Source organism: Solea solea, chromosome 11 (genome assembly GCF_958295425.1).
Source record: "Solea solea chromosome 11, fSolSol10.1, whole genome shotgun sequence".
Taxonomy (NCBI): domain Eukaryota; kingdom Metazoa; phylum Chordata; class Actinopteri; order Pleuronectiformes; family Soleidae; genus Solea; species Solea solea.
Window position 1 is genome coordinate 16525081 of NC_081144.1, and position 60948 is coordinate 16586028.

Sequence of the window (60948 nt, forward strand, 5' to 3'; positions counted from 1 at the left end):
GGATTAGATTCAGTGTGGATTATTTCCGAGCAAATTATATTAATTTAATAGAACTATCAAAAACTAAAAGTTGCAAAGGAATTGTAAGTTTTCAATTTGCTAAATGTCTTGTCAAATTGCAATTCATTCATTCACTCCAACAAAATGCAGGACTTCTCCACTCACTCCTCCCTTTCCCATGTGCATCATTGAACTACAGTGGCCTTTCCATATAGGACAGGAAGTAAACATCCTCTCTTTATCATTCTTTTTCATTTGAGTAGTAAGGTTCCACGTCAAAATGCCAAGCATGTAGAAACATGTAACTATTTATTTCTAAATGATTATATGCTTGTACAAAAAACCTTATGGGCAGTAAATTGAATTTCACACAAACACACACACACACACACTGGCCCTTAAAATGTTCCCTTCTAAATTGTCGTGTTACTCTCCAGGTAAATGCTGTGGAGCCAACATTTCCACATCAATGGGTTTCAAACATTTACCCCAATCTCCCATGGTTCCTGTGGATGTTCTGGTGGTATACCCTGCTGAGAATTCAGCCTTTCAGCAGGTTGTGGTGGCCCTGGCAGAATTCCTGCAGTGGCACAGTGGCTGCCGCGTGGCTATCGACATGTGGCAGCAACAGAAGATCGCAGAGCTGGGTCCAATGCGCTGGCTGGCACAACAGGCTAAAGCTGCAGATCAGATTCTTATCATCTGCCCACAGGTAGAATGTTGTTGTCAAATTATGTAGCACCTATGTCACACAAATTTAACACTGAAGCTAATGTGTAACAATAAAATACAACAATAGGCTAGTGATCAGAAGACTAAGGTACGACCAAAGGAGGGAGCAGACAGAGACTGAGGTTGCTGGTTGAATGATACCATGTATTTTTTATATAGCAAAAAGTGCAATGAAAAACCCACAACAATATAGTGATATTATATACAGTGAACCGGCCGATCTGCTAAAGGCAGACAATTAAAGAAGTACGGTAAGTTAACTTTTTTCAATCATTTGCATATATGCACATTCAGATATTCACGATTCAAATTCATCAGCAGATAACAAAGTCAGAGTCAGAAATAAGCAAAAACCCATACGCTTGGTTCATTATGAACACCAAAAAGATGATCCCAGCTACCCCCCCACAGTTTATGTAAACCCACGTCTGGGTTGGGGAATTGAGTCCAGGGGAAATGAGTGGGAAAGTGTGTAGGGGAAGGATGTGTGTGCGTGTGTTGGGCAGGGGCTGAGCGAGTGGGTGAGAGTCTTTTACTGGGCTACAAAGAGCCCCCTACCAGCCTGGCAGGAGGGATGCGACTCATTCGACAATCTGTCAGTCCGTGGCTCCTTTAGCTCGCCATCTATAAGATCCGGCCGTCCGCTGCGCACTACACATACGTTCGGCCGTCGCGGTCTCGGCACGGCAGTTGCGACACGGTAAGGGGCTCCTGTAGCTCGTCTCTCATGCAGCTTCCCCACTGCTCCCTCTCTGAGACTGAACTGCAGCGGCTCAATACTAAACCTCGGTTGGTTGCGCCGACCCACGTGACCCACGCCAACCCACGTGACCCTGTGACGTCACCGCGAGATTTAGACATAATACCGTGAGAGTTGAGAAACAGATACCCTGTGAGTGAGGGATTTATCACCCCTGTTACACACTCCCCCCTCTAAAACCATGCAACTCCGGTGCATGCTACACTACCTGGACCCGTGAACATGCAGGGGAATGGGACACAGGACTGGCAAACGATTCACCGTACGCATCAGCCAAACTATGAAAAAGTGTCTGCACAACAGAAATTAACGGATTACCCAACCCGGTGTACTGCAGACGCTTGGGCGGTTGCCGCTGCCTCGAAGAACGACGGATAGACTGACCCGGTTCGACTACATCTAAATCACCCCCACCTTCAGAGTCTAAACCAGCGACGGGTATTTCAGCGGCACGCTGTGATTGAACGACCGAATCAGGGGATGTCTCTACAGGGCCGTCGAGCTCCCCATCTTCCTCTGATGGCAGGGTGTCAAGAATGGAACTGACCTCTTCAGGCTTTGTTAAGTACTCTCCATTTTCCTCCTCAGACGCTCCAGAGACATCCTCTTCCACACTGAGCAAGGGTGGATCCACAGCACCAGTCACCAGAGAACCCTCCTCGACCTCCAGCAGGTTCCTTGCAGGTGAGTGCATTGGTTCAGCCAACGCTGAGTTGGTGGATGACAGCTGGGCAGGAAGAGTTCCATCTACACAGAACTTTACAGTTGCTGGGATTGAAACCTGGGCAATTCTCCCCTCCTCCTCTTCCTCACTCAGGTACTCCTCTGGGTCTACAACCGGCTTCTTCAGACTGCGAGTTTGAAGTCTGTGTGCAGATGTAACAGGTTGCAGTTCTGGCTCTTTACTGTCAGGTAGGAAACCACACGGAAGCAGGAGGTCCCTGTGCAATGTTCGAGTTTTCCCAGATGAATCCGTCTCTGGTCGCACTGTGTAAACTGGAAGGTCGCCAGCACGGTTAACCACAACATAGATGTTTCTCTCCCACTTGTCCTCCAGCTTATGTTTTCCACGGAGTCTCACGTTCCGGACAAGCACTCGATCCCCTTCTTCCAGGGCGGAGGGTCTCACCCTCTGATCAAAACGAGTCTTGTTCCGTTCTGCTGACTTTGCTGCATTCTTGGAAGCAACTTGGTAGCTTTCCTCCAGGCGAGAGCGAAGAATCTGCACATATTTCGAGTGTGATGGGGCAGACTTTTCCCCCGCTGGCAAGCCAAAAGCGAGGTCCACAGGTAATCTCGGAGAGCGACCAAACATGAGCTCATAAGGAGTGTAGCCTGTGACCTCATTTCTGGTGCAGTTGTAAGCATGGACCAGGGGTTTCACATACTCCTTCCATCTTTGCTTCTGTTCCGGTCCCAACGTACCCAACATACTCAGCAGCGTCCGATTAAACCTCTCTACTGGGTTGCCACGGGGATGATATGGCGTGGTACGGGTTTTCTGAATGCCGGCGATGTCACAGAGTTCTCGAATTAAATGGGACTCAAAGTCGCGGCCTTGATCTGTGTGCAGACGCTCCGGGATGCCATAATGCACGATAAAATTCTCCCACAGACATTTAGCAACCGTCTTCGCCTTTTGATTGGCAGTTGGAAAAGCCAGGGCGTATTTGGTGAAATGATCTGTGAGGACCAAGATGTCTTTGGTGTTACTCTTATCTGCCTCGAGCGTCAGGTAGTCCATGCACAACAGTTCGAGCGGCCGGCTGGTCCTGATGTTCACCAGCGGTGCAGCCCGCTCCGGCAGGGCTTTCCTTCGAACACAGCGATCACAAGTCTTGATTTTCTTTTCCACATCTACAGCCATACGTGGCCAGAAGAACCGAGATCTCACCAGGTCAAGGGTCCTCTCGACCCCCATATGCCCCATGTCGTCATGGAGGCTGGTGAGAACTCCTTGACGCAATTCCTCTGGCAATACGAGCTGAAACGACAGATGGTCTCCATCCTGCCTCCTCCTGTACAGAACATCGTCCTGGAGTTCAAGGCGATTCCTTTCTCTCAACAGCAGGCCCAGATCTGGAAGTTGTTGTCGTACGGTGGGCGGCACACTCTCACCAGTTTCGATGTGAGAGATTACTTCCTTGAGACTGGGGTCCCCTCTCTGCTTCTCCCGGAGGCCAGACGGGGACAGTGAAGGCACAACTGGCAGCCCTTGAGGAGACTCGCTGGCATAACAGTCAGGAATGACAGAGACTGACATGCTCAACGACTCCACCAAGGAAGCGCCGCTCTCAGGGGGACTTGAAACTCTCACCAGACAGCTGTGACAAATGGCGGCCACAACATCTGGATCAAGCTCAATCACCGTCTCATCCACATGGTCACGGGTGAACTGCTGGACCATGTCCCATTCTTTTTGACAGCGGTCTTCATCCGGCAGGTCATGGGGCCTTCGAGAGAGGGCGTCAGCGTCTCCGTTCTGGCTGCCAGCCCGATACTGGAGTTTAAAATCAAAGGTGGACAATGCAGCAAGCCACCTATGACTGGCAGCATCAAGCTTGGCAGAAGACAAGATGTACGTCAGGGGATTGTTGTCTGTTACGACGACAAAACTTGTCCCATACAGATAGTCGTGGAATTTTTCTGTTACGCTCCACTTCAGGGCCAAAAATTCCAGCTTGTGTGCTGGATATCGAGACTCACTGGCAGACAATCCCCGACTGGCGTACGCTATGACACGTAATTGTCCCTCTTGTTCTTGATAGAGTGCTGCTCCCAGACCTGTGGTGCTGGCGTCGGTATGCAAGATGTAGGGCTGCTTTGGATTTGCGAAGCCAAGCACGGGAGATGTCGTCAGTCTGTTGATCAACGTTTCGAATGCAAGCTGGCACTTTGGTGTCCATTTCTCATTAAAATGCTGGTTAGCATCGTGGTTCAGGGCGGTTGACCCCTTGCGACCCTTGGAACGGGTCGGAGTATACCCCCTCGTCAGGTCGTTCAACGGCTTTGCAATTTCGGCATATCCCTTGATGAATCTGCGGTAGTATCCTGCAAATCCTAAAAAGGATCTCAACTCCTTCAGCTTTTGGGGGACTGGCCAGGACTTCAGGGCACTGATTTTCTCCGGATCCGTCTCCACACCCTGCTCCGAGACGATATGTCCCAGGTAACGCACCGACGCTTGAAAGAACTTGCACTTTTCCGGGGACAATTTGAGGCCATAGTCTCCGAGCCGGTGAAGCACTCTCAACAATCGCCTCTCGTGTTCTTCAAGGGTGTCTGAAAAGATGATCAAATCATCCAGGAAGACCAAAACCTCCTTGAGGTGCAAGTCACCCATGCACCGCTCCATGAGCCGCTGGAATGTACTTGGCGCATTGGTTACGCCTTGCGGCATTCGATTAAACTCCCAAAAGCCCAGTGGAGTTACAAACGCAGTCTTGGGTTTGTCAGCTTCTGCCATTTCAATTTGGTAATACCCGGATTTGAGGTCAAGGACACTGAACCAACGTGAACCGGTCAGTGCCGCAAACGACTCCTCCAAATTCGGTAGTGCGTAGTTGTCTTTCACAGTCTGGAGATTAAGCTTGCGGTAATCAATGCACAGCCTCACATCTCCATTCTTCTTACGTACGACCACGATGGGAGAAGAGAAGGGTGATTCAGATTCCCTTATCACTCCTGTCTTCAGCAGGTCCCGCAGATGGTCACGAACTGCCTCAATATCACGAGGATGAATGGGACGAGCTCGATGCTTGAATGAGGTCCCATCATGGAGGTGGATGTGATGCTTCACACGATCGGTACGCCCAAAGTCAAGATCATGGTGCGAGAAAACCCCTGGCATCTGCTTGAGCTTGGATACGACCCGCTCCCTCCAATCCGGGGGAATTGGAGAATCTCCAAAATCAAACTCCAAGTTGCTTTCTTCCGGGCTCTGCACTTGGGTAGTGGAGACACCTTGAGTCAAAATCCGAGGTGACCCGGAGAGTTCAGCAATGACGCCCAATGGCTGAAGTGTGATGTTCTGGTCGGATTCATTGGTGATCACAACAGGGATCCGGTGAGGTGCGTGGCTGGGCAGAGAAACAAGACAGTTCCTTACACACAAACCTCCAGGCAGTGGGGTGGACGGCTGTTCCACAAGGACACACCTGCCAGCTGATGATAAACTTGCACGGACGGAGCCCCTGATGACCATGGTGCAGCCTACTGGGACCTCAAGTGGAGATGCACCCGCCAATCTCACTACGCCAGTGCTCTCCCCTTGGGCCTGTTGGTGTCTCAGCTGCAGCAATTGGAGGACAGCTCCGTAGCCATGCCGGGATGGTTTGTAGCTGGCACACTCACTTTCCAGACGCTGCTCATGAAGCAGATCCAATGTGTTCATTCCAATCAAGACTTGTGCATGAAATCCTGGCCTGACATCCGGGACCACCAGTGCCAGGGTACACACATCCATATCAGCACCAATGAACTCCTTCGGGAAAGTAATGGTCACCTCGATGTAGCCCAGATAGGGTACTTCTTGCCCAGCAGCACCCTCCACTTGTAGCAAATCACACAATGGCCTTACAGGTTGATGTGAGAAGTGTTGATTGTAGGTCGAGATGGGTATTGTTGTCACTTGCGATCCGGTATCCAGTAAGCATGAAAACCTTTGGCCAGCTATGCTCACCTGGCCAGTGCATCTGGACCCGATCAACCCCCGTGGCAGGTGCATAACCTCGGGGGACGCGAACTGTGCTTGATCTCTGCACCTCACTGGTTTCTGCATGATGGGACGTTGTTGGTCCTCCCCAGTTCCTGTTTGCCCCTCAACAGGAACCTGATTTAGTTTAAAGACGAGGCACTGTGAGGACTTGATCGTGACCACTTCTTCTGCCTCTCAGCGAACTGTTTTTTCTTCATAGCCACAAGTGACGGGTTCAGATCATTATCACAATTGGGTCGTATGTGTCCATCTTCTCCACAATTGTAACAATAACCTGGCTTTGGCCCTGAGGGCGGGGTCTTGTAAGAGGGACGGGGTGGAGCCTTGGTGGTCCTCATACTCTCACTGAGCCGACTGACATGGGTGGAATTGGGTGAGGTAGGCTGCTTTCGGTTGGACTGAGCAGTAAGGGCCGCCAGCTGCTTTTGAATGTCGGCAAGCTGCTGGGTGAGCTGCTGGGTGATGGTAGTCAGCACTTCCACTTTATCCTCTTCTGGGGCTGCAGAGGCGTACTGGGCGTGCGCCCCGGCTCTGGCTTTTGAGCCGAGGTGCTGCTTCATACGCTGAACCTTTGCCGCCCCACGATCCTCTTCCGTCCTCAGCAGCAGCAGCAGCTCAGCAAACGATGGAGGACGAGACTTGCGCTGTTTGAGCTGGAGCTCCGATATGAGCGTGTTGTCCCAGCAGCCACGGCAAAATTGGTTCAACAGATGCCGATCCAGTTCGGTAGCTGGGACTCCTCCCCTTTTCACCGCCAAAGTTAGTGCAACCTGCAGCCTGTGCAAATATGCAGATGGATTTTCACCAGCGTCCTGAAACAGCTCCATAAATTTGGCGTACAGCTCGTCACCATCCTGGACTGTTCCATAGGCTGAATCGAGAATCTGGAGGTAAACCATGGGTGGTGTGTCCGGCGTGAGATGCCTTACCATATCCGCTGCTGGTGGCAGTAAGCTCTCAAGTATTCTCCTGGAGCGTTGCAGGTCGGAGACGGCAGGATCTTTCAACAGGAGGTCCACCCCAGATCGCCAGGCTTCGTAGTCTGATTCATTCTGTGGTCTTGGAGCACGACCCGAAAATGATCGGAGCCTCTGGGCAGACAGGTGAGTTGCATGGTCATCACTTTTCACAATATGTTCGACTACATACCGCTGTATTCCCGGTGGATTTAGATCAGGGAGGGGCATTGTGGGGAATGAAGGTCCTGCAGCTCCCCGAGCACTCGAGGTGGCAGGAATGTGTGGCAACTCATCGCTGGAATTGTGTACCATAACCGTAGCACCTTGAGGCGGGTTGGGGCTGGCAGCGTTGGGCAACTGTGCAGCTGTACTGGGAACAGTTGGCATCACCTCCTTTCTGGAGTCTGGATGAGTGGGGCTTTGCTCGGTGATAGACTGGCCCAGTAGAGACATTAACCCCGTCAGAACCTCAGCGTAGTCCCGCCCTGTGAGTTTAGCCAACTGTTTTAATTCGCCCAGGTATTCCCTTGTTTTTAACTCCCCAAAAGAATCTGCGCAAATGGTAGCGAGTTCTAAAATATCATAAGTCACTTTTTCTTTTTCACAACTGTACGTGTACGGCAAAATTTTCCGCAGTTCACACAAAGCATTTCCCGACTCAAATTCGACAATAATCATGTTCTGGAAAACGCCAGGCTCAGTTATAGCCACGATATTAGAGGGGTTGCCGTACCGACTTACGAATGCAACAACCTCATCGTCTGTGCGGTCACCGGTTACATGTTTAATTAAAACAGCATTCGGAATTTTTATGCCCTTTGTTTCCAAAATGTCCATATTTGCAATTAATGTCAACTTTACTATTGTTATTTGCTCAGCTCTGTACTCTCTCCTGGCTAGCTCGCCACAAATTATGTAGCACCTATGTCACACAAATTTAACACTGAAGCTAATGTGTAACAATAAAATACAACAATAGGCTAGTGATCAGAAGACTAAGGTACGACCAAAGGAGGGAGCAGACAGAGACTGAGGTTGCTGGTTGAATGATACCATGTATTTTTTATATAGCAAAAAGTGCAATGAAAAACCCACAACAATATAGTGATATTATATACAGTGAACCGGCCGATCTGCTAAAGGCAGACAATTAAAGAAGTACGGTAAGTTAACTTTTTTCAATCATTTGCATATATGCACATTCAGATATTCACGATTCAAATTCATCAGCAGATAACAAAGTCAGAGTCAGAAATAAGCAAAAACCCATACGCTTGGTTCATTATGAACACCAAAAAGATGATCCCAGCTACCCCCCCACAGTTTATGTAAACCCACGTCTGGGTTGGGGAATTGAGTCCAGGGGAAATGAGTGGGAAAGTGTGTAGGGGAAGGATGTGTGTGCGTGTGTTGGGCAGGGGCTGAGCGAGTGGGTGAGAGTCTTTTACTGGGCTACAAAGAGCCCCCTACCAGCCTGGCAGGAGGGATGCGACTCATTCGACAATCTGTCAGTCCGTGGCTCCTTTAGCTCGCCATCTATAAGATCCGGCCGTCCGCTGCGCACTACACATACGTTCGGCCGTCGCGGTCTCGGCACGGCAGTTGCGACACGGTAAGGGGCTCCTGTAGCTCGTCTCTCATGCAGCTTCCCCACTGCTCCCTCTCTGAGACTGAACTGCAGCGGCTCAATACTAAACCTCGGTTGGTTGCGCCGACCCACGTGACCCACGCCAACCCACGTGACCCTGTGACGTCACCGCGAGATTTAGACATAATACCGTGAGAGTTGAGAAACAGATACCCTGTGAGTGAGGGATTTATCACCCCTGTTACACATTGTATGTCTTTATTGTCATTTACATCAAGGACCAATTTAATGATTTTGATCATTTTGATATGTTTAACATTCAGTGATCAACTTTAATTAATACGTCTAGAATGATTTTGTTTATCTCTTAGGCCTCTTCACAGCCTAGCTGCTCTCCGTCCAACCACAATTTCCGAGAATCACCCGTCCCAGCAGCAGCTCATGACCTTTTTCCTCTGATTCTCAACATGGTCGCCAGTCATGCAAAGAACACCAGTGACCTGGCTAAGTTCTGGCTGGTGCAGTTTGACAAACAACAGAACAGAATGCCTAGCACCATGCCACTGGAACTGAGGGCCTGCAAGTCCTTCTGCTTGATGAAAGATTTGAACAAACTGTGCAAGAGTCTTCATTCCCAAAGTCAGAAAAGCAAACTATCACAAGTGACCGTCAGTGAAAAGAGTACATCAAAGTTAAGAGACGCTGTAGAAAAACACTTTCAGAAATGTCGAGCCACTGAGAAATGTGGTCACCTCTGTTTGAACATCCCTTATGAGAATATGTAGACTGATTATGATGAGCAAACGGTGTAAGAATAGTTACTGTTTCATTCAATTCTAATGTGTATTTTTTTTAAATGACAGACTGTTAACTTATGTTCATGTTTTTAGTTTTTTTAAAGAAAACTCTTGTGTGTTGTAATGCAGTACATCTCAGTAAAAAGTGTATTGTTTATTGGCCTGATAAAAGCTTTCATTTGAACTGCCTGACTTATATAGTAAATTAAAGAAACATATTTATAAATGTGTGTTATATATATTACACTTTGTATTTTCCTAATCTGTCGGTGAGTCATCTGCAGCCAAACACTGACACGCAAAGACCAGCTCATGGTCACTGATGATGATGATACTGTTTTAGTTTAATTTATACAAGTTGGCTATCTTTGTTTCTAAAGCCTGGAAAAATGTCAGTAAAGTTATTTATTTTTTTTAGCATTGACTGATTTGCATTCTATTCTGTATTGCTGGCCCATTTGTGCTGAAAATAATCTTAATGAATGACACAATATTAAAATGAATAAATCAAACAACAATACGTACACATAGTCATTTAGTGGAGGGCAGAATATAAGCTGTGACTTTTAATGTACACTTGAGGTTCTGGTTGTTTAAAACTGCATAACCTGCATTTTGAATGTTAAGTTTCATGACATATTCATGTTATTTAACTTTGACTTTAACTGAAATGATTTTAAATTAAGGAACCTGGAATCCTAGAGCTTGCTTGCATCTTAATACAACACAACAGGTGTTTACTTTTGGCTTCCAACCCACTTTCAAGTCCCAAATTGGCCCTTCAAGGGGACTTTAGGGCACAACTGATCTAGAAAGAAAGTTGGTGGTGGAGGAAAGGAGGAGAATGGTAAAACATGTTTAATACATGGGCTACATTAGGACATTGTAGTGAATAACTGACAACAGAAGATGAGATGGCAGTAATTCTACTTTACCTGGACACCAGCTGACGTTAAATGCCAAAGAAATCGTGTCAGTAAAACATTATCGATGTAAACGACGCTGAAAGGTGGAAATTTGAACTCATAACTAAGCTCAAATGTAGAAATCTTATGCCACATCCAAACAATGGGTGGCAGCAATACGCATATCTTGGCCTGGACTGCCGGCAATGCTACCAAGAATAAAACCCGAAGAAGAAGAGATTTATACCACGTGACCAAACACGGAAGTACAGACCACAACGCAAACAGCATCATTTGGTGCGGTTGTTCGTCCCTCGCTTCTTGTTGTTTTTCGACTTCTCCACAAATATTCGAAGGTGGTGAGTTTAGTCGAGTAAATGAAAAGCTCACCATGACTCAGGCAGAGAAGGAGCAGGACAACGGGAAGGAGAAAGAAAAGGAGCGAGAAAAGGAGAAAGATAAAGAGCAGCAGCGTGGTGTGAAAAGACCCATCGCTCCTCCAACCATCCCAGAACCTCTTCAGGAGGTGAAGTCAAGTTTTTACCCCTCTTTTAATCATCACACTTCATACTATATGACCGAACTACGTCTCTAAATACTATAAATTCAATTACAAATCAAGAATTTGATGCCGTTCACGTACAATATCAGATATGGTATTGTAATATGTGATATGTGTGTTTAGGTTTGGGGTCATGTTTATAACGCTAATACAATCCTTTACTTACATTTCATAAAAAGCAATTGTAACAATAAGCATTATTAATTCATAAAATATTTCATAAATCATGTATATGTTCAGTTTTATTAGTTAATGCTTATCTGATTGTACTCAATTTAAAAAAAATTAAGCTAAGGAAAGTGATTATTGTGTGAAATTGATGTGTAAATCTCAGCCCGTATACACTTAATGGACAAGTGCATCACTTCCACTGGGCCAAAGGTGCTCGAAACATACTTTAAATATGTGTGTGAAATATGATATAACCCTGGAAGGCAACCCAGGTTCCTCATTGAAATTGTTTCCAAAAGAACAGAGGCTGTTGTCACAGCACAATCATTCTGATACATTTGATATATTCCTCTCTTACAGCAAATACAGAGCAATTTCATAGTTGTCATCCACCCTGGTTCAAGGACACTCCGTATCGGCCGAGCAACAGACACAGTTCCAATCACCATCCCACATGTGATTGCACGCAGACACAAGCAAAGTGGACAACCCAAATATGAAGATGCCTGGCTGCTGAGAGATGGTCTCAATGTATGTCACTCCTGCAGCCACATTAAAGTCTTTTCATCTGTGTACAATTCCATTTCATTTACCCTCACTGAAACCTCATGCTGTCTGCCAGAAACCAGAGAGTAAAGAGCAGAGGCAGAATGGACTGAAAATGGTTGACCAGGCCATCTGGTCCAAGAAGATGTCAAACGGTGTGCGGAGGACTCCTGTGTCTGCTGAACAGGTGTGTGTGTGTGTGTGTGTGTGTTACGAAAGGGAAAGACAAATAAGAAGAGAAGGTGCAATGAGAAAGTAGTGATTTGCTCTCACCTGTTCTCGGTTGTGTGTAGGCCAGAGCATATAATTGCCAGGTCCGTCCAGCAGTACTCGACAGCAGCTCCAGGGTAAAGTGGACCAACACAGCCCACCATCCTCCTCATCTGGTGGGAGAGGAGGTCAGTGTGTGTCTCTGAATGTTACCAAAAAACATTGTTCCTGTTGTACCTTTTTTCCTTCTCTTGCTTTTTGTGTCTCTTCTGTTTTTTTGTGTGCATAATCTTCCATCCTGGTATCATGCAGGCTCTTTATGTGAATCCAACTGATTGTTATAACATCCACTGGCCCATCGTCAGGGGGCAGCTCAATGTACACCCTGGTCCTGGAGGCTCACTGACTGCTGTCCTGGCTGACCTTGAGACAATTTGGAGTCATGTCATTCAAAAACATCTTGAGGTCCAACTCAAAGATTTAAAGGTACAGATGCTTCTTCACCTCTTCTGCGGGGCTGAGTTCATAGTTTTCAGCAACATATTGAAAGTAGAAAATAACAAATGTTGAGCAATGATATTAAAAATGTAGTTAGTTTAGTCGTGTTAAAATAATTTAGATCTGGAGGAAGGAGATCGGAGTCAGCTCAAAATCCAAACAAGGGTTTAATCTTGTACAAGAGGAGCATTCACCAAGCAACACACAGGCCTGTTACAAAGTGAAGACTCACTGTCTTTGAAGAAACACATGGTATTTATCTGTCTCTGTAGGAATGTTATCCCCCTGCCATAAAGTGAAGACTCACATTGTAGAAAGTGATAACATTGAGTATATACTAAATACCTTACATGTGTCCTAAAACAATACAAAGGGTCACTGGTCACAAGTCACATCAAACAGTTACATTGAACATTTCTCTTCATGTAGTACATGAAGTACATCATTTCCATCACAAGTCGTGTATATGGCACAACAAAAAACAGCAGCACATTTTAGCTTGAAACACATCTATAGGAAGAGGCATCATGTAAAATAAGTTCAAGAGCAAAGATGAATTAGCAAGAACTGCAATAATTTAAGGGTTAATAAAACTGAGAGAATTAAAAGGGGGTAGAACAAAATTGGTAAAATAAACTTTGTTAATGCTTAGTTTTGTTCTGATTGTCAGTATTACAGATGTATCCTCCTTGTCCCTGACATCTACAACAGACAGCACATCAAGGAAGTTGTAAACATGCTGCTACTTAATATGGGCTTCTCAGGTATCACACACTCACACACACACACACTCTCATACTCACGCTACATGTATGACTTCATGTGATAATGACATATAATGACTCCATTGTTTTTGCCATACCTTCTGTCCTGTTGTGTGTTTGTCCATTTATAGCAATTATTGTGCACCAGGAGTCAGTATGTGCTACATTTGGTAGTGGGTTAAGCAGTGCTTGCGTCGTGGATGTAGGAGACCAGAAGACCAGTCTCTGCTGTGTAGAGGATGGGGTTTCCCACCGTAACTCCAGGTTGGTCTAAAACCACATATGTTTTTGAAATATTTTGAATATTATTATTTACCATGTTTATAATTGCAGAGTATTTTTATTAAATATAACTTAATCTTACATCTTTCTGAACTTGGCAGGTTGTGTTTGGCATATGGAGGTTCAGATGTGACTCGTTCTTTCTTCTGGCTCCTGCAGAGAGCAGGTTTTCCCTACAGAGACTGTCAACTGTCCAGCAGACTGGACTGTCAGCTATTGCAACATTTAAAAGAGACCTTCTGTCATCTAGATCAAGTATGTTTTCTTTGTTTTTTTATTAACGTGAAAATGAGGTCTGCGCATCCCCCTATAAAGGGATAGTCGGCACCTATTGTGTTTTTATTTAAACAACCATTGTCATTCTCAGGAATTGAATAGGCATTATGGATACACATGTATCATGTGTCTTTCCTCTTTGTCCTTAACAGGACATATCAGGACTACAAGATAAAGAATTCCAGACACGTTTCCCAGAATCCCCCTCTCTGCTCTACCAGGTTCGATTAGGAGATGAGAAATTACAGGTACATTCATTAAACATAATTGATTTTAGGATTGGTCCTGGACTGCTGTGTACATCTCCATTTTATATACCGGAATTAATTTATTTTTCTCTGCACCTTTATCTTCCCTGATGTGTGTGTGTGTAATAAGGCATCGATGGGACTTTTCTACCCAACCACTTTTGGTATCGTTGGTCAGAAGATGACATCACTCCAGTACCGTTCTCAAGGTGACTCGGAAGATCCTCATGATGAACACTACCTGCTGGCTACACAGAGCAAACAGGACCAGGTAACACACAACCCATTTTTTGAATTAGATCTGGTAGATAATTTTTTTCCCTTAATCTTCAATTTTTTCCCAACAGTCCTCCAAATCTGCTGCAGACCGGAAGGCTATCTCCAGACCAGGTGGAGCTTTGGATGGAGAGATGAGCAGTCAAGGAGGGATTGGAGAGCTCTCTGACCTACCCAGGGGCTGCGGGATGGGTGGCAGTGGAGCAGGGATGCAAGGGGAGATGGAGCTCGGGCCTGCCCAGGGCGAGTGCTTGATGGGGGCGGGAGAAGTAGATGAGCCCCTGTCTGCTCATCTCTCCAGGAAGTCTGCAATCATGAGCCAGTTTGAAAGTAAAGCACTGGGCCTGGATAAAGCCATCCTGCATAGCATCGACTGCTGTGGTAAGAAAGGACACAGCACGAGAGGCAAACTATTAACAAAAAATTTCGTCAAAAAGTAGAGTGGAAAAATGTGCATTTCTCTCCAAGTGGTACTATGTAGAAATGGGATTTGTTTAAGCAAAAATAAATATACTTCATCTTAAAGGTCCAGGGTGTAAGTATTGATGTCAGATGGAGACACTACTGGTTTGACATTAAAAAGCTTTGTCTAAGCCTATGCAAACCAAATTATTTTGTTTATACAGTGATTATACTTATAATACCATCATATTGGGTAGTATGTTCAATTATTTGCCAATAAATTGTCCCTAATATCACACAGTGGACCATTAAATGGTGCCGTTTTTATTTCCTTTATAAGGAAATTAAAAAAAGCATAGATTTAAGTGCTCAGGACGTCCTGTTTAACCTCATCTTGTTTGTATTTTGTGTGTACAGCATCTGATGAAACCAAACGAAAGATGTACAGCTCCATCCTAGTTGTGGGAGGGGGGCTCATGTTTCACGGTGCTCAGGAGTTTCTGTTACATCGGATTATCAACAAAATGCCGCCCTCCTTCAGAAGGCTGGTGGACAATGTGGAAGTAATCACACGGCCAAAGGTAACTCATCAAAATCTTGAAATAAGATATAGATCAGTGGTGGTGTCCAGTTGCTTATTTTGTCCCATGCAAATAGTGAAACGTGCAAAGGCTGACTCTTTTAATTTACTATACACTGATGTTTCTTAGGACTTGGACCCTCGCCTGATATCATGGAAGGGGGGAGCAGTGCTGGCATGTCTGGACACGACCCAGGAGATGTGGATACACCAGAGAGAGTGGCAGCGCTTCGGTGTTCGAATGCTCCGTGAGAGAGCTGCCTTCGTCTGGTGAAACCAAGCTGATTTTAAAAGTAGAGAACACATGGTGTGTCTTCTGTGATTACATTACAGAAATTAGCCATGTATTCTGGATTTAATCAGAAACTTGGAGAAAGACATAAGAATTTTCTTGAGTGTTTATCAACCAGAGAGATTTTGCAGCTCAAAATGATAAACCTCTCGATCATATGATGAAACTGAAACAAGTTTTGTTTGAAGGTAGTCTGGAGTCTATATTTCCAGTTGTCATGTTCACCGTTTCTGTAAATAATAATGAAATTCTTTGGAAGTTTGGCTGTATCTAAATAAACCTGTCATACTTACAATCACATGATACCCAATTGTTGCATTTAATTGCTCATGCCATGAACTATGTACTTTAATCCTCAGTACTCACATGGCACAGATCACTTATCAAACCCCCTTGGTAAATTGCAGTGGAATCAATACACACCCCTGAGATTTAATAGTGTCATTTCCTCACATTACTAATGTTGAAGTACAAAGTGAGAAAACATGCAATCTTACTTTTGTTAGTAATCGAGACTGCATGGAGACAAAGCAGATTATTAAGTGTGACAGCCATAGAGAGACAAACTCAGTAATAACATTTGAACAGTGCACATTTTTATTTAAACGGAAAGCTACAAAACACAAACTAACATTCTATTCCCATGATGGATCAGCATGACTGAGATTTCGATGATAACCATTTCTGAGAGACTAATGTGGAAGGGCAGAAGTAGGAAAAAGGGAGGAAGTGATGCAACTGACTGCTAAATCAGCCATTCTGGCCCCTACGTGTAGGAATTCCCAGAAAAGCGTCAAGAAACTGCTCATGGCAGTGACAGCCAATGAAAGGGGGGCTTCAGCACCATGATGTCACCATCCTTAAATTCTTATCAGACTGGCCGAGCCCCGCGCCTACACGAGACGTGTAGGCGTTTACCTAGAGAGAAGAATTCAGAGAGAATTGATATGGCAATGTGGAATCAACATCATGTCCAAATATATTTATATTCTTAACAAGGTTTTTCTTCTTCTTTTTTTTTTTTTTTTTAAAACTTAATTGCTTACCTTAATTTGTGAGACAGATTCTATAAATAAAAGGCAAGAGTTTTAACCCATCAACATCATTTTAATTCCTCACCTTCCTCATCCTCCTCCACCCATTGGTGGGGCATTTGGACCGGCAGCATGGTTTATTCTTCCCATCCGCCTTCTGCCACCAGGGGGACCTGGAGGGCTGAAAGCAAACAACAGACAAGAGGCAATGATGTAAATTCAGCTTTAGACATCTTAAAAAAAAAAGGTGACATCTTATCAGTGGTTTTCATTATCTTGACTATGTCAGGTATGTGAAACTAGAGTGCAGGGAATGAGTAACATAAGAAACATTGCACTAAACTCCCTTGGATGCAGCTCTAAGGAAACTAGTAGTGAGTTAGAGCATGTGATAAACAGCTCACAGATCAGGATTTTAATGGGACTCTTAACAAGGTTCTATTTACCATTGGGGTTTCACTTTTTTGCAGATGTTTTTAATGTAAAAATGACACAAGTATGTTCCCTCATACCATTTACCTCTGTGTGTGTGTGTGTGTGTGTGTGTGTGTGTGTGTGTGTGTGTGTGTCAGAGAACAACTGCCTCAAGAACCTACCCTCTGCCATCACTGAAGCGTGATGTATTACTATTTCCATCCTTTTTCAAGTCTGGGTGAACCAATGTCCTAAAACTGGGGTAGGACAGAGAAGAAGATCAGCGTGGAGGTAAAAAAAAAAGAATACATGAATGTTTGTCTCAGTTCTTGTAATGATATATAAATGTATAAGCTGCCACGGCTAACTAACTGAAAGGTGCTACAATGCTTATCCCCTTTAAGCTTGAGTGCATACTTCTGAATTAATTTATGATATGTTATTTGTTGAAATCCTCTTAGTCATTTATAAATGAGATGTTTGGGGGAAAAAGAAAGATTCAGTGTAGTACGAGTCTGAAAAAGCTTGCATTAGGATTAACGTCACACGTGTAACATTCTTATAAATGCTACACTTATAAATACTTAGTTCATGTGCATATTAATTCATTTAAAAAGGTCACTCATCTGATATAGTACATAAAGACTTAATGCTTATATGACTGACTTTAGTATTTTGACAACCAATTTTTTAGTTAAAGTTAAACAGTAAAACAACTTCTTTTTGGCTTATTTCATTTAAATATTTTCTGGTGTCTTTGCTCCATACAACAAAGAAATCTGAAAAACTGACTTGCTGTGGATAGGGGGAGAAAACAGGATATTTGAGGACGTTGTCATTTTGAGGTTTGGGAAACCCCAATTTTCATGTTTTAACTTACAATAGGCTGATGAATTCCACTGCTCCCCAGAAGAGATCGGCCAATAATGACAATCGCCAAGGTGACTGGGACCTGCTGTCCAGGACCTGACCTGAGAGACAGAGACAGACAACAAACATCAGCAAATAACCACTTGTTACACTCAAAGTATGCAGAAATCCAGCTGACACACCATGTCAGATCTGAAAGCAGATGGGTTTCAGCAGCAGAAGACCACCCTAGGGACCAGTTCTTGACACTGCAGTCAGCTGTCTGACACTCATTTCTCCGTGGTCAAACTATCTGACGCTGAATTAACTCTCTCCTGACAAAGGCCTTTATGGTAAAAAGCCTGCAACCCAATGACTCTGACTATGCGATGTAATAAAAACAAACATTTCCATAAGTTCTGAACAGGACTGATGAGGTTTTGTTTAGGACATCTTTGACAACTACCATACTGCAAATCAGACATTTTGACTGTAGAGTTTTAGAGAAATCAAATTCTCAATTTATTCAAATCCAAAGTCCCATATTCTCACATTTTAACATTCATTTCAACTAAAACGTGCAAATATGGAACATTTAATTGAAATTTCTCAAAAACTGTACCACAGTAAAAATGTCTGATTTCCAGTACATCCAGTATATTTATCTACACTACTAGATACCACAGTGACTGTATATCATAACAATTTTAATGAAAGAATAAGCAGGATCATTTCGGGTCACCAGCCACTGTGAAATAGTTTACATTTGGATATTCCACAGACTTTCACCAGCTCATCATCTGAGAACTAGCGGATTACTGACATTTAACCCACAAAGGCTAACAGCTAATCGAGCGTTAAAAGTCTGTCACGTTTCGACAAATTATAATCGCTACTAATGCTCAGAACGAAACATTGAATAGACTATTATTGCAACTGACACATACAGTTTATGCCTAAGACGCCATACACTAGCAGAAGTTTCAGCTTCCAGCTACGCAGATCCACTAGAGCAGAGATAGCCACTTTGCTAAACATACACGGTCTGCTGCCACTTCCTCCAAACGGCGACGCGTGTTTTAAAAGAGGTCGTGCAACCACAGCCACGATAAAGATGCGAAATTGAATAATATAATCGAAAAAGGACAACATATGATCGAAAAAGGACAAGACACTCACCGTTGGACACGTACACCATTTTCTACAAACAACAGCTTCATGGATGTTTACTTCCGGGTCCCTTCCTTTACGTCATTGCGTCACACGCAGGCGCAGACGATGTACTTTGACGAGAACTTGGAACTGTGTTAAACAGCTTTGAACTGCGTTTAAGAAGGATGAGAAGAGGATGAAATTGAGGAGATGAGAGGAGAATAACTACACAGGCCTTACACCACTCCATGTACTGCCTGTCAAAAATGATTTGAAGAAAATAAAGGCTATTCAGACATGTTTATCTAACCTTGTGTCTTACAGAAAGCCTGGACTAGAACATTTCACGCATGCATTTATTTTGTTTTGTTACAAAGATATAACAAAGAATAACTGATTTTGAGTATGTTTCGACAATAGTTTCTACATTCATTGTTATCGATTAATATCTGTAAAGACCACAATAACACATTTGATGAACATCCATTCATGTAGTCCACTTAATTAATACACTGAATAATTAAATGTAATTTAAGCACAGGACTGAATGAATTAATGGTAACTAAGGCTGTGCCATTTATTGAATGCTCAGACAAGCACAGGGACATCTCATTTTTATAAAATCAAATTAAGTCAAGTTAATAAAAAAAGACTTAAAGACAAGTGCACAGTGTGTTAGGCAACAATGACCAGACATTTATCAAATGCAATTGGTTTAAACTGATGAAAAGATCTCACACAGCCTGCAGTGCAAATGTACCTTAATTGACAGAATAGTTTAGTATTCCATGCACATTTATTGAGTCCTACAAAAAACTTGAAATCAAACTATTTAAAGCAAGGCATTGTGTGGCTTTATGCAAACATTAACCAGTCGAAATGTAAAGGAAAGTCCAAAATACAGCACATCACACCAATCTATTCCTTGTCTTTGGTCCAGGATTCAGGCGTCTCGCCTTTATCATCAGGGCTTTGAATGTCGACCTTGGAGTCAGGAGTTGGTTTCACTTTGGCAGCTACTTCATCATCTTTCTCTTTTGCAGGGGTTTCTGTTTTTGTTTTTGGCCTTTGCTTGCTGTTCTTCTTTACTGATGCAGCATGTCCATGTATATTATACTCGCTCATGACTTTAATGACAGTTCTGCCCGATACGTCACATAACTTGGCCGTTTCTCTGACGGACAGACCTCCCAGCTGGGCACCAATTATTTGGCCTCTGTCAAAGTCTGATAGCTCATTCATGCTGGCAGACAGTCCCAACTGTCAGTCGAGTTATTAATCAAGCAACTGCCTCAGTTGCTTGGATTAAGTTGAGTCAAAAAACGTTTTTTTCTTCCTGGTCTTTTCCTTGTTTGGTCTCCTGATGTACAGAGTGCAGGGGGATCCACATTCACTGTTGGCCTGTGAAAGAAACACAAAACACAGAGCAAGAGTTTATGTTATGTTATGGCACTTTACTTCCACTGCATTTTTATGAAATGCTCTATAAAAAAGCAGGTATGAATTGTTTTGTATTGTGTGATGTGTCTGTGTAGTCCGTATATATTGTCTGTCACTTGCCAAGGTACTATAACCTCCAATTCTGTGTTCTGTATACTGATGTTCATTCATATGCTGTCCTCTTTAAATAGACATTAAATACACAAACATGTGGTTACACATTGGGTTTTCTTTTGTAGGTCGGACTTGCATAACCACATTGATGAAGCTGGTTAAAATGTATAAAACAGAATAGATTAGAATTAAATAGAACAGAATGAGATGGAATAGAATACCCGAATATATACTACAGTACTAATCCACACACACATCCAACAGTAAATAAAAGACGAAGCACACAACAGTCCAAACAGGTGACAGTTAAATACAATGAAAGTAAAGTAAAAGCACCAACACTCAAATGTGTTAAAAGGCCAATAAATGATACCTTACATTACATACAGCGCTCATTATGAACAACAATAAATACTTAAATGCCCAACACAATATATACACAGGGGCATTAAAATCTAATTTAAAAGGAGCTTATTGGCGTAACGTGTACGTTGTTTACAAAGTTTTTCAGTCAACTCGATGAATACAATTGACGCTGGAACGTCCATGCAAACATTAGCCAGCTAGCAAGCATTAGAGTAGCTGCCATTAACAACAAAAACACTCAGTGTAAAGTATGATTATTATGTTGGAACAGAGCCAAATGGAACACACGCGTGCTTTAGTAGTTACTGTGTATTGTACAGTACTTACGACTACACTTGTATAAAGAAATCACGCCGTGTCCACCACTTATGTTGTCGCCAGGCTGTTAGCAAAAGAACCGGAGAAAAATGGCCGCCGTAAACTGCGCGCGCAGTCATTCTCTGGGCTACGGGAACGAGCCTACCGCGGCCTCGAGCTCGCTATGCGCGTTCATGTATACAACGGTAGCAAAGTTCAGAGTAAGTAAGTACATGTCACGCAAATTCGTCAAGCGTTCAGAACAATTATTATTGTTTTTTAAAAACAATAAAACTATACTGTAAATCCGACATTTTTACTTTTTGAGAGCCATCAGTCAAGTTGAACTTAATGTTATAACTCCATAATTGTAAAGATAGGCCTATCTGCTGTCTTTTATTTATTGTAAATGACATACAAAAAAAACAACATTTTTACTGTGCATGATACTCTACTCTAGGTTGGTGGGTGGGAATGAGGGTTGTTTTTTGTTTTGTTTTTTGTTCGATAAAGGAAAATTCAATAAAAAGAATTCACAAAAAAAAACTATCTAAAACTATCATGCTTAGCATTTTTCAGACTGGGTGAAATAATGTGATTACAGTTTGGGGCCACTAGATGGCAGCAGAGTTTGAAGGATGACGAAAAAGGAGGCTGCTGACCTCTGTCAGAAATGTGTAACCCCTGAAAGACAAAACAAAAACAGCAAGTACCCACTTTATCTGAGTTACATTTCATTTTAGACATAGTGTGCTGATAATTTGACCAACGTCACTGTATTCACTGTTTTCAATGAAGTCAGTCATACATTTATTTTGCCTTTATTTACTTTAACCTTAATTTTACTAGGAAGTCACATTGAAATTTGAATATGCTTTACTTGTTCAATGCTCTGGATCAGATGATACAGTATGTATGATCTTTGTGAACCATAGTTTTGAACTAACAACAGTTGATTTTAAATTTGGGCCAATAGATGACAACAAGGACTGAATTATAATAAAAGACCAGCTTGAAGCTCAAAGTCTTTCTGTTAGAATCATTTAATCAACTAATATTATAACATTGTATTTCTTATTTTAATGGAGATCTTTCTGAGTTTTAAATCTCCACAGTGTACTCTGGATAAGGCTAATGAATTATAAAGAAACAACTGTGCAGCCTGGAACTTGTGCGTTTTTGTACAGGCCTGTAATCACACTGCCGCTGCTCCTGATGGGCATGACCCCAGACTGAAGGTCAGAGGTCAGAGGTCAAAGGCTTAGACAAAACAGGTCTGTACTTCAGAGGGCTGAGGTCAAAGGTACTACACAACAGTCCGATGAAGAATATGGTGACACCACACAGTAACAAGAGCCATGGTTGCGATGTCTCCACGAGTTTTTATCAAATGTATCGTTCCTAATTCAACCACAATCTTAACACTGGCCTGCAACTCTCAGCTGAATGTGGCCTGCAGCTGGACAAACAACATCACGTTGTCTCCCCCCTCCAGTCTCTTCTTCAAGGTCAGCGCTTCTTCCACCCGCTACAATTCTTTGCTGTTTTTCACTCTAACATCACATCACCTTTCCTTTACCCCAGTTGATGAAGGATTTACATCCTTGAGACACGCCCATAAACAGATACATGAACGTGTAATGGACTGCAGTCAGCATGCAGCTGTCAGCTTAATGTCAACTCGTGTCGGAAAAGCTCCACAGGGAAACACTCAGCACTTGCTCAGTGTTGGAATGTGTTTTGTGCCGATGTTTTCCTGTCTCCAGCACTCAGTGTCCATCTTCTGTCTTAGGTCAGATTTATGTATATATTCCAATGGTCTGCTTTGCAGTATGCTGTGTGATAGATGTGTATGTTGTGTGTACCGTTCTTCAGCATTTAGAGACTGCAACTGCTGCAGCGCACTCTTTATTTTGCCATAGAGACAAGAGACAGGGAGTTACAATGGGGATAAAGTGGCTGCTTATTTATTTATTTGAATCTCTTGTTTTTGTGGTCATTGTTTTTATTGCAAATAAATCTGAGGTTTGCAGTTACTTTGATCCACTAATTCCACCTTTCTTTAACTGACAATTTACCTGACACTAACAGTGACTGCAGCGATAAACTCATCAGGGAACGATGAGGAGTATTATAGTTTCATTCAATTCAGCCCCATCATGTCAGCCGCATCCAGATTACTTAACTAGCAAGTTAAATAAATTTAAGTCAAGCTGACCATTGTTTTTCTACTTAGATGTTTTTTTGGAGGACGTGGGGGAGAGGAAAGTTTAAAAAAGAATTGGAGAAAAGACAAAAAACAGTGAGGAGGATGGCAGAATGAAAGGAAGAGAAACAGGAACATTTTGAACTGAACACATTGAACTTGTGGTTGAACGCGTACAAACAGTATGTACCAGTGTCACTGGTGGACACGTACCAAAAAAAAGAATGAAGATATTTCTCAACTCAATGGAAACTGAGGTTGGGAAGCACAGTTTTTCAAAACATACTACACCTATTGTAAAAATACAAAGCTCAATGCAAATTGGTGAAGTATTCCTTTAATTAGCAAGCTAAGTAATTCTAAGTCAAGTTGACCATTGTTTTTCTACTATTACTAACTATTAATGGGAAATTTGCCAGTTGCCTAACATCACATTGAACTAACAAACAATTAATTAATATCAAATGAATTAAAAAAGAACAATGACACTCTTAGTTTTCTCATTTTCTTAGTCGTGTGTGGATTAGTCGGCATCACAGCTCCACCTTCATAATTACGGTGTTACAGTAATAATGTTGGCTTCAGGTTTTCTGAAGGGGTGGGGATATTCCAAAACAAATGACAAAGTGTTAATAAGTGTGTGAGTTGAGTAATGAGTATGTTACCTGTAACCTACTCATATGTGCAGAGATATGAAAACATAGTTATATGCGTGTGTGTGAGCATGTGTAGATAAGAATTTGTGTATTTTGGGACCTTTTTTTTTAGAAGGAGTGAGTGTAATTATGGGCTGATCCAATTATTTATCTAGTCTATATATCACTGAGGCTATTGGACGTCTGCATGAGCAATATGGATGAAGTTTATGATGGCAGGGGAAAAAAGACGGAGAAGCGAAATAAAAATAATAAGTGGAGATCATGAAGGAATGTGAGCAGAATGTTGAGCTTTCTTTTTGTTCCTTCTTCTTTCACCCTGTCCCTTTCTCTCCCCCTCTCCCCTCCCTAATAACTGCTAAGCTGGATTCAGCTGTTAATGGTTATTGGAGATTACATATGAGACACTGCTTAGGTCTCAGCTTGTGTGTTTAGACTTATTTGGCTTCAGCTGATAAGAAAAAGGAAGGTAACACCCTGCAGGGATTGGGACTACTCTGAGTGCACGTATAATGGTGGATAATGATAACAAGTGGACAAATGACTTAATTGGACATAAGGAGAGGATGGACATAGTTAGAAACAGACTGACAAAGCAAACAGAGGGGATCTGGAGAGATAGAAGATAGAACACTTCAAGTCAGCAAACTCACATTTAACATGGATAATTTGTTTTCCTTTGAGCAACAGCAGTCGAGCTGCAACGCATGAGTAACCTGTTTATGCTGTTTTACTTCTTGAGGACTGTTGACATTTTCAATATTTACTACAACCACAACCACTGTCTCCCCTTCCCCAAATATTGTAATGGCCTTAATCCAAACATGTGGGATGAGGAACACAAAACCCAGACTCTTGCGTCAAATTTGTCCTGCTATCTGTGCCACATCATGATAACAACATACACTCACCGTCACTTTATTAGGTACACAGGAGGACATCTAATAAGGTGGCAGGAGTGGCACCTGGTGTGGTCTTCTACTGCACATCTGCTTCAAGATTTGATGTGTTGTGCATTCAGAAATGGTCTTCTGTATAGCTTAGTTGTAAGGAGTGGTTATTTGAGTTATTGATGCAAATGACTTTAATCTTTTTTTAATCATTCCAAACCAGTCTGTGCATTGTCTTGTGACCTCTGCTATAAAGGAAATACCGGCACCAACAACCAATTCCATGTTAAAATCACTTTTCTTCTCCTTCTATGTTTAACATTCAGTTAAACAGGTGTAGCCACTAACAACAACAGGTGTAGCAGGTGATGTGTCTTCAGTGATAGTAAGATACTGTATGGAGTGAAACTTGTGAGTTATCGCTATATGCCACAATCTCCAACATGCTCTACCGTACACAACGTCTTCATCCACCCGCCTGTTTCAGCTTTAAATACTCCCCCATCTCTCGCTTTGCCTGTCATTGCCTCAGAATAACTGCCTGCGTTTTTTTTCCCACACCACCAGCATCCACCTGCAGCATCCATCAAAATAAAAACAAGCAGATGCAGGAAATTACATGTTAACGTTTGGAAGTAAGTGGCATGAATTTAAGAGCGACAAGGTGAAAAGCATTCCAGGAGCTCATAAGTCTTATCAGCGATGTGTTTGGTATGCATCCGCTCAGAGTAGGTGCAGTGGAAGTGGGGGGAAAATTGTGAAGAAACATGGGGAAGGCAAAGTGTAAAGGTGAGAGGAAGGTGAGAAGCGATGGATGTGAGTAACTGAGGTGAAAGAGGGAGAAAATGCACAGGCGACTATATGGATATGACCTTTGTGAGGGAGCACTCACATGCTTTGTGCCACTGGAGGGGTCATAGTTCAGAGTTTGGCCTTTAGGGAAATTATCATACACCATGTCCACATGAATCATCATGGCAGCCAATAACTTGGTGCGTGCAGGGGGGCATTTCCATATGTGCATATTAGTGTGTTTGCTTGTGACTGTATATATATATATATATATATATATATATACACACACATATATGTGTATGAGTCTGTTTCCAGTGCCTTACTGATGAATGAAAAACACCTTCTTTTGGAGTTCAGAGGCTAAATTCTTCCACTGAAAACATTTAGAAACTCAACTTCATTGAGTTGAGTTTCTGGGAATAAAGTCTTACACACACACACACACACACAATGCAAAGGCTGAGCAGAGCCGAATGCTAACACACCATCTAGTTGACACTGTGAGCCACTAATCTATGCTGTTGCAGAGATGTGATCAGGATATTTCATAAGTCACTCTGCCAGAAACCCTCGCTCTCACTTATAGGACAAAATGTCTCCCTAATGTCTCACTAAACTCACTATTCTCCTGCAATATCTCGTCTTGTAACATAAACCTTTTATTATTCCTGGCTGTGTGTTTTGATGCAGGATGTGCTCTCTGGTTCTTGCTAAATAATCTGCAAATGTCAGACATGTCAGCCAGTTCACACCACATCTGTAGCAGGAGAAGGAAACCTGGGTCCCTCCTTCCATTCTTTGTTCAGTCAGTCGCACGGTGTCGTAATGCCACAGCCAAAACATAGATTGACAAATCAAACCTTTGTTTGCCGAGCGGTAACTTTAGTTTGCAACCTCTCCTTATTAAATTCCAGCCGGACCTGCCCCAGCTCTAGAACCCAATGCCTCTCCTAACCAGATCAGCAGTGAGACCTGCATATTCAGAATAATAATACTTCCGAACCACCGCCTTAGTCCAGCCTCATTATTAGAAACACACTTCCTAACAAGCTTCTGGCTTCACTAATATATTATTTCTACCTCCTTTGAACATATGTTTAAAATATCTGCAGAACATAATGTGAACCATAATCCAGCTGCTGTAATGAAATGTGAATAATCTTGAAACCAGATGTATTAGCGATTAATTAATCTCACTTATTACTTTTCATGAGTTCATTTGTTTCTCCACGTGGGCCTAATTTACCCTGACTGTTTTATTTTAAAGCAAGATAAAACAAACAAAGATGTCCCCGCTCCCCTTGGTTTATAAGTTTTTTGGTCCACACAAAGACACCCATACAATAACACACACACACACACATGCACACCAACGATGGCTGGGTGCTCATCTTTCATAGCTGGAGATGGGGCAGAGAGAGTAGTTAGGAGGGGTGGGGGGGCTCCTAACTGGTGATGAAAGAAAGACAAGAGAGGTATTATTAACCACCGTGAGGGAAAAACAGCTCCACAGAACAAGAGATGAATTTCATTGAAGCAGAGAGCAGACAGACAGTGAGAGACACAGAGAGAGTGTGTGATTGTGAGCACAGATATCATGCAATTACACTCCCGGCTAAAATAAACTTATCTTGTCAGTCACCCACAGTCTCAACGTCCTGAAGACTCATTTTGCCAACATATCTGTCTCACATGCCACTGTCCAATAGTTTGCCGCATCCTACTTTATATACTATTTATCATTCAGAAGGCTCATTCATAATATTGTATAACTTGAAAGTGTGATATCCATCTTATCCTTCCTCTTGCTCAGAATATAGACTTGGCATCATTCTGTAAAAAGGACTTCATGGCAGCTAAGAGAAAACCATAATGACAGCAAGGATTATGGGCGATGTGTCATTGTTATATCCCCTTTACACTGCACATGGAGTTTTAACGGAAATTTTATTTCACCGCAAGGTAAACAAAGTAATCTTTTTTTTTTTTTTTTTACAAAGACAGAATAAACTCAGTCTGTCTTCCATTCTAGTGAACACAGGTTACATCTGACCCTGAACACCATGGAGTGGACAGTTGACACTTGAAAGAAACCATTCGGATTCTTTAATCCCAGATCATTCATCACTCTTAATCCCTTAAAACCCCTCTCTCTCGCCTCACAGTCAATGCAGTAGCAGCTAAATGGCACAACACCACATTTCCCAGCATAACATGGGGTTCAGCTCTCTGATAAGATCAGTGCTGTCAGTGAAACTGTCCTGGTAGCACGTGATGAATCAGAAATGTGTGCTTACAAAAGCATTTACTTTTCCATCTGGTTCATCATTTACGTTTACATTTAAACAGACGCTTTTATTATTTATTATTAATTTATAGGGGCAGCCTGTGGCCAAGTGGAAAGGGAACTTGGCTTGTAACCGGAGGGCCGCCGGTTCAAATCCCCACCCGGCTAAAAAGGGCTGGGGTACCCCTGAGCAAGGTACCCAACCCCCAATGCTCCCTGGGTGCTACTCAGTGTGGCAGCCCACTGCTCCTAATTCTAGGATGGGTCAAATGCAGAGGAATACTTTCCCTAAGGGGATTAATTAAATTCTTAATTCTTCTTATTATTATCCAAAGCCACTTATAAAAGAGGAATAAGCTACATAGAAGTCGTCTTGGAAAGAACTCCACTAGATAGGAACAGTGGACTGATAGAGGGTGAGAGTGCAGAGGTGGATCCAAATGCGGAAGGAGGGGGTAGAGGGTAAGGTAAGAGCTAGGACAGAAGATGTCCTAGCTCTTACCTAGGAGCTAGGACTCTGGGTTTTCAAGAGCTTCTTGAAGACAGACAGGGACGACCCTGTTCTGGTAGCGCTCGGTCATTCCACCAGCGTGGAACGACACATTAAAAAGAGTCTGGGTTGTCTTGTGTGGGGTGTTGGCACCACCAGACGACAATCCTTTGATGAACGGAGTAGTCGAGGGATGACTGTTGGTTGGTGAATCAGAAACAGAGATATGTTGACAACTCTGTCTGAGACAGAGGCAGACACTGTCTCTCTTTTTCTGAATGCTTTTAAGTTTGTGCCTGTGAAAAATGTCGCCCTCATTATTTTCCTGAAGGCAAATAGTTTCGATTTAATGATCTCATGGCCTCTTACTTTTTTCCAACCTGCAAATGTTTGAACAACACAACATAGTGCAGTGAAACAGTGAATGTCACTGCACTATGTTGTACATGTATGATATATTTTTGAAGAATTTGAAAGAGTGTTTTGCCAGAGTGTATTTCTTTGTGTTTTATCAGCCTTTATGCATGGGTCTATCATCAGGAAGCCACGTCCCTGTGTGTGTTCTGTGTCTCTTTGTGTTACTGGCTGTGGTCTCCAACTGTCGCATTATCCAAACTATCCACGGGAGGGAATCCTGGACAAAAGAATCGGGTAAAGTAGAGGGACAGAAGCGGAAGTCGCAGAGAACGAAGACAGAATGAGACCGGTGATAAGAACAACAGAAAATAAATATATTGAGGATTGGATGTAGTTTAGCAACATGCGAGTTCCCACATTGTTTTTTTATGACATTACTATGAGCTACAACAAATTGCTTTGGTCCTTTTGAGTAATCTATTAAAGAATATTTCCACCTCAGAGTTTCAGGAACTATAGTACCAGGAACTGAATGGATTATCCAAATGTGTGAGGATTTGTGAATGACCTTCTGCCACAGCTATGTCACAGTGAGATATGCAGAGTTTATGCATTAGGTATTTAGAAAGTGTGAAAGAGTCAAGACAAGAGAGAGAGAGAGAGAGAGAGAGAGAGAGAGAGAGCGAGAGAGAGAGAGAGAGAGAGAGAGAGAGAGAGAGAGCGAGGGAAAGAGAGGCATAGTTGCTGCAGCAGGGCTTTTAATATGCTGTGATTTTATGAGCTATAGTAAGGATTGGTCAACCTTGCAACCTTTCAAAATTGTCGGCAGAGAAAACTAAATACACTTCATATGAACCCAAAAGGATTATGTATGAAATAAATTTACAAAGACAAAAACTAAGCACATTACTGACTGACATACTGATGGTGCCTTCTCTACATCAATGTTGTTTAGTCCTTCAGAAGTGGCTGAATCAGACGACAAAATGCTCCATCTCAGGTTGAGACTGTTCTGCGCACACACAAATGCACACATATGCACAACTTCTTAACTTGTTCTCTTCCTGCTGTTTCCTGAAACATAATGGAGCAGGGCCATGTATTTGTATATGTTTCTGCACTGACGTCTGATCTTAGTTTGATCTTTGTTTGTGTATTTTCCACTGAAATGTTTGATGCATGTACTCCAGTGCCACCATGCCATCAGTCTGTAAATGTGCTGATGCTTTACACATGTTTCTGCATCTGGACTTCAGTAACAGATACTCAAACATGGTATCACAGACGTGGACACACACGTTAACACGGTTACAATTTGTCTTTCTCGCCTACTCAATCCTTGTGTTTTTCCTGCAAACACACCAGGATCCTCTCTGTAATCGATAGACAGTCTTAAAGATGTGGCACAGATGAAGTCAGTAAAATCCTGAGTTCTGCCGCATTAGTTCTGACAATTCCCCTTTTCTAATGTCTCTCATAAATCCAATATGTGGATACGCAGTATAAAATGACTCACTTATGGTTGGGAGGCAGAGAACAGATAGAAGAAATATGAGGACAAAGGGAGTAGGAAGAAGTGAGTCAGGTTGTGAGGGTAATTAAGGTTCAATGAACTGCACGGGTAATGAAAAAACATGGAGGAGAGCGGTGAACAGGTGCTCACCATGTGTACCCAGTGTAAAGGCACTAAAGTCATTCACTCACACACACACACACAGAATCTCTGCCTCGCTCTCCCACTCACACATTCTTGGACGAAACACAGTACAGGTCTGCTGCAGGGTCATATGTGTGTGTGTGTGTGTCAAGTTGTATATTTGCATTGTGTGTATGTGGATCTCATGAGTGGCGATGCATGACAGGGTGAGACTGAGGAGGCACTAAATTCCGACATTTCTATAGGGAGTCTTCTCAGTTATTTACCTTCCTTGCTCTGTATTTCTAAGTTAACAAATATTGTTGTATATGTGCTAAAAGTGACTTTCAAAAATTCACACCACTTTTTCAAACATTGTTTGTCTGACAAAATGTTGCAGTTATTTTCAGAAGGAGCTGCTTTACAAACTCTCCTTCCCCTTTTACGACATATAAGAAACTGAAACTGAAAGTGTCATCACACACTTCCTTGCGAATAAAAAAAACTGTGAAATCATTCGAGTGGAGATTGTGGCTTCATCTGCACCGTCTGGTAAGATTGAGCGACTCTATAATGTCGGTATTCGACCGCGGTGAAATCAGTTTCAGGTTTGATATTCAACGGACATTCGCTTCAGATCGAACGACACCCGTCTCATTTCTGGTTCCAGTTCAATTATCTGGCACTGAATTGGCCAAATGCTGAGTCAAATGAGTCAAATCATCTTTTCCAAGAATTCCACTGTCACACATTTTTTGATACTCTCCACCAGACTGTATGTCAGTTAAAACACCAAAGGATCTACTTTTTTCAGTAAGACTGACATCATGTTCCTGCAGAAGTTGTTTAATCTGTGTGTGAAGGGGAATTACAATAAAGTAGAAACCCTTTTTTAAACTTGTGTTGGCATCAAATACTGTGTTGCAATACTGACAGTCTGCACTAATGCCAAGGTATGCTAAACATTTTTCTCAATAAAAGTGAACTTCAGACTGTGATGAACTTCCAAATTCTTTGTGGAAAAGGTAATGTGAGGGTGGAACCAGACCTGGAAACATCAGGTTGAACAGTTCCAGTAAATGAGTAAGTGCTTTGCCGGTTAAATTGTTCCGCAGCACATAGGACATCAGCATCAGTAAACTTTCTCCCTTTGAAACAGGTGCACCAGGATACAGGGGCTTGTCACCATCTGCTTGGTCTTCACTGCCCTATAAATATAGGAAAAAGGATAGAAAAAGCTTGTATAAATGAGAATGAGTAGCAGCAAACTTAAGCAGTAATATCAGTCTAGCATAAAGTATTTTTACCCTTATAACAAAAATCACAACAATTGGTTCATAGCCTCATAGAAAGTAACTTTCCTAAGGGTTACACAAAATATTATTTACTAAAAATGCAATTTAACCCATGATACTTGTAACATTTAACCCATTTAGACTTGTAACCACACGCTGTTCTACTTTTAAATCCTGGAACGTGTCTGTTCATTCCTGAAAATCTTATGCCCCATTTATACCTCACAATTATGTAGATGAATGGTGAAAAAAGCAAATCTGCAAGCTCACAGGACGTCTCGTATAAGATGTGCTGTGAGCTTGCGCACTTGCTATTTTCCAGCATAGAATGTGTCGCACGGTGAAGTATAAAGCAGGCATTACGATGTAGAAAGTGTAATTATAAAATGTCATGCCTTGACAAAAACTAACATCGTCAGGCTTCCCCAGATGATGTAGGCACAGTAACAATATATCTGCTGACTGGATGGTAACAATAGCTACATATTATTATTATGTAGAATTTCTCCAAATGCTCTAATTTTCTGTAATGGGCATACAGTAACTACTAGCAATGTGTTATTGAACCACTGTCTACATACCACTGGAAATTCAGGTGTCTTTTCTCTAGTACTATTCCCCTCCATCACGTCTTCATCGTCAGCATGGTTTTCACCTTCATTACTGGCAGAATCAGTCAAGTCCTCTTCAGAATGTGACAGGGCTTCCTCATTCTACAGGTTGACAAGGGAAAAAGATTACTTAAATAATTAATTAAACAAGTAGACATTTATATAACAAAAAACATATATAAACTACCACATAGAATGGTGCATTTACCTCTGAAATTTCCACATCCAATTGGCTTGTGGTAGGGTTCTCAGTGTTGAGTTCAGTATCTTCATCTTCACTGTTGGAAGTGTTACTGCAGTGTTCCTGTGTGTTGATTTGGTTATCTGTATAATCATTCTACATGTGAACAAAGGCAAGAGAATGAAAAAGGTAGTTAATAAATCTATGATTGAAATTGTGCAGGTGGTTTGCTGTAGCTTTTTGCTGACAATGTTGTCATTCATGTACACTTGGGGTAGGCTAGAGGATAGCTCAAAATGTACCACCATTAATCTAAAATTTCCGTTGAATGCACTCAACTATTACAGCAAACTACATGTACTGTAAAATATGTGCACTGTAGACACTTTGATTAGGGTGTCACTGGAAGCCCTCTGATGAGTATTACTATAGCCCCTTTTACACAGAGACCCTGCGTCAGCGCCGCACTGAAGGCTCACCAATAACACGCTTCAGTCGGGCATTTTATACAGCGAGCCGGCATTGCAGATTTTAACAGCATCAGCATCACTTCCTCCTCTGTTAAGAAAAATACCCGAAATTCAGAGAGTCATTAAATCCATCTAGTATAGAGCTACTTCTGTTGATTTCCTCAAAACTTAAAATACCTGATATGCGCCACAATCGTGTGTAAAGTCGTGTGTGCAAAAATCTCTAGGTTACAGAGTTTTCAGAGATCAGCCGGCTGCTGTCTGAACGAGACTTTTACTTTTTTTAAACTTTGTCTTTTACTTGCGGACTCGACACTTGAGTTTCATTTTTCCTAAACGTTTATGCTATGATGTTCCAAAGGCGGGTCAGTGCGGTGCAACTCGGACCCCCCAGCCCGCATCAGTGCTGTTTAAACAGACCAGCAAGGCGCATCAGAGGCGCATCAAACCCACCCTGAACAGGCTGTTAAAAGGGGCTTATGCTAACAAAGTTGGCCTAGTGTATTCCACCCCCACCACAAAACATGCCGATGAGGCTAAACTTTTTATTTCGAGTGTACCTCTTGATTGTCCATATCCAACACGCTGGTTGTCGAAGAGTTGTCATTACTGAGTTTATCTTCACTGCTGGAATTATTGAGTTCTTCTTCTCCATTGGTTGAAGTGTTACTCATATGACTATCTGTGTTGATGTCATCATCATGATTGGCATTCTACACATTAACAAGAGAAAGACAATGAACAATTGAATGCATTAACTCCCTATATGTGAAGTCCAATCACCAAATCTTAAACAGAGTAGGTGTACACTTTCATTTTTAGACAACTTAAAACTGCTTCAGACCTCAAGTGCTTGTAGTGTTATTGGAGAAAAATAAATCAGTGACGTGGCATATGACATGTGCTCATGATTATACCTACTTGGGGAGCTGATAGCACAGTTTGGGGGGGGGGGGGGGGGGGGGCATAATATTTAATGCCTGTAATAACTACGACATCAAACAATTCCACTTAGACTAAAACTATGTCATTGCGTATTACTTGTTGAAAGGCAGTATCCAAAAGCTTAATTGTGGAGGATCTCCTACTGTTGACATCATCTCTAACTTCTCTGTGGGAAGCAATAGGCCGACTCATGGGATCTTGTGTGTTATCCTGTAGTTCTGCCCTGTCCTGGAAAGGTGGGGTAAATGTCAAATATAAATGTCAGTTATTAGACAGACAGACGACTTTATTGATCCCTTTGGGAGGTTCCCTCGGGGAAATTAACAGCTCCAACATCAACACACAGCACTGTTAAGATTAGAGTCACACTTTACAGGAGACTGGAAAGAGAAACACCCCAGGTACCAAACACCATAAAATATAGAATAGAATAAAATAAGCTAAAAATAAAGATAAAATAAAAATTAAAATTAAAAAAGTATAAAAATACAAACGTAAATGACCCATGCTATATATATATATATATCTATGTATGTATGTATGTATACATACATACATACAAACAACACATATACATATATATATATATATATATACACATATATACTCACATATATGTATATATATATATATATATATATATATATATATATATATATATATATATATACATACATACACATACATACATAGGTACACACACACCTACAGTTACCCCGTATTGCCCAGGGTTTTATTGCACATGTCTTTAAGGTTTACTACTATTACTCAAGTCATTTCATTCTCCATGGGCCCACAGCTCCAGCGCCTCACTCGGACTGACAACTGCTGCTACTGCTGTCAGGGGCAGGAGGCTACACAGTTGAGAGCCCGAGAGGAGGGGCCCAGTTTAAAAATCTTTAAAAAATCTTTAATTCATTATCTGTTACTTACTTTTACTTTCCATCTGTGCTTGGTAGTCCTTGGAATCTCTGCTGTGTCATCCTCCAAATATCTTTTATACGGTCCACGACGTTTCGCCATGTTAGCCCTGATGAGCTAACTCAGAGCGCTTCTTCTCAGCTCACGCTGCGCTGTCACAGTGTCGCGCACAGACTGTGTGGTCGCGCACTTCCCGGCCATAACCCCGCCTCCCTACCTGGCTGCCAATGGGAGCCCAATTTGAAATTGGCGCCCACGTTATGTAGTTAACGGTCATGTACTCAAAAAAAAAGGTCCGTCGTGTTCTCAAGGAAAGGAGAAGAAGGGAAGACATACGGTACGTAAAATTTTATTTTTTTTAGCACTGCGATACCACAATGGCATTTGCCATTTATTATTTCAAAGACAAGACTGTGGAAGTTGGGAAGATTTCATGGATGAGTCCTGACGAGCAGCAACAATGTCCAAAATTAATCACCCAGTGCCCTAATCTAGAAGATGGAGATGGATGGATGGAGGTAAAGTGGGACGTTAAGGCAGAAAAAAGTCAGACAGTCCAGCCTTTTTCCCAGCAAAAGTTTTAATGTTTGGTGGTAAGTTGTTGAATTTTATTGCTTCCCAGTTAGCTTGATAGCATTGATTTAATCTGTCACTTTGTCATAGCCCAGATGTTCTAAAGTGGGGCCTGGAGATATACATCTATACCTATATATATATATATATATATATATATATATATATATATATATATATATATATATATATTGTGGCGGGCACTCAGAGGTGTGTTCTCTCACCCAGTGGGTTTCTAGGTAAGGGGTGTTTCTGTGATATATATATCTGCTGTATGGGGCACATGTGCTCGCTGTTTACCTGATACAGAATAAACCTGTGAAACTCACCTACGTCTCAGCCTTTCCTCATCCTGCCACATTGGTGACCCTGTTTTGAACATGTTCGACGAAGCAGAGGAGTGTGATTCCTCTTCGGCAAACAGTGGACGTGCTTCCTCTTCAGCCATGGCCCAACTCCCGCCGGCCGGCTTTACCGGGCCGGTGAAGCTTCCGGAGTTTTGGCAGAGTGACCCTGCTCCATGGTTTGAGCACATCGAGGCGCTTTTCCACCTGCGAGGAATAACGGCTGACGACTCCAGGTATTATTTGGTGGTCGCGGCACTGGATCAGCAGTCCACTCGCCGCGTGATGCAGCTTCTGCGCGCCCCGCCGCGGCACGGTAAGTACGCCGCGCTCAAGCAGTTTCTCCTCCGGCGCTACAGCCTGTCTCCCGCGGAAAGAGCGGATAAGCTGCTTTCGCTTCCCGGTTTGGGCGATGGTTCGGCGGTGGACCTGATGGATGGTATGCTGTCGTTACTGGGCACGGAGGACGGTGGTTTCCTTTTCCCGCATATTTTCCTGCGCCAACTCCCGCTGCCGGTGCGCACAGCCCTGGCGAACTCCCCGTGCCTGGCCGCTGGCGACTTCCGTGGTTTGGCTGAGGAAGCGGATCGGATCCTGCTGACTTCCAGACGTGTTTCCGTACAGAGTGTGGCGTCGGATTACCTGCAGCCCACTGTGGAGGGCGCGGATTCGGCGATGACGGCTGGAGTCTCCACTAGAAGGCGGCGAGGAGACCTGTGTTTCTTCCACCAGCGTTTTGGCGGCAAGGCTCGGCGCTGCGTTCCTCCGTGCGCGTTCGAGGCACCGGGAAACGGCGGAGCCGGCGCTTAGTAGCAGCTGTGGGCGCCGGTGATCGAGAGGAGCTGCTTTTTGTTAAAGACACACTGTCAGGTGGACGGTTTCTGGTGGACTCCGGCTCCCAGAAGAGTCTTCTTCCCCCCGCACCAGTGGAACTGTCGGCCCGTGGCAGCGGCCCACGGTTGAGTGCAGCCAACGGCTCCTCTATCGAGACATTTGGTACCAGGTCTGTGACTGTTTGTTTCAATGGACGCAAATTTCAGTTTGACTTTGTGTTAGCCTCCATTACAGTTCCCATTATCGGGGCAGATTTTCTCTGTACTAATGGTTTGCTAGTGGATGTAGCTAATCGCCGTTTGATTGATGCTGTGTCTTTTGCTACCTTTCCATGTCAGACAGGGGGCTCCGGGCCGTTAACACACGCTAACTTTTCGGCATCGGGTGATGTTTTTCAGCGTTTACTGGCAGATTTTCCGTCTTTAACGACCCCCGCGTTTTCTACAGCGGTTACTAAGCACGGCGTAGAACACTTCATTCCGACTACAGGTCCGCCGGTTTTCGCACGCGCGCGGCGCCTCGACACTGTTAAATTAGCTACGGCTAAGGAGGAGTTCGCTACCATGGAGCGTTTAGGGATCGTGAGGCGTTCGAACAGCCCGTGGGCCTCGCTGCTCCATATGGTGCCCAAGGCGGATGGGTTTTGGCGGCCGTGTGGTGACTTTCGCCGCCTGAATAACATTACTGCACATGACCGTTATCCCATTCCGCACATTCAGGATTTTTCGGTCCGCCTGGCGGGAATGACGATTTTCTCTAAGGTGGATCTGGTGCGTGGTTATCATCAGGTTCCCGTGCGCGCGGAGGACGTGGCCAAAACCGCGGTTATTACGCCATTCGGGCTTTTCGAGTTCCTGCGCATGCCGTTTGGCCTCAAGGGTGCGGCACAAACATTTCAGAGGCTGATGGACTCGGTGTTGCGTGACCTCACGTTCGTTTTCGTCTATCTGGACGACATTTTGGTGGCCAGCCCGTCGGCTGATGAGCACCTGTCGCACCTTAAGCAAGTTTTCCGGCGCCTCGATGAACATGGCTTGATTGTCAACACAGCAAAATGTCAGTTTGGACTGCCGGTGATTGATTTCTTGGGCCATCGCATTTCGTCGCAGGGTGCGGTTCCTTTGCCTTCTAAGGTGCAAGTGGTGGCGGATTTTCCCCGTCCGGTCTCGGTCAAGTCCTTGCAGGAGTTTTTGGGCATGGTGAACTTCTATAACCGTTTCCTACCTCGTGCTGCCCACCTCCTGTTGCCTCTATATGGGGCCCTGAGGCTGAAGAAGGCCAACGACCAGGTCGACTGGACCCCTGAACGCATTCAGGCCTTTGATGGGGCTAAGTCTGCCCTGGCAAACGCGGCGCTCCTAGCGCATCCTGCGTCTCGGGCGTCCATTGCTCTCACAACCGATGCGTCGGACGTGGCTGTGGGGGCGGTGGTCGAGCAGCATGTGGCTGGTGCATGGCAGCCTCTCGCGTTTTTTAGCCGTAGTTTGCGAGACAACGAGCGCAAATACAGCGTTTTTGACCGGGAACTGTTAGCACTTTACCTGGCTACCCGCCATTTCCGTTTCCTGCTGGAGGGCCGCTCTTTCACGGCTTATGTCGACCACAAACCGTTAACGTTTGCTATGGCGAAGGTGACTGAGCCGTGGTCTGCTCGCCAGCAGCGCCACTTGGCAGCCATCTCCGAGTTCACGACGGACATTCAGCATGTGGCGGGTAAAGCGAACCCTGTCGTGGTTGATATCTCTCCTGCCTGTCGCCCCCCTGTGGTTTCGGACGTGGGGCGGCGTACCCGTTATGGCAGACTGGTTAAGCCTCCTGTGAGGTACTGATTCTTACCCTGGGGTTACCTCTGGATGTTCGGGGGGGGCTGTGTGGCGGGCACTCAGAGGTGTGTTCTCTCACCCAGTGGGTTTCTGGGTAAGGGGTGTTTCTGTGATATATATATCTGCTGTATGGGGCACATGTGCTCGCTGTTTACCTGATACAGAATAAACCTGTGAAACTCACCTACGTCTCAGCCTTTCCTCATCCTGCCACAATATATATATATATTTGAAAAAAGCTAATCTACAAGCCCACAACACATGGCAATGCTTCATGCAAGTTTGACTGTCTGCTTTTTAAGTAGTAAGTAATTTAGCATATAAGTATATTTAATTTAGCACTTAAATCCCATTTCAATTGACCTACATGCTTAGCCTGTGCTAGTTTCTCTCCAGGTTTTTCCATATTTTTATAGGCTTTTATGTGGTTTGAATGTATACATATATATATATATATATATATATATATATATATATATATATATATATACATATATATATATACGTATATATGTATACACACACACATCTAAAGTCAAGCCACAGTCAAACTTTTAATTTGATCACGTTTCTTACACAGACAACTACAGTGATCTCTGCAAGAAGAGACAGGAATTCATAAGGGGTCAAGACATCTGGCAAGAAGCACCCAAGAGGAAGAGGAAGCCGAACAGCAAGTGGAAAGATGTTGAAGAGGAGGATCATGAAGTTCCACAAAAAAAGGTAGTTGCCTGGATAAATAACACCGTATGACATCAGTCAATTGTAATTCAGAACAGAAGTCACATTTCTTAATCATTTTTGGTGTGCATAAAACTTGTATAGAAATGCACTTGTTTAAAACAGTAGTGCCTCCTGTGTTTATCCACTGTTACAATCATTAAAGAATATTGTCTTGTTAAATTTTGTAAAATACTAAGACGCTTTGACTATCTTTAAGCCTGATTAGTATAAGCAGATAATTAAATACATTTGACAGTTGGCCAAGTCCATAATTAAATGATTTTTGTTTTGATGATTTACACATTTCTGAATCTAGTTATAATCCATCAGTGGTGCAGTCAATTCTGTAACTAGTACTACATCATAATCATTAACATCAATGTTATTACATATGCCTGTTATAAAAATACAAAACTGAATTGTAATTTTGACAGAAAAGAAAAAGAGCAAACTGTGCAGAAAAAGAGTCTGCAAACCAAATGATTGAAGAACTGAAGAAGCAGCTGGCAAACAAGGTATCTTCAGAGGTAAATATTTGACTATATTTTAATTGTGGTACTTTGAGTTGATGCAATAATTATGGTGTGAATTATGTGCTGCCACAGAGAAGGCTGATTCTTTGATTTCATGTGTTTTGGTGTAGTTAACTAACTCAACTGAGGAGTCATCAGATGAGGAGCAGATGCCCAGAAACTGGAGTGTGGCACAGCAGAAAATAAAAGAGCTTCAGAGAGAAATCAAGAGCCTGAAAGAAGGCCATGTGAAAGAGATACTAGATTCCATGAGAGGTATTTTCTGTTTATTAATTAAAGTAAAGAAAATTGTATAACACCAGCTTTTAAAGACTGTAGTGGTTTGCCTATACTGATTCCTGAAGTCAGACAAATTCTGTGGGTGTGCAGTCAGACACAATGAACTGCACGAGATCCAGAAATCCAGAACATTAATTTGTTTTATTGTCTTGTGACAATGTGAGAAGGTGGTAGGCTGACAACAATCAAAGCTGGTTTCATCTGAATAGAAATGGATACATATAATTACTGAAAAATCTTCCCAAATACAAAGAAATGACCATTTAACTGAGAATTACATTAATATAATGTGCAGCCTTGAACCAACATAATCTAACACAAATACTCCAATATTGAAGCATTGACATCTGAACACAAAGAGGCTCACAAATCATACAGACAAACAATGGCTGCCAGGGAGAGCTGGGATCTGCTGCCAAGTGTGGAAAAAGGCCCATACCTGGCTGATTCAGTCTCCTCCTACTCCCCGTTCCTCCTTAATCAGCTCCACCTCCAACCATGCTCTTCATAAAAATGACTAATGTAACGTTTAAAAAGGTTCCCAAAACACAGTAATGACACAAAGCTTTTGTTCCCTTGTTTCCCCCCTTGTGTTCATTCCCTTTACAGATCTTCCAGCAGTAGTAACTCAGCTGAAAGATGTCATCGAAAAAATCACAGTTCAGATCTCAACTCCTGCATCCACCTGGTCAACACCCACACCACCTGTAGGCCCATCAGTTTCTGCACCCAGCTCTCCTCAAGTGTTTTCTGACCCTGATGATATGGTAAATACCTCAAAATGCACAGTGATGATACTGTATGTTATTTATCCATGTGGGGAAAGGTTTGCTATGAAATTTTCCTCTCAACTTTTGATTGTACACATAAGCTAGAAAGAAAACATAGATCAACTTTGTGCTGGACATATACCATAATTGATGGATTAGGAAATGGTATGAGGACGCCCCCACATTTCTCATATTATGGAGTTAGTCTATAGACTATGCCTATGCACATTCACTGCACAGATGAATAGATACAGTAGATTTCCAAATAATACTGTATTTTTTTAATCATTATTTGGTGAGTTGTTGAGAAAATTCAAATGTTTTGCAGGTGCTTCTTGTGCCAGGCCATGATGTAAAAGTCCCAAGATGAGAGCTGAAGTCTCTGCGGACTGCAAGTTCAGCATTGTATATTGGGGATCTTGCGGTGCTCATCTACGGTAGAGAAACACTGTCGAATTCAAGTTTGACCGGGAGGCAGTCAGGGGCTCATAAAGATGTGGAGTCAAAGCCACCACTGGATAACACAAAGCTTGATGCTATACTTGGTGAGTGCATTTAATTCATTTAAAAACAAAACTCATTCTAAAATAAATCCATACATATTGTTTTCCCCCTTATTTTATTAGCAAATGACTGTAATGTTCCATGTACTGTAATGTTAAAGACAATATTGATTCAATTACTGTCACTTTTAATATGGAACATACACTTACTCACTCACACACACACACTATCAGTACTACAAATAAAATCATTCTAAAAACAACAACAAATACTAATGCTTCAATAAATAATGTTTTCAATTGTCGTAAATTGTAGAGGGTTTGCGCGTGATGTCACTGCCAGCATGCTGCCCATTGTTTTGCCACTCAGTTACCACTCTGGTAACTTAAATGCTGATTGCAGTTCAGAAATGTACCTGATAAACCCTCGTTCATGCCTCTTTGACATGTATGTTAATTGTGGATGGTGAAAAAAATAACATTGAAGTGATATTGTGTTTTGTATGTGTGTTTTTTCACTCACAGTCCATGTCCAGACAAAGTTCCCTGACACCACCATGCAAGATGTGAGACGAATCATAAGAAAGAAATGCAACAATATAAGCTATGCCAAGCAAGTAACGGAAAAGAAGTAGCGTTTTTGTTTCTATCAAGTTTTTTATTTTTTGTTCCAAAGATGTGCACTTTTCTTTTACCTTTTTTTTGACAAGGAGGGACTTAATTTCTCAGTTAGACACTATTTTGTTTACATTTTTACAAACAAATGCACACGTTTTCCTTTACCATTTTTTGACAAAAAAGGACTTAATCTTGGAGAGACTATTATGTTTCCATTTTTACATGCAAATGTGCACTTTTTCCTTTCATTTTTTCAGCAAAGAAGGACTTGATTTCATAGAGGTTCTTTGTTTTTGAAATGCACATCTTTAATGATTTAAGTGGGTATTTGTAAATATGTTGTATGTATTGAATATGTTAAGTTTTATAATGTTATATAAATATATCAAACTTGTTTTCAACATCCTGTTTTGTGATTTTGTAAATACATTGCAATCCAGTGTATGTACAGTATGAGTTAACTTTAAGAAGTAAATAAATAGTATGCTACAAGTAATATGCTAAGCAAACTTAACTTAAAGTATAACAAGTAAACTAATAAAAAAATTCTAAGTTCATTAAAGTATACATCAATAAACTAAAATGTGGACTAGAAGTATATACCTAGTTGTCAAGACTGGCTCAGATGACTTGACAAAACAACAGCTACAAGAGAGATGCTGGCAATTTAACATTTATTTATAATCAACATAACAAGCTAAACCAAACATAACCTATATCTGTAATCAGGTGAATCAGTTGTAAATGCAGGTGTATGGATGTGTGTGAGTGTTGGATGTGAAACTAAGAACAAAACAATGTGAGCTGCAGGACGCCAGGCTGGAAATGGTGAGAGAGAGCACGGCTGGACTGTAGGGCTTTAAAGGCACAGCCCCGCCTCCTTGGTAACTGCACGCACCTGTGATGCATAGGCTTGATTGCCTGCCTGCCTGTGTGAAACAAAGAGAAAGGGAGAGAGACACACCTACACAACCCCGGCCACTCGGGGTCGTCACACTAGTACACACTAGTACACTAGTGATATATAGATGAGTATACTTGTTGTATACTTGAAAGTGTACTTTTGTAAACTTAAAATAATACTTAAAGTATAATTCAATAAACTAAAATGTGGACTAGAAGTATATACCTAGTGTACTTCTTGTATACTTGAAAGTGTACTTTTGTAAACTTATAATAATACTTAAAGTATAATTCAATAAACTAAAATGTGGACTAGAAGTATATACCTAGTGTACTTCTTGTATACTTGAAAGTATACTTTGTAAACTTAAAATGATACTTAAAGTATAATTTAATAAACTAAAATGTGGACTAGAAGTATATACCTAGTGCACTTCTTGTATACTTGAAAGTATACTTTTGTAAACTTAAAATGATACTTAAAGTATAATTCAGTGGACTAGAAGTATATACCTAGTGTACTTGTTGTATACTTGTAAGTGTACTTTTGTAAACTTAAAGTGATACTTAAAGTATACTATAATAAACTAAAAATGTTCCAATTTAGTCCGAAGAAGTATTAAATTAGTACACTTTCTAGTACACTACAAGTACATGGTCTATAGTATACTTGATACACTTATACTTATACTCAAGCATACTTAATAAAATAAACTTCAAGTATACTACTTTTTGCTAAGGGTACCTAGTCAGGACACACCTATTTTTATTCCATTTAAATACTTCCCAAATGTTTTATAATTTTTTTAATGTAAATATTAGCATTTTAGCTCAATAGCTTCCAGGCCATGTGACCTAAAGACGCCAAATCAGTATAGGGCCATAGTGCTAGACTGCCTTGTCAGGACACATCTCTTTTTATTCCATTTTAGTACCTCGTATATATGTTTTTCTCAATTTTTATGTAAATATTGGCTTTTCAAGAGTAATTTTTTGACGGTCCCTAAATAAGACCACGGAAGTCAAGAGCGATGGGTCGGACTTTGAACAAGCCGTGATCGTGCACCTATCTCGGGGTGGAGAGGGAGAGGGGTGTCGTTGAATCTGGAGCGAATGTCCGTTGAATATCCAACCTGAAACTGATTTCACCGCGGTCTGATTCGTATTCAGCAGCTTTAATGTACGTCATGTTCGCCTGAATTGTTCTAACTATAAATATGTGCCTCTCCAGATATAGTCGTTCTTAAATTAGGAGCTGTGGCCGAGGATCGTGTTTTTTCAAACCAGGTTGACGTGCACAAATGTAAAAAGACATGATCGAGTAGAGAAGCTGTGCGCCAACGGTGACGCTGTAGGCGCTGTTTTTACAGCTGTGCACAAGAACCAAGGGCGTAGGTTTCGGTTGGACTTACTAGCCAGTGGACTGTATAAATCGAATTGTCCTTTGGGCATGAATACAGTTTTCTGAATCTGAATATATTGTAACACTCTCAAGTGACGAGGAGACGTGTTCTCTCTTTCGCCGTTCCCGGCTATATTGATTGCATAATAGTGATGTGTCGTTCGTGAACGTTTCGTTCAAAATTAACTAATCTTTTATATGACTCGGGAGTAATGAGTCATCTCAGTGAGTGATTCGTTCATTTTCATGCAGTACCTTCCTTCGCCACATGGCAGACAGCTGCATAAGCTCAGTCAGCAGGACAGGAAACAGAAATGATTAGTTCAGGATTCACTCAACTGAGTGGTTCGTTCGTTCATTTTCATGCAGTACCTTCCTTCGCCACATGGCAGACCGCTGCATACGTTCAGTCAGCAGGACAGGAAACAGAAATGATTAGTTCAGGATTCACTCAACCGAGTGGTTCGTTCGTTTATTTTCATGCAGTACCTTCTTTCGCCACACGATGGCAGGCAGCTGCTTAACCTCAGCAGGAAAGGAAACAGAAATGATTAGTTCAGGATTCACTCAACTGGGCGAGCGTCGGTCCTTAGGTCACGTGACAGCTACCTAGTCACTGTTGTGCTGTTAAACAACAATGGCAGAAAGGATACAGGACACAAGTCACTTTATTGAGGTGTGTATTTGCTTTCCTAGGGTTTCATATGGTTTGAATTGCTTATGGCATTTTGTTTATTATACTTTGTCAGCTGAAGCAAACCATGTTAAGTGTTTGAGAACCGCAGTCTTTTTTTTTACAACGCCCACAAGAGGGATACAGCGCCAACCGCTGTAAAAATGAACGAAATGAACGAAATGACTCAAAAAAAGATTAGTTAAATTTACTGTCCGAGAGTAAAAGATCCGAGTCAGTAAGAAGAGTCGAACTTCCCATCACTATTGCATAACTCTTTTGCAGCCACAGTACATGTCTCTCACACACCACTCTTCACTTCCGGCGCTGAACCAACGTAAACACACTGGATGGGGGCGTGCTCTTAAACGTAGCTACGCTACAATATTACATTATCAAACTAATTCAAAATAACATTTTTGTATTTTTACAGTATGTAAGGCAACGAGTGGATCTGAGAATCTTCTCACCAACCAGCCAATACAATACATCTGGAAAACAAAGTGAATGAATGAATGAAGCAAATCATCTTCACTACAACTGTAACCTGGTGAAAAAGACAAGGAGCTTGAAAAATGTAACAGAGGAAGAAAAAAACAGCCTCAACCCTCAGCTTCACATGAGAGAAAAACCAAGGTGCCTGACGGACAAGTCATGGCCACATCAACTGAGGAGTAAGTGCATAGTGCAATATTACACTGTAAAAGTAATAGGTCTGTTTTTATATTAAAGTGTGGTTATATGAGGTACTGACAGAGAGTCAGCACTGACTTCTTCATCCTCACCCCTGCTGGGGGAAATAAGGTTACAGTCAGGGACTCAAGGACGATATTTTTAATCACAGTTATCAGAAAAATAATGCCTTTAATCTTACAGACGGAGGCAGACATGGCTCAACAACTCTGTCATGATGTAAAATTCCTGATTGGACTTTTTAGAGTGGAGAGTGAGTGGTTTAGAAAGTGAGGCAAACTTCAGTTACCATTCTGTACAAGAGTGAGAAAAAATTGTAAACATATTGTTAGGCTAAGAGTTATATGGTGAGCCGTCTGTTAATTGGCTAAAAAGTTGTTGTTTTTTTATGTCTTAGGCTGGATGTCAGTGCTGGAAGTGTGCTGGCATCGCGAACAGCAAAGACTGCGCTCTACTATGTGCTAGTACTTCAGTTAGAGCTGATGTACAAATAAAAAAGGTCTACAATAGACACGTGACATGGGTGGGGCAGTGGCTGGCACTGTTGCCTCACAACAAAAAGATAACAGATAAACTATTCACATAGTTACAAGAGACATTTCCTTTTGTATTCTACAAGACAAACATAAGTCACTAGTTCACAGCAGCCTTAAAACAATAAAAAAATACTTCTATGTTGAATATAGGTCTTTGACATAAGGGCAATATTTCATAATTTCAATGCTCAGTAAAAAGACTATTAAGAAATTATTAACTGAATGATTATCTTCACTGTTTACAGCGAGTTTGTGACAGAAAGGCCAGACTCTCCTTTAAACAGCGGTGTTTCTTTAAAAAGTGACAGATCCATGGGCAAGCCCATCAACTTCACTCATGATGAACAAAGGTAAGATACAGCAATTATGATAATATTGGGACTTGGAGAGAATTGGATTTGGGGATAAAGGGAAAACAGTCTGAACAAAAGTAGTACATTAAAAGACTAAAATACAGCTGAATATGTAAAGCTTTGACAATGAACAAAACTTTAAACAATTTTTGTATTTACAGCCAGTTTGTGACAGAAAGGCCAGACTCTCCTATAAACAGCGGTGTTTCTTTAAAAAGTGACCGATCCATGGGCAAGCCCATCAACTTCACTCATGATGAACAAAGGTAAGATACAGCAATTATGATAATATTGGGACTTGGAGAGAATTGGATTTGGGGATAAAGGGAAAACAGTCTGAACAAAAGTAGTACATTAAAAGACTAAAATACAGCTGAATATGTAAAGCTTTGACAATGAACAAAACTTTAAACAATTTTTGTATTTACAGCCAGTTTGTGACAGAAAGGCCAGACTCTCCTATAAACAGCGGTGTTTCTTTAAAAAGTGACAGATCCATGGGCAAGCCCATCAACTTCACTCATGATGAACCAGGGTAAGATACAGCAATTATGATAATATTGGGACTTGGAGAGAATTGGATTTGGGGATAAAGGGAAAACAGTCTGAACAAACGCAGCACATTAAAAGACTAAAATACAGCTGAATATGTAAAGCTTTGACAATGAACAAAACTTTAAACAATTTTTGTATTTACAGCCAGTTTGTTACAGAAAGGCCAGACTCTCCTATAAACAGCTGTGTTTCTTTAAAAAGTGACAGATCCATGGGCAAGCCCATCAACTTCACTCATGATGAACCAGGGTAAGATACAGCAATTATGATAATATTGGGACTTGGAGAGAATTGGATTTGGGGATAAAGGGAAAACAGTCTGAACAAACGTAGCACATTAAAAGACTAAAATACAGCTGAATATGTAAAGCTTTGACAATGAACAAAACTTTAAACAATTTTTGTATTTACAGCCAGTTTGTTACAGAAAGGCCAGACTCTCCTATAAAAAGCGATGTTTCTTTAAAAAGTGACAGATCCATGGGCAAGCCCATCAACTTCACTCATGATGAACAAAGGTAAGATACAGCAATTATGATAATATTGGGACTTGGAGAGAATTGGATTTGGGGATAAAGGGAAAACAGTCTGAACAAACGTAGCACATTAAAAGACTAAAATACAGCTGAATATGTAAAGCTTTGACAATGAACAAAACTTTAAACAATTTTTGTATTTACAGCCAGTTTGTTACAGAAAGGCCAGACTCTCCTATAAACAGCTGTGTTTCTTTAAAAAGTGACAGATCCATGGGCAAGCCCATCAACTTCACTCATGATGAACCAGGGTAAGATACAGCAATTATGATAATATTGGGACTTGGAGAGAATTGGATTTGGGGATAAAGGGAAAACAGTCTGAACAAACGTAGCACATTAAAAGACTAAAATACAGCTGAATATGTAAAGCTTTGACAATGAACAAAACTTTAAACAATTTTTGTATTTACAGCCAGTTTGTTACAGAAAGGCCAGACTCTCCTATAAAAAGCGATGTTTCTTTAAAAAGTGACAGATCCATGGGCAAGCCCATCAACTTCACTCATGATGAACCCAGGTAAGCAGTGTTGCCAACTCATCAGTAAGGAAAGTAGCTACTGGCTGTGTCCTAAAAGTCACTAGGAGACGCTAAATTAAATTAAAATAAAATCTAAAATTAAAAAAAAAAAAAAAAAAAAAAAAAAAGAAAGTGGCAGCCTGTGGCCAAGTGGAAAGGGAACTTGGCTTGTAACCGGCAGGTCGCCGGTTCAAGTCCCCACCAGGTCGAAAGGGCTGGGGTACCCCTGAGCAAGGTACCCAACCCCCATTGCTCCCCGGGCGCTACTCAGTTATTGTCACAAGTCACAATTCCAACTCCTTTATCTGCGCGAACGGGGCTCGGGGAAAATTTGAATTTCTAACACTGAATTGTTTCAGATCGGATCGATTGCTTCTCCCTGGTGTCCGGTATGTTGACGCTGGCTCTCTTGACTTTTTTTCTCTTTAATTTTTTTACACTGAATTTTTTGTGACTGAATTTTTTGACACAGATTTTTTTGTGACTGAATTTTTTGACACTGATTTTTTTGCGAATGGTTTTTTTTAGACATTGTATTCTTTTACACTGAATTTATTTTAACGTTGAAAAGAAAAATCAAAGGCAAAAAAAAATTCAGTCTTAGAAATCGAATTCAAGATGGCACGGATTTACTTCCATACCATGGCACCTCCTGTTTGTTAGGAAGTAAAACAATGCGTGATTTGAGTCTCACCCAAAAGTCAGTAACACACTGTAAATTACACATTAAAGTTCTAATATAATATGAAACATGTTTAAAATTTGAGGCTTAAATTTTGATATTGTTAGAGATTTTGACTAGTGAAGTGAATAGAAACAGTTAAGACAGATTACAGAAGATATGTGATGATTGAGTCTGATTGACACAAGTGCAACTAGGTGAATGCCATGTGAAAGAGTCCAGACACCGATGATGATGCTGGTATGACTTGCTGAGACTGATGCATGATGATGATATGAATCTGCCAAGACTGGGCTTTGATGGGGAGGTGGAGGATGTGCAAAACAGTAGAAGACAAAAGAGTAGTTTTCCTGACTGAACATTGACTGCAGCTGTATTTCCACAATCTGTGTCTCCAAACTGGCCTAACAGAAAAGGATCAGGGTCTTCTGCAGCCAGCAGTGCTTCTATGGCAAGTGACAGGTCTATCAGCAAACCTATCAACAAAGATGACCAACCAAGGTAAGACATGAGTGCAAATATTAATAATTTCAATGCTCTTGTCCAAGTCATCACTGTTTAAGGCCAGGACTAAATCAGGACTAAATCCAGACTTTATCAGTACAACACTGGTGAAAGATGTTATAAATACATTTTACGGTTTGATTATAAAGTAATTTTCTACAATATTTATGTCTGAGCCCATTTGAGAAACAGAGACCAGTCTCTCCCACAAACAGAGATACAGTACATCCTATAAAAGCAAAATGTTATCTTCAAAATTAAAAAATAAAAAGCTAACATCTAAACAACATGAGTGGGAACTGCTTTCTCTCCGCTGAAGTTATAATGTTTTGTCTGCGCTTAAGTTCTTTCCAGTCACGTCGTCAAAAGAGAACGGATGACCCTCTCAACTTCATCCCTAACCCTGAAGAATATGGTACTAAAACATACAGTTTTCAACATTCTATATTCATAGCCAGTCTCTGGGTTTAGCTAGCATTGTGTGCTAGTTTGCATTATATTAAGTCCAAAATAACTACAGTGTTATTTATAGTGTCCTTATATCTCTATTGTCTTTTTTCTCATTAGAAACAAATGACCAACACAACACACTGCCAGCACTCCTGAAGAAGAGAATCCTCAGAATGTATGGGGATGACTATGGGGATGAGAGTAAAAACAAATCCAACACAGACCTCTTTGAGATAAAAGCTGCCAAAAAAAAGAATAAGCAACTGAAAAACTACAATAAAATATTCAAACCTTCAAAGGACCATGCAATGCGAACAGTGCTGACAAAGGGTGTAGATGGAATAGGCAAAACATTCAAGACAAAGCAGATGATTGTTGACTGGGCAAAAGGAAAATCCAACAAACACATTGACTTGATAGTGACATATGATTTCGATGAACTAAATTCAAAAAGAGACAAGTTTCAAAGCATGGAAGATCTCCTTAATAATTTTTTCGGTGACATTGAACAACATACAGTTCCCATCTATGGTGAATTTAAAATAGCCTTTGTCCTCGACGGCCTGGAGAAATGTGAACTTGACCTTGACTTTGAAAAGAAAGAGGACTTGACTGACATAAAAGAGCAGGCCTCAATCGATGTGCTGCTAACAAGCCTCATCAAGGGGAAGCTGCTCCCCTCTGCCCGACTCTGGATCATCACTCAACCTTCAGGAGTGGACAAGATTCCACCTGAGTATATTCACAAAGTGACTGAATGTCGAGGTAAGAAACTTAACACTTCCATAGCTAATAATATATTGGCATTCATGTCTTACTGTTTTTTCTTGACGAATGTTATTATGATCAGAAAATACTACAAAAGTTTCTTAATATGCTGAATTTTTCTGTTCATTCAGAGACCTCAGAGCGCAGAAAGCAGCTGATATCAAAACTATGGGAAAGATATTCTAGAGAAAATGCTCAAACTAGAGATGAAACCCATCCTAACCAAGAAAATATCGAACACATTATTAGAGAAAACAGTGCTGGTGAGGTTGAAGACAAAAATGAAAAGACACTGCCAAGGTCAGTGACAAGAGTAGATAAGATATCTGATATCTTCAATGATGAAAAAAAGAAGAAAATCAAGAAGGTGTTGACAATCAAACAACCGGATATTGGCAAAACCTTCTATGTGGAGAAATTCATTGAAGAGTGGACTAAAAAAAACAAGTCATGGTTAGGTTTAAAATCTTTTAAAGATGAGGAACTTCTATTTGCACTGAACCTCAGTCAACTTAATTCGATAAAAGACAAAACACCCAGCATGAGAGAACTTATTAATGAGTTCTTTCAGGAAACCAAAAAGTCAGTAATCTCTGACTATGAAAGTTTCAAAGTTATATTTCTCTTGGATGAACTGGACTCCTGTCAACTTCCTCTCGACTTTAAGAGTGACATGATTAAAGATGTCACAAAACGAGCACCTGTGGGTGTGCTCCTGACAAACCTCATCCAAGGAAACCTGTTCCCTTCTGCCAAACTCTGGTTAATCTCTGGACCTTCACCTCTGAAAGATCTGCCCGACGGCATATTTGACAGGACAACAGAAATACGAGGTAAACACATGAGAGGAGAAGTATGGGTACATTCACATCCCAGCATTTCACAAGTGCAACTGAGCTATGTTGAATTGATTTAATAACACTTTTATAACACAGTTTTCAACACAGGACACTAAATGTTAATGTGCTTCATAATGTGTCAAGTCAATTGATTTAATAGGTGACCACTACCTTTACTTGTGTTACGCTACAGTGCTACACTATTGCATCACAACAGAAATTCTTTATTTATTCATGTCAGTCGTCTTTTACAGAGAAGCCTGATGTCGCAAGTCAAAGGAAACTTAAATCCCAGCTGAAGGAGAAATATACCTGGGTAGGAGAGGGGATTGATCAGCAGAAAACGTCTGCTCTTCTGAATAATATCTACACACCTCTCTACATCATAACAGGAGAGAGGGGAGAGGTCAATGTTCAACATGAAACCAGACAAGTTCAAGAGGCAAAATTCAAACCAGTGAAAGAAGAAATCAACATTGAATGTCATGAAATCTTCAAACCTGCATGTGGTGAAAATATACCAATTAGAACTGCTCTAACATTAGGAGTGGCAGGGATTGGAAAATCATTTGCATCAATGAAGTTCATCCTGGACTGGGCTGAAGGTGGTGTTAATAAAAACATCAACTTCATATTTCCACTTCCTTTCCGGGAGCTGAATCTGATGAAAGGTGGAGAATACAGTTTTGAGGAACTTATTCATCAGTTCTTTCCCATTATGAAGACATCAGAAATAACCAACTATGACAAGTACCAAATTCTGATTGTCCTGGATGGTCTTGATGAATGTCGCTGTGATCTAAACTTCAGTGAAAGTATTCATTTAGCAGATGTGAAAAAGGAAAGCACAGTGAATGTGCTGCTGGCAAACCTTATCAAAGGCAACTTGCTTCCTAAAGCCCAAATCTGGATCACCTCCCGACCAGCCGCATCCAATAATATCCCTGCTGATAAAGTTCAGCGGGTTACAGAGGTGCGAGGATTTAATGATGAACACAAGCAGGAGTACTTCAAGAAGAGATTCGATAAAGATTTCGAGGGAATCTTTTCACATATCAAGACATCGAGGAGCCTTTTCATCATGTGTCACATCCCAGTCTTTTGTTGGATCACTGCAAAGGTTCTGGAGGACTTTGTGCAACGACACCCAGAAGAGGAGATGCCCAAGACTTTGACTGACATGTACATATGCTTTCTCTTGCTGCAATGCAGACAGGCTAATGTGAAGTATGAAAAAGACAAGACTGATTCTTGCTGGAACGAAAGAAACAAGGAAACAATCTTATCTTTGGCACAACTCGCCTTTGAAGAGACAGAGAAAGGAAACTTTCTCTTCACGCAAGAAGACCTGCCAGGTCACGTTGACGTAAAGTCTGCGATCTTCTCTGGGTTATTTACTCAGGTCAAACGAGAGTGTAGTGTGCTGCAGAAGGACTTTTTCTGTTTTGTCCATCTGAGCATTCAAGAGTTCCTGGCAGCTCTTCATGTGTTTTATACATTCAAAAACAGTGGTGAAAATCTGCTAATGAAGCAAGCTTCAGCAGCTGCAGCCTTTTCTGCGTCAGACTTCTACAAGACAGCAGTGGACAAGGCTTTAGACAGTAAAAATGGAGACTGGGATCTGTTCCTTCGCTTCCTGCTTGGTCTTTCTCAGGAGAACAATCAAGACTTACTGTACGGGTTGCTGGAAAAGTCCCAAAACAACGAGACAAATGAGGAAACAATTGATTACATCAAAGGGAAGATCAGTGACGAAATCAAGGATTCAGATAAAAACCTCAACCTTTTCCACTGTTTGAATGAGCTGAACGATCACTCTCTCGTAAATGAAGTTAGGAAGTACCTGCAATCAGAAACACTGCCATTTGAAAAGTTCTCTGCCTCCCAGTGGTCAGCTCTGACTTTTGTTCTGCTGATGTCAGATGAGAATCTTGATGTGTTTGATCTGAAGAAGTACCAGAAATCAGAGAAGGTTCTTCTGGGAATGTTGCCAGTCGTCAAAGTAGCTAAAACAGCTTTGTAAGTAGCCTACTTTAAAAAGTACTCTTCTTGCATATTTGATTTCAACTTGCAATGTAAAACAAAATAGAATTATTTCAGAATTATGGAAACCAGAATTTTTAAAGGATTATCTTTCTTAAGGTCGTATCATGCTCCTCTTTAATAAAATCTTTTTCAGCTCTTTATTAGGGGGCACTGATTTGTCAGTGATTTCAAATCCTTCATTTGCTTACGCATAGAGCAGACACTCAGCAAGTTGCACTTACACAGTATGTAAATCGCTGAAATCAAATGTTTCGTATCGATGAGACTGGATCTGGTTCTGTTGGTTAGTTCGGTTTAGTTTATTAGGATCCTTATTAGCCATTACAGTAGGGAAGAGCTACTTCAATAAATCCACAGTAACGTATTACAATACAATTTTAAAATGGAGGAAAACAACAAGATCATACTGTCTCAGGCACATTCAACTAACCTGCATATTGTGAGAACTAGCACCTGCCAAACAGTAACCAACTAAAACGGTTTCTCTTCACAGGTTGAGTTGGTGCAAGCTCTCTGAGGAGTCTTGTAAAGGTCTAACATCCTCAGTGCTCAGTTCTTCATCCTCTAATCTCACAAAGCTGGATCTGAATCATAATGATCTGCTGGATTCAGGTGTGGAGCTGCTTGCTGAAGGCCTGGGGAGTTTGCATTGCCTACTAGAGACTGTTAAGTAAGTGTATACTGAAGTTACTATATGATTCATGGTGAGTGGTAGAGACCACACACACATTTACATTGATGTTTGAATGTAAGTCTTCTGCTCTTGAGTGAATGTTGAAGAAACTTTTAATTTTAATTGCTTTATAAATCTTTAGGAAAAACATACTTATGCACACTGTTTATTTTACAAATATGTGGCAAAACATTTGTCAGCAATTAAATATCTTTGTTAAAAAAAATTCTATCATGTTATGAATTGCTATTTAATTATAACCAGTACATATGCTTAGTAGTAGAATTTAGGAGGATGTGGAAATCAGAAAGAATAACATGTAAAATGTGTTTGTGTTTGTGTGTGTGTAGTCTAGCAGGCTGTCAGGTGACAGAGAAAGGCTGCTCTGCTATAGCCTCAGCTCTAAATTCCAACAAACATTCCCACCTGAAGCAACTGGATCTCAGTTATAATCATCCAGGTGACAACGGGTCAAAGATGCTGACTGATATAAAAGATGATCCAAAAAAGAAACTGAACACTCTGTGGTACGTTACGATTGCACTGTGTGTTTTTGTGTGTCACTGGTTCTACTGCTTATATTGACACTGTATCAACAGTATTGTAGATGGAAAGCAGGATCACTACATTCATTTCAGGTTAAATGCACTAGTTCTCCATACGCTAAGTTAAATTGTTATACGTACCTGTTAAAATGCTTTACAACAGAACAAGATCAACCTTAAAATATATTGATTGTTTTCAGTGGCTTTTGCTGTCATTTTGATTTTTTTAATTGTCTTCATTTTGTGCAGTTTGGACCATGGTGGAATACATCGGTTAAAGCCAGGACTGAAAAAATGTAAGTTATTGTTTATTAATATGAGTCTGACATATATATGTATATACACACACGTATGTATACATATGTATATATTTATATATATATATATATATATATATATATATATATATATAAACTGTACATATATATCTATATATATATATATATATATATATATATATATATACATATATATTCAGTTGCAAAACAAATCAATGCTTAATGTTTTTCTTTAAATCTATGCAGTCTACTACTTGCACAAGAACTACTCAACTCACTGACTTGTACGTGTTGTTTGTCTCTCTGTTAGATGGTGTAGATTTGGTGTTTGATATAAACACAGCAAACCGGAGGCTTTCTGTACTGGGCAAGAAAGTAAAAACTTCAGATGATGTGAGGGAGAGGGATGTCACCTTGAAGCAGGACAAAAGTAAATGGACTAACATTTTTTGTGACAGATCTGAAATGCTAAACAAAGGCTTAACCGGCCTCTGCTACTGGGAGGTAGAGTGGGCAGGAAGGGTGGGCATTGCAGTGGCATATGAAAAAGTGGGCAGACAATTGGACAAAAGGGGTGGCCTCGGGTGCAACGACATATCATGGAGTCTGGAATGCTCAGCGACTGGATACACTGCCAAGACTGGAAACAAAACGGTTCGTATTAAATCTGAGGTTTGCCAGAAAATAGCAGTGTTTCTGGATTGGGACGGTGGTCGTCTGAGTTATTACAGTGTTACACCAGCAAAGCTGAGCCACATCCACACCTTTTATGCCAAATTCACAAAACCACTCTTCCCAGGCTTCTGGTTTAAGAAGGGCTCTGTGACTTTGTGCAACATAGACTGAACTCCTGAACTCCATGTGGCAGGAAAAGGTAATTGTACTTGATGATAGCTACGCAAAAGCAGAACTGCATCATTTCAGTACAACGATATGTGAGATTAATTGGTCATGCTGTTCTTTACGGGAAAGCTCTTCAGTGGTACTGACACTGAGGTGATGAGCTGAACAGTTTAACGAATGAACAAAAAAACCTAAAAACAATAAATTAAAACTGTGACGCACAAGTTGTTAACAACTGTTTACACTGGGAGCATTTCATTTTAACATGTGTACATAATTATTGTATTCACAGTATTAAAGTAATTTAAAGTTGTCAGAGGCAGTTTTGAGCTCACCCACTGATGGTCATACAAGTAACATGTAGAATACAGTAAACGACTCCTCGACTAAGACGATGATGACGACAAAAAAAGAAATGTATACATCGCACTTACAACTAGCACTTCATAGTTTGGCTTACTTGAAGCTCTTACTTACTTCTAGCTCTTATTTGTACCCAAATGTTTAAATGCACTTATTGTAAGTCGCTTTGGATAAAAGCGTCTGCTAAATGACATGTAATGTAATGTAATGTAATGAATGACGTTAATGCCTTATGCTGTTTTCATATAATCACAAATATCATTCATTTATGTGAATAAAAAGACGTTTGCTTTCACTGCTATTTCCAAAGTGTATTTTCTTTATTATACTTTGTGTTTTGTCAGCTATTTCATTCTCATTCTTTTAGCTGTAACATTGTGGCTCATAATTATAGTGTGTTCCAGTGTTCCAACTATCAGTCAACCAACCACTCTTCATTTATATGGCACTTTTCACACAGAGGAAATATAACACATAAAAACGCGATGTCACACCTGAGTGAAGCACATATCTTCACTAAATAAAACTCAGTACAGTGCATGGATGTGGAAAAGTGTTTACATGATATAATGTTTAAAACACAGTATTTGTTTCATATAATCATGCACTGCTGAGTTGATTGTGATTGGGGTGGAGCCTCGTAACTAATTCAAGCCAAATCTTGAAAATAAATGACAACCAAAACACACATCAGGGCAATAAGAATTGACCCTAAAATGACAAAAATCATAATTGCCATACTTCAACGTTTTAGTCTGTTAACATTATATTATATAACATAGTATTATAATCAATCAGTGGAGGAGTTCTGGCTTCACATTTGCAGAGCTGTCATCCGGTCTGTCTTTAAATACAGCCAATTTCATAAGCTGTTCATTTGAAGTTGAACTGTTGTGATTACTGAACAGTTGACACAGGATTCATTCCAAAATCAATGTTGGCAATCTCACAGTCCTCAAGCCAAACACTGAGAGACAAAATGTCAAATATCCTGAAGATTATTGAGTAATTTCAACTTAAATGAGAAACTCTAGTTCGATACCTGGGGCCAACCGACCGACTAAGCAGGGTGATAGTAACCTAAAATATTTACAATAGCAGAAAAAAACATTGCATGTCTTCAGGTCATGATGCATCCAGTACCTGTATCTTCATAAAACAAGCACAAGCACAGTGTTCACAATGGTACAACCAGCAGCACACTGAATGCCTCTTTGCACAAGTTGCCTCATTGTATTTAAAAACCTAATTGTTGACCAAATCTTTGAAGATGCTGAAAACCGACCGATAAAACATTCAGTCCTGGTCCCACATCACAGAGAGCATAACAACAACAGACCTGTTTGATTAATTCAGAGCCTTTCCTGTTTCTGCTGCTTTCACTCCGGACCGTTGATCTGTGGCTGCTAATTGACACCACATTTGGAGCGCCTCACGCGCTCTCTGTCCCACTCCACCTCTGTCTCTGAAGATTTGTTTTGATTAGAGAGCTGCCTATGCTGAATGAATGAGTGTTTGTATGGTTTTGCTGAATGGAGACCATGGACTTTGTATGCCTGTGTGTCACAGCTTTGAAGTGAAAAGCAGGGATTTCTCCTGCAGCCTACTGTTCAGAGGCGTTTTTAAACTCCAGGATCAGTGTGTAACATCTAGGGGGGCAGAATTCATTATACTATGCATAAATATGTTTGTATAACTGTACAACTTGGTTTTAAATAAAATGAATAAGCCTTTAATGTGTTAAAGGCAAGGGCCATGGTTTAGGGAGGATGCCATCTTGCGCCACCATGTTGCTACAGCAGCTTGAACGCACGTTTTGAAGTGAAAGATTATTATGGAAAAGAAAGAATTCAGATCCATCCACATGAACCCAAGGCATAAAAGAATGAAGAAGAAGGAGGGAACGAGAGAGAGAGAGAGAGAGTTGTGAAAGTGTTTCTGGTATGAGAAAGTCCACACAATCTTGAGAAAGGGAGGGGGAGTGGAGTGTTTGTTGCAGTCTCCCCTTAAATGTGAATATTTTCTTAATTTCTTTGCTCCATAAAACACATTCATCATTTAAACTGTATCATTTTGGATTGTGGACAAAAACAAGATATTTGAGAACCTCATTATTTCCAGGTTTGACAAAGACTGATCAACTGATTTTAACGTTCTCTGAAATTTTATGGGGCAAACGATTACTCGGATGCATCGAGAAAATTACCGACAGATGAATCGATTATGAAAATAATCGTTAGTTACAGCTCTACATTTTTATATCTTTAGTTTTGGGTAAAAAGGCAACTTTTTAGATTGTGAGATGTGTTTAGTATTTTACAGTGTTTCCAATTGTCTCAACGGGGCGTCATCACCTGAGTACTTTGGTTTCTTTCTAACTTACACAGTAGTCATGTAAGTCTAAATGACAAATGACACTATAACACACTGTAACATAAGCAAATCCATTCCGGAACGTCACTCTAAGAGTTTGTGGAAGTAATTGTGGCTTTGTGTATTATCTGTCTATATGTATTTTTAAGTTTTGTACATTATTTTATGTTATTGTCCATTTAGTTTTACATTCTGGCGAGTTTGAATTTTAAAAAATGAGCCACATGCACTTAAAACCACACTGTGTTTGTCCAGGAATAAACAATGAGGAACACGCTACCTAACCTGTGTCATTTTTGTTATTTTGCTGTGAAATAAAAACCATGCTCACCTGTTTAAATTCTTGCACTATAACACTGGTCAAGTTTTAGATCAGTCAAATAACAGCAATTCACAAGAGAGTTTGGTTTGTTTGTTACAAAAAAAGAACTTCTGGTGTGAGAAGAAACAGGAATAACATGTTCTGCAAACACAGACACACACACACACACACACGTCAGACTCGTCTGCAGAGCTGTGATTTACTATCCTCCTGAGTTGACTTTCTCCTTAGCACTTCACCTTCCTTTATCTCTTTCAGTCAAAACTAAATATTTAAACTTCAACATTTCTCTCAATATCAACCTGAGTGCTCATTCAAATAAGTGATTTGTGACTTTACTCTCCATCCTTGTGCGCTTCGTCTTTACCAGGCCCCAGCATAAACCCCATTCATCAACAGGGTCAACCATGTGCAGTGCGCTGCATTCACTTCACCCAGCACATACGACCTGGTTAAACAAAAGGAAGCTGTGGTTGCCCTGTGATTTAGTAAGCTGCAGAGTAAGGCAAGTGCAGCCCAACTATTTTAAACATATGTGACATTGTGTGAATGATTGAAAACAAGGGCTTTCAGCACCTTTCACTTCCAACTCCTCATTCCGTTGCCCTGCAGCCTGGACAGACAAAGTGAATTAAGCTCTGGCAACTGTAGTCTTGCAGGTATCACATGCTTGTCATCTAATACTGTGGCTATCAGATGTTACATTCTGTGTGTTTCCTTGTGGGTCTGTGTGAGTTGTAGTAGTGCTGTTGTTATGTGTGTGTGTGTGTGTGTGTGTGTGTACTCCAGCTGTCATTTAATCCATCCATCCCAGGGTTGCTCTGCTCCCACCCCAAGCATCCACTCTTACAGACCAATCACATTCCACATTCCTCCACCTTCCCAGGATCCTTGGAACCCAGGGTGCACGGCTGCAGGGCGTTGCCATGGCACTGGGGTGATGAGGTCACCGCCTTTGGTACTTAAATGATTAGATTAGACCTAAAGGGGTAAAATAGGAACGGACAAGAGCGAGAGAAAGAGGGAGGGTGGGAGGGAGTGAGGACGTGCATTAGGATACTCGCTACTGAAACATTTGTATTTGTCCACATGCAAATGTAATTATCAAATATAATTATGAGGATCCTCACTGACACAATGTGTTTACTAGCATAATGGTGGTCTTTAGGGACCATCATGTTTTTTTTAAATCCTGTTAATCTGTGTGGAAAAATTAAATACAAATAAGCATTTGTTACAAGCAAGACGAAGACCACCCTGGTCACATAGGGTAAGGGGCTTATGTCTATGATTATGTCTATGAGTGCCCTCACAACTATGGAGAGATGTGTGTGTGTCTGGATTTGCTGTGCAAGATCTGGTCATATATCGCTCAACACTTCCCAGCTCGTCTGTCTGTCTGTCTAAACAGAAAAAACACATTTGACAAGTGTCAAATGTCTGGATATTATTTTATCCTCAATGACTCACAACAGAAGGACAAACACCAAAGCTTTGGGGCAATAGGAAGTTTAACCACTCACGTAGGTGCTGCACTAACATCTGGCAGATGCCCTTGTAATATAACAAGCAACAAAGGTGCAAGTGCACCTGCCTGATTGTTTAATTGCATATTATTCCCCAAACACACTCAGGATTAATTAAGAGACTAAATACAACCCTTTGATTTGTTTTCTCTGCCATTAAACTAGCAAGTAGAAGTGGACACACCATACACCTTTAAAGCACCTGCACCATGTGCTTTAAACCAGTAAATATGATCTTAAAACCCCTTATTTGAAGGTATTATTACTTATCTAAGCTGAATGTTTTTTATTATTTGTTTGCGTTTGCTTGTGCTTTCTTAAGATGCAGTAAAACTAACTCTCACTGTAGAAAACAGATTAGGACGTGAGGAGAGGAGAGACGCACACGCAGCTGTGAATCAGTCACAATTTACCTTTCCAGATGTTAAATATTTAATTTACACAGGGGTGCTAATGCTGTCATGAGAAGACAGACAGCCAATATAACAGGGCATGTTTTCTGACATGCATGATGACATGTTCCGTTGAAGTGGAAACAGAAAAAAAACACCTGCTTATTGTTATCTAACCAAAATTTGGCCTCCTGCGGATTAT

The 60948-nt window shown here is 41.3% G+C and overlaps 5 protein-coding genes across 10 annotated transcripts in view; 3 read left to right on the forward strand and 2 right to left on the reverse strand.

Annotated features, from left to right (window-relative positions):
- Positions 1-381, forward strand: part of LOC131469095 (uncharacterized) — a 3376-nt gene extending 2995 nt beyond the window's left edge. Inside the window, exon 9 of the mRNA XM_058643947.1 lies at positions 1-381. This exon is cut by the window's left edge and continues 378 nt beyond it. The gene's annotated coding sequence lies outside the window, so the exon portion shown is untranslated.
- Positions 382-10725: 10344 nt separating this feature from the next.
- actr8 (actin related protein 8) lies at positions 10726-15863 on the forward strand. The gene is made up of 13 exons (XM_058643566.1): positions 10726-10984; positions 11552-11722; positions 11814-11924; positions 12031-12135; positions 12260-12433; positions 13116-13209; positions 13341-13473; positions 13593-13746; positions 13920-14015; positions 14146-14286; positions 14363-14672; positions 15111-15274; positions 15404-15863. Exons 1-13 carry the CDS (start codon positions 10850-10852, stop codon positions 15545-15547), a joined length of 1932 nt encoding a protein of 643 aa, XP_058499549.1. The 5' UTR covers positions 10726-10849; the 3' UTR covers positions 15548-15863.
- An 817-nt stretch (positions 15864-16680) lies between these two features.
- Positions 16681-19190, reverse strand: selenok (selenoprotein K). 2 transcript variants are annotated; one of them, XM_058643567.1, is made up of 4 exons: positions 19042-19190; positions 17894-17984; positions 17196-17270; positions 16681-16780 (listed from the first exon to the last, which is right to left on the reverse strand). In XM_058643567.1, the coding sequence occupies exons 1-4, from the start codon at positions 19058-19060 to the stop codon at positions 16681-16683; spliced, it is 285 nt and encodes a 94-aa protein (XP_058499550.1). In that variant the 5' UTR covers positions 19061-19190. The 2 variants fall into 2 exon arrangements, with proteins under 2 accessions (XP_058499550.1, XP_058499551.1); XM_058643568.1 differs by having other exon boundaries at positions 16690-16780.
- Positions 19191-31130: 11940 nt separating this feature from the next.
- Positions 31131-35134, reverse strand: LOC131468485 (dentin sialophosphoprotein-like). Of its 4 annotated transcripts, none has more exons than XM_058642788.1 (6): positions 34984-35134; positions 34147-34278; positions 33666-33818; positions 32663-32758; positions 32425-32556; positions 31131-31756 (listed from the first exon to the last, which is right to left on the reverse strand). In XM_058642788.1, exons 1-6 carry the CDS (start codon positions 35071-35073, stop codon positions 31520-31522), a joined length of 840 nt encoding a protein of 279 aa, XP_058498771.1. In that variant the 5' UTR covers positions 35074-35134; the 3' UTR covers positions 31131-31519. The 4 variants fall into 4 exon arrangements, with proteins under 4 accessions (XP_058498771.1, XP_058498770.1, XP_058498772.1 ...); XM_058642787.1 differs by having other exon boundaries at positions 32663-32791; XM_058642789.1 differs by lacking the exon at positions 34147-34278 and having other exon boundaries at positions 32663-32791.
- Positions 35135-43880: 8746 nt separating this feature from the next.
- LOC131468483 (uncharacterized) lies at positions 43881-56186 on the forward strand. Of its 2 annotated transcripts, none has more exons than XM_058642785.1 (18): positions 43881-44054; positions 45383-45623; positions 46424-46528; positions 46693-46797; positions 46962-47066; positions 47231-47335; positions 47500-47604; positions 47769-47873; positions 48038-48142; positions 49236-49325; positions 49673-49743; positions 49896-50543; positions 50678-51379; positions 51640-53404; positions 53925-54101; positions 54455-54631; positions 54899-54945; positions 55238-56186. In XM_058642785.1, exons 2-18 carry the CDS (start codon positions 45604-45606, stop codon positions 55771-55773), a joined length of 4968 nt encoding a protein of 1655 aa, XP_058498768.1. In that variant the 5' UTR covers positions 43881-44054; positions 45383-45603; the 3' UTR covers positions 55774-56186. The 2 variants fall into 2 exon arrangements, with proteins under 2 accessions (XP_058498768.1, XP_058498769.1); XM_058642786.1 differs by lacking the exon at positions 43881-44054 and adding an exon at positions 44074-44952.
- Positions 56187-60948: the final 4762 nt, after the last annotated feature.

Bases quoted from the DNA above. Each gene is read 5' to 3' on its own strand.
- actr8 (XM_058643566.1), top strand. From the start codon at position 10,850: ATGACTCAGGCAGAGAAGGAGCAGGACAACGGGAAGGAGAAAGAAAAG. The intron at 12,136-12,259 runs GTCAGTGTGTGT...GGTATCATGCAG, and splicing joins CTCATCTGGTGGGAGAGGAG to GCTCTTTATGTGAATCCAAC. The intron at 12,434-13,115 runs GTACAGATGCTT...TCTGATTGTCAG, and splicing joins TCCAACTCAAAGATTTAAAG to TATTACAGATGTATCCTCCT.
- selenok (XM_058643568.1), bottom strand. The intron at 17,271-17,893 runs GTAAGTTAAAAC...GTCCTACCCCAG, and splicing joins GTGGAATTCATCAGCCTATT to TTTTAGGACATTGGTTCACC. The intron at 16,781-17,195 runs GTAGGTTCTTGA...GTTTGCTTTCAG, and splicing joins CGCTTCAGTGATGGCAGAGG to CCCTCCAGGTCCCCCTGGTG.
- LOC131468485 (XM_058642787.1), bottom strand. From the start codon at position 35,073: ATGGCGAAACGTCGTGGACCGTATAAAAGATATTTGGAGGATGACACA. The intron at 32,792-33,665 runs GTACACTCGAAA...GTTCACATGTAG, and splicing joins TGGATATGGACAATCAAGAG to AATGATTATACAGATAACCA. The intron at 32,557-32,662 runs GTAAATGCACCA...GTCAACCTGTAG, and splicing joins TGGATGTGGAAATTTCAGAG to AATGAGGAAGCCCTGTCACA.
- LOC131468483 (XM_058642785.1), top strand. From the start codon at position 45,604: ATGGCCACATCAACTGAGGA. The intron at 46,798-46,961 runs GTAAGATACAGC...TTGTATTTACAG, and splicing joins TTCACTCATGATGAACAAAG to CCAGTTTGTGACAGAAAGGC. The intron at 54,102-54,454 runs GTAAGTGTATAC...GTGTGTGTGTAG, and splicing joins TGCCTACTAGAGACTGTTAA to TCTAGCAGGCTGTCAGGTGA.